Here is a 71,873-nt window from a genome sequence, read left to right as displayed (position 1 = left end):
TTTCGGGCGAATGGGAAGAATTCGCGAAGGAAAACCTGATCAGTGAGCGGTGCTCAGACATGGAGGCGAATAGTGCCCCAACAGCCCATGGGGCTCTACAAGAAAATGCAAAGAGATCAAGGGCAACGTGGAAAGCTCCTCAGCGATCAGATTGACCCGGCAAGTGGACATATGGGGCCAGGCAACCAAAAGCGTAATGTCTCTAGGCAGCGTAATGAGCCCCAAAATCCCCCCCCCCCACACAGCACTTTTCAATCAGCGAAGAATACACTTTCTTTGCTTGTGAACTCTTTAGTTTTGCTAACAATAATTCTTGGTCGTCTGTAGGCTCAAAGGCATCCAATTTTGTTGTTTTTGTTGTAAGAAAACTGCGTCCGTCCGTCCGGTTATGGGCCTCTTCGGAGCCTTTGGGCCATCTCGGCATGGTCCATGGGGCATGGTCCCGTGCCTCCCCCCCCCCCCCCCCCCCCCCCCCCCCCCCCCCCTCCCCCGACCCTATGCATCCGCCGGCGGCCCGAGCAACTGAATAGATGGGGCTCCTCGCCAAAAACATAGGGCCATCCATTCAAATAAGAAATACTCACGACGCAATGTGTAGGGCTCCGAACGGTCGAGTGCGTCCGAGCAGGTTGACATATAGGGCCCCCGTCAAAAACGTAGGGCCTCCATTCAAATAGAAAGTACCCAAGACCGAATGTAGAGGGCCCCCGAATGATCGAGCGCGCCCGAACAGGTTAACAGATAAGGTTCCCAAAGAGCGTGGGGCCCTCCATTAAAATAGGAAGTATTCCGTGTCTAATGCAAAAGACAACCGAATGATTCAGTGCGTCAGAGCAGGTTAACATATAGCGTCCCCGTCAAGAGCGCAGTGCCCTCCATTCAGATAGGAAGTACCCGAGACCCAGTGTGAGGAAGTACCCGAGACCCAGTGATCGAGTGTGCCCGAGCAGGCTGAGAAATAGGGCTACCAACAAGAGTGTAGAGCTCTCCATTCGAATGGGAAGCACCGAAGACCCTATGCAGATGGCCCCAGAATGATGGAATGTCCCCGAGCAGGTTTTCGGAAATGGCCTGGCAAGAGCGCAGGGCTCTCCATTGAAATAAGAAGTACCCAAAACCCGGTGCAGAGGGCCCCCGAAAAATGGTTTATACCCGAGCAGATTATCAGGTGGCCCAAACAGGAGTGTAGGGCCCTAAATTCAAATGCCAAAACCCAAAATATAGGGCCCCCGAACAATCCAGTGTGGCCGAAGCGGTGAACAGATAGGTTCCCGACAAGTGCGTAAGGCCCTCCATTGAGATGGGAAGTAACCAAGACACAATGTGGAGGGCCCCGGGATATTCGAGTGGGTCCGAGCAGGTTGACTGTTGGGGCCCCGGCAAGAGCGTGGGGCCTTCCGTTCAAATATGAAATACTCACGACACGATGTGGAGGGCCCCAAATAATCAAGTGCCCCAGAGCAGGTTGACAGATAGGGCCCCGAAAAGAGCGAAGGGCCATCCATCCAAAAAGGACGTACCCAAAACCAGATGTAGAGGTCCCTCGAAATCGAATGAGCCCGAGGATCTTATAAGAAGGGGCCTGGACAGGAACGTAAGGCCCTCCATTCAAACAAGAGGCACCCAAAACACGGTGCGGAGAGCCCCCGAAAGATGGAGTGTACCCGAACGGGCTATCAGATGACCCCGACAGAAACAAAGGGCCCTAAATTCAAACACCAATAACCAATGTGCAGCCCCCCCCCCCACCCCCCACCCCGAGTAATCCAGTGTCACCGATGAGGCGAACAGAAGGGGGCCCCCGACAAGAGCGCAGGGCCCCATTCAAATAGCAAGTGCCCAATGCCAGATGTAGAGGACCCCCGAACAATCAAATGTGTCCGAGCAGGTTATGAGATAGGCCCATACAACAGCGTAGGGCCCCCTATTCAGAAAAAAGTACCCAAGACCCAGTGTGGAGGTCCCCGAACGACTGAGTGTGCCCAAGCAGGCCATCAGATGGACCCCCGACGAGAGTGTAGGGCCCTAAGCAAGCAAGTGCCAGAGAATTGGAAACCCCCTACCAATGTGGAGGGCTCGTGAGCATATTGCAAGTGTGTCGGTAGGTAAACCGAGACCTACGTAGAGCCCCCTTGAGCAACAAAGAATATTCCAGTAGGTTAAGATATGGCACTCCAGCTACAGCTCACAGAGCCTTTCTGGTGAATGGTAAGAATCTGTGGAAGGGCCCGTGATTGACAAGAGTGCCCCGGCACGCTAACAGGACGGGCCCCAACAACAGCGCAAGGCCCTCGGAGCAAATGCAAAGAAATAAAGGGCGGCGTGGAATGCTCCTTAATATCAAATTAATCCTGCAAGTGAGCGCATAAGTCCCCCGGAAACAGCATTGGGTCCATAGACAGTGTAATGAGGCTTAAAATCTCCAGCTCACAACTTTTCCAATCATCGAATGATTTTTTGTGACTTCTCATAAGCCCTTCACTTTTGCTTACAACTGTTTTTGGTCGCCTGGAAGTCCAGATACCCAGTTTTGTTGCGTTTTGTGTTTAAAAAAGCTGCACCTGTTCGGCCGATGTCATGGGGCCCTCTCGAAGCCAATGGGTCCCTTCGGGGCCCAAGGAGGGGAGGCATGGCCCGTGCCTCCCCCCCCTCTAGATCCGCCCCTGCCTATGACAGCATTTTTCCCAGTGCCACTTACAGTTCCGCTGAATGCCTGAGCCGTCCCCTTGATTTTGGTGTAACCAAACACTGTGACGCGCTTAAGGCCAGCTCCGCTGGGTCCCCTCCGCTCGGACCGCTCCGCAGCCTCCGGGGCGAATTGTTCCCACACTCACATTGACGCCTGGATTCTTGAATAACCTTTAAGATTCGACAAAACTGCAAATTTGGTACATTCACTGTTCCCGCCCACCAAATGTCTTGTTATGCATGTGATCTCTCATGTCAGGCATGAAGGGCCGTCCCCCGCTAAAGGTTTACCTCTGGTGACGTCAAATAGGAATCCTCGATGAAATGTGTGCAGATAGCATTCATTACCCTGGGTACCCCCGATACATATCACCTTGATATCGCATTGCATAACTTGGACGACCGTGGTCGCGGTGGGGGGTGAGTGCTGTGCAAGGTGCTGTGTGCTCCAATCCACTCCATTCCATCTCTCTATGTTCTACTAAAGACTCTTCTTAGTGGTGAGGGGGAACGCGTGCAACGCGATGCCTATGTCTGTGACTTTTTGTTTGGGTGTCCTGGCCTCCAGTAGTTGTGTGACCTTATCTCTATGTTCACCAGTTTGGACAAATCCACACCAGTTTTGTTTCTGCCATCTATTTATGAAGTGGGCTATCAGACCGCACAGGTCTCTGAAAGGTACCCGGCCTGGCAAAGTTTTTGTTAGGTATCAAGTTATGCATGGAACCTGAGTTTCAATTCCAAAACTACACCTTGATTTAGATACTATGATCAAAATTCTAATATATTTGGTGCAAAGTTTGTGGTTGTGGATGCCACAGATGTAGTAATAATGTAGAAAATGAATTCCCACAGATATCATAGCTGATGTGTGAATGGTGTCAAAGCTGCAGATAGCATTTTTGGTATCAGTTTTTGGGAAGAGTGTATCCATGTTTGGAATGGTTATTCCAATGTCAGGAATGTATATTTCTGAATCAGAAAAAGTTGTCACAGTATGCCCAGGTCTTATTGTTACATACCTGGGGCTGTAATTCTGGATTGGGATAGTTCAGCTGGGAACAATCACACACTACTCACATTACCAAGCTTCATAGAATAGCAGTGGTGAAATAAGAACCTGAGCAAAAGAGTTACAACATAGTATGGTCAATGCACCTTGCTACACATTTATCAAACTGCAAACAAATTGGGATACCTAGGTCCTGATGTGGCTATATCAACAACATTGTGATGGCTGGATGAAGAGTCTGTTTTTCAAGAAAGGTGCTTAAATTATTAGATTATTTCCCTCAGGCTAGGGAGAGTGTGTGGGGGAGATAATTACTGAGCATGCTGGCCAGCACTACCATGTACACCAGGCTCATTTTTAGGTTTGTTGGGTAGGTGGGATTTTAAAGGGATTGTCACATTTTTATGAGATTTTGGGCTGAGATAGCCATGTTGAATATGATTTGGTTGCATTTCACGGCCATGCCCTTTCAAAACCCTAAACCCCCTTAGTTTTTTAGCTACACACCTGCAGAGATGTACAGACAATTTTGTACAGACTAGTCCAAGATCATTTAGGTATCCATGGCCCCAACATAACACCATACAAACCTGGCATTCCATTAGCAATGTGGTGATGGAGGCCAAGAAATATATAATTGTCAAGTCATTCACATGGGATGTTCATGAGCATGATTTCCAGGTGCATGAACCGTCACTTGGCTCTTGCAAGGCGTAATGACACAATTAAACAATATGATTTATTGAGGAGCGTGTTTACTTCACATAGAAAAGATGGTGTCCAAAGCATTGTTTTCTGCCCAAAATTATACCAACAGGTGTAAAGTAAGGGAGGTGATTTCATCATATCTTATGCTTCCTTCACTGTCCAAAAATGTGTAACATTCTGTTTCAGACAAGCTGAATTTGTTCTCATAGACATGTTTCCTTAGACATGAAGTCCTGGTCATGGCTCTGTTACCCACTGTATCCTTGTCTGGTGTCCATAGATAGAGCACACAGAAGGCAGCAAAGTTAGGTGTCATTCCCAAAGGATGGTGTTCATGCCCATGGATTCCATGCAAACATGGGGACTGTGATTCTGGGTTATTTAAGAATTGACATGAAAAATTGCAAGTATGTTGCTGGGTATGTGAACTTGCCGAGTCATTTTCACGTCACCCTGTTGGGTTTATACAAAATTGTGTGTGCAGGGCCTTTCTCTGCGCGACTCTGTCTCTCAACACGATGCTGAGAAAATTAGTCATTAGAGCTACCATTCTGGAGTTATAATAGTTTGTCTTTTTCATCTTTGGGAAGGGGAATTTTTAAACAATGGCATCCGGGGAAATATTTATCACAGGCCCAAAATTTAAAGGGAGTGTTGCACACGTGCAGGGGGTTTTCAGCGTTAACAGCGTTTTTGAAAATCATTCGGTGCAGTTAACAGCCATGTCTTTTTAAAGTCCTAAAACCTAGTTCCTACGGTATACGCCCGCGGGGATGTGCAGACTATTTCACTTAGACTACTCCAAGGTCATTTAGGCATACTTGACGCTATAGCAACGTCATTCGAATCCTACGACGTCGCAGATCAGACAGCGTTCAAGGCCAGGAAGAATGATATCTTCGAGTCGTTCAGATTTTGCGTCCTTGAGCGCAACTTCCAAACATCGTGGACTTAAAATGACCCTCAAACAATGTTGAGGAAGCTGTACAAGCCTCAGCCATCGAGCACATTTCCTGCTACACAATAAAATAAGTTTGGCATGGCTTCTTCACTTGCTAGTCGTTACTGAATGGACTTGTAATCGAATAACTGATGAATGACCCCCTAACCGAGCATGTCGAAGCAAGTAACATTTAACACATGTTTGCATGGGTTCAATCTGACCCCCAAAGGTTTTCCGGAATGGTTGCCGAACGACGCGGCGTAGTGGCGCCAAATTGTGCGTAGCTCTAGACAATTAAATAACGGATCACTTGATATCAAGAATTAAGATGTGCCTTTTACAGTCGCTGACCTACGGCAGGTCGCAGTCAGGCCATGGGTTGAGGGAAGTTGATTTATAGGGAAGCGTTTAATTTGATGCAACAGCAAAGCGTTCGAAGAAGTTATGCATCTGTGAAATATTTTCCTAGATAACTCAACAATTGAATGAACACATTACATTGACCTAGGGTCAGGTATGAAGGCCAGACCAAGTTCAAAATCAACCTGCTTTATTACTTTAGGGCCTGCTGTGTAGGTAGTTTTTGGTTCTCATTTCGGATTTACTGATCACGGGAACCACGCTATATATTTTCCATGGGCTTCTTAAAGGTCACAATAGGTCACTGACCTGGAACGATCCAAATCAGCATTTTGTTTTTAGGAGCATACTGCCTAGCGTGATCTTTGTCGCTTATTCAAATGAAAAACTCAGAGCAGTCTTTATGATTTTGGTCACCATAACCTTTGAAAGATCAAACAAGTTCACTGGCTTTAAATGAGCTTGAAACCGTTTGCTTAAAGAGGTATCTGGGTTCTGGGAGCTCTCATAGTACCTAGCATCTCAGAGGGAGGTCAAATTGACCCCCACCCCACCCGAGCGAAGGTCATTCAACCGGCCATCTGGACGCGTGTTAAAACTCACGGATAACTGTACAATAACACCACGATAAAGGGCCAAGACACGAGGACATCACCAAATTTAGCCCAGCCAACACTTTCATTCTTCGCTCTCACCCCCGGGCGAGCCTAATTTGAAAAGCTGCGGGTGATAATTTCGCAGCGCTAGTTTGGCAGCGCCTCAACGACGTACAAACGTCTCACGATGCAATCAAATTGTGGCGTATTGAGGAGGAGCAAAGTTGGCACTTATAGAGTCTTTTCCACTTTAAAAGTACACCAAACTACACAAAAGTACAGCTAAAGGGAATGTCTCACATTTAAAGATATTGAAGCGGGCTTTAGATGTTATCGCACAAGCTCACTCACAACTAATGGCATACTTTTAAGTGTCATACAGTCCTCTGTATAGTGAATATGTTCTTCAATGCATCATGGTTTGATTACGTCATCGTACCCTGCACAGCATTGATTGAGAGCCAATTCACGGCTGTAACGGCTGTTGTTCACGGGAGAGGCGATCGCAAACACCAGATATGAATGCCTCGACGTTTTTTAAATACTTTTTTTGCCTTGATCGCCGCGCGGCCTGTGGAATGTCAGGATCTGAATGACGCGGTTGTGACGCCATAAATGCCAAGGTGACTGAAATGCTCTCCCCGATATACCTTTCCCCACTTTCGCGGGCGTTTAGCTTAGAAACTAGAAGGCTGGGTCTTACGAAGGGCAGGATTGCAAACAGCACCGAAAGATCTCCAAGATGGCTATTTCAGTTCAAAACCCCATATAAATGTGGGACACGCCCCGTAAAAGTACAAAAGTTTAAGTTGACACAACAGCTATAGGTGAGTTTATTTTATCATGGCTCGTGCTTGCTTCAATATCTTCGCACGCGGAGCATTCCCTATAAAGGGATCTTAGGCAAAGGCATCTTACCCGTTTTGTGCTTTTCGCTCATTATTACATCAGACGCGTACGATTTCATCAGCAATACCAGTTTTCTCGGAATACCTCTGAACAGCTCAAAGCGTATATTTGGAGTAACGGCCTGCGGAAAAATCTCGTTTGGCTCCCTGCTCACTACTATGAAAGTAATACACTTCATTTGGCTTGTTTTTTTCCAACGTGTGTGCTCTCTTACGTCCGTAACACACTGATGTGTCAAAAGGTCAATATGTGCTACGAAACCTTACAGCACTCTATTTTGACAAAACAACGTGAACATCAACCTATTTAGTTACCTATATATTACCTACCTATAGATTTACGCACGGTTGTTCTCGTGCCGACGGTCGTTGCGACTGTAGGAAAGAAACGTAGTGCTGTAATACCGGAAACAAGTGCAATGTTTAGGTCAAGTTTAAGGTAAATTCAGTAAGAATGCTGACATGGAAAATGTGTAGCATTACTGCATATTGTTGGGTTTTAGGGGACTATCGTAAATCCAGAGCACGTAAAAAAAACTAGGTCCACCGAAATGAACTCAGCGATGGCCGTAGACGAATAACGACAGGCAATAATTCTGCTGCCCCTTCCGGCAACCGAAAAATTAAAGATCGGCAAACACAATGGCAATTCCTCTCCTCGCTACCGGGCAGGCCAGGTTTTGGCGTGGCTTGCACACAGGCAAGAGACTGCACAAATTCTAGACCCATGATGAAGTGACTTAAATCCTGGTTCTGTCCAGTTGGGGCGTTTGGGCGGGGGGGGGGGGGGAGGGGTTTGAACGGTGGTCAATGCTTTACTATATTCCTGAAGCTGCCGGTGGGGTCTCGCCGGGATACAGAAGTCGGGCATGTTCCTTGGGCTGATGATTTGACTAGCCATCGGTGTTTGGAGACTGGGTCGCGCGGTAGATGCCTTTACGTTTCCCCCTCCTTCACCTCGGGCTTTTCCGTGGCATTTTGCGGAGAAATGTAAGGCTCAGTCCATCTGAAATTGACTTTGGCGAACGCACACGTTCCGAAAGATATTCAGTTAACATTAGGTAGCCGATCCATCGATATGGTGATCGATATTTCGGAGTAAGCTGTTTCACTATCCCAGCAATTTGCCCTCTTCTGGAATAGGAATCCCGCCTCAGTCCGATGCCGTGTATAGTCGCTTGATACACAGAATAAACTTTGTGCTGTCATTTCCTCGCTATTTCTCATGCCCATATTCTCCACGGAGGGACGCACTATTGCTTGCGCTTTATCCCATTTAAATCCTTCGATGGCATCTTAAACTCAAAGTATGAGATTTTCCGAAATATCGCCGCACAAAAACTCTCCCTCAAGCATGCAAATAAGCCTCTCAGGTACGCGCCTTGCGCTTTTGCGATGAGTGGCTGATTGCCGTGTCGATTTTCACAACGCATTCCCCAATAGTATGTCGCATTGTTGTTATGTTGTGTAGTCTATGTGAGCTATTAGGTATGCTCCATTTCATCGACCGGGGTATATGTGGTAAGTCCTTAAGAAATGACTTGAGGACACATGCTCCCGGACAATCCTTAGTAGTGACAGGGTGGACTGGAGTGTCAAGTGATCATGCGAAGCATCTCCGTGTTGGAGAGCAGTGTCGACTGGGTGGACAACAGTCCATATGTGTGGAGGACAATATCAGCTTTTTGGAGGCCAGTATCAGCATTGTGGAGGGTAGTGTCAACCTTGTGGGGGGGGAGGTGGTGTCAACCTTGTGGAGGGTAGTGTCAGCCTTGTGGAGGGCAGTGGCAGCCTTGTGGAGGGCATTGTCAGCCTTGTGGAGGGCGTTCTCAGCCTTGTGGAGGCTAGTATCAGCCTTGTGGAGGGCAGTGACAGTCTTTTGGAGGGCAGTGTCAGCCTGGTGGAGGGCGGTGACAGTCTTATGCAGGGCAGTGTCGGTGGCGCGGGTGGCGTCAGTGACAGCGGCAGTCGCCGGCCTCGAGGTCGCCGGCGCGCCGCCGCCACTGATTACCGGCGCCGCTGCGAGTCACGAGCTGCGTTGTCGCCTTGACAACGATTGGTGGACGGTCGGCCATCGCTGCTGCTCCGCCGGCGCGGGCTGGCGGACGCGTGTGGGTGTGACTGTGTGGCCGACGCGTGACCCAGCGTCTCCGCCAGACTGCGCAGCAGCTGCCATGAGCTCCAAAAAGGTGTTCTCGCTGAAGGAAGTGGAGCAGCACGTTGGCGAGCAGAAAAGGGACGTCTGGATCGTCATCCACGACCGAGTATACAATGTTACCGGGTTCCTGGATGAGGTCAGTACTGGACGCTAACGTGCACGATGTCCTTCATGTCCTAGGAACCACAAAACCGTCGCCCATGTTTCTGCACCATCTCAAAAGTAGATCCGTCGGCCGTTTTTCCCTTTCTAGATGAACGCCGTTATATTTTGTTTATACGTTTGTTCTCTGTGACATGTAAACCAGTAAAGAATAAAGTCCCCCTTACAGTAACCAAAGTTCACCGGACTGAATAATGGTTAGTTCTCAACATACAAGGGAGACAGTGTGAGTGGACTGATCGTTATAGAATAAACAAGATAATGGAGTTGTAGATTTGATGTTTCGACTACACGAATATATCAGAATGACTATTAGTAGGAAATTATTCTCCCTCATCTATGTGCATAACGCTCCTCGCAAATGCACGTAATGACTTAGATGATTCTCAACTTTTCATTTTTGAAATTTGCAAAGCACGAGGAGCGAACAACAAGATCACGAGTCACGATGCCATCTCGGCACTGGAGGCTTGGAGCGACTCGGCAGCGACGTGTTTTGATAAAGGATTGAACCGGTTGCCAAATGTTTTAGTCTGGTGAAGATATTTGGTGACACGTGCCACCTATCACGGCGCACGTGTGAGGTAAAATGGAATTTGCTATTTCCAACGGATTTACACGTTTTGCGGTATCGCTGCACCCATGGCACGGGACGACTCGAGAGCGGCATACTTCGATAGGCAATCTTACAAGTAATCATGTGGTGCAACATTTGATGTCGCACGTGTCGCATGGCACGCGCACACTAGCTGTAAAGATGCACATTGCCGATTTCCCGAGTTTTTTTACGTTGTATGCTACGTTTACGCACTCGGCATACCTCGATAAGGAATTAAACGGCCGGTCGTGCGTTTTCATGTGTGCGTAAGCACGGTTTGTGTGTCACCAACACGCCCCGAAAAGTTATAATTTATTATTTTTCAAAGATTTGCCAATTTTGTGCTATGTATCGGTACTTACGGCACGGACACACTCGGGAGTGCCAGGCATTGATAGGGAATCGAACAGACAATCACGTGGTATAAATTGGCATGTTGCGCGTGCTGTGTGTCGCGCGCGCACGAGCCAGCGCAATGGCTCTGGCCATTTCCGACAGTTTTTCATGCATTGTGCCATATCTGGGAACCAGGGCAGCCAGAGCCGTGAATCAACCTTCAGAGCATGGATAATTGAAAATTACACGTACCTAACTTATCGCGGAGAAGCGAGGGTGCAAACACTTGCAACTTCTAAAACAATAAATCCGACAGTTGTGATGACTGAGTGGCCTATTGTCAGTTGCCCAGCTGGCCCATTGATAGTAGACACACATTGGCCCAGTGCCAATGCGGCAACGAATGACTGCCGTTCTGATCTGGTATGATCAGACGGAATCCGCCATTAGAGTCAGCTGCTAGGTCCTGATTTATTTTCGCACAGCTCAAGCAAGAGGAACGGCCAGTTTTGCACCGTGTCTCGTGGGTCTCTAATGCAGCGTCTTGTTCTCAATAAGTATTAAATATTGGCAGAAATCATTACTCTGGATAGAAGTAGCACCCATCCTCCTTTTCTCATTTTCGCTTCGTATTGCATCGTTGCGACGAATTTATCCGCGGCAAGCGCCATGTGCCAGCCATGGGGGTTTCAGCGCCCCTTGTGTGGAGCACCGAGCCCGTGTCCCGTCCGACGCCTAGGACGTACAGACGAACGATCAGATTGGTCAGACGAGCAAAGTCGAACGCAAGTGGTCGAATTGTACAACAGTCGGCAGGGACGAGGGTCGAAGGACAAGTTGAAAAGGATAAAAGTCGAATCGGAAGTAGTCCAAGACGATAAAAGTCGACTGGGATAGAGGTCAAATTGGAACACGACCCCGAGGACAAAGGGCCGACATGAATACTAGGCTGAATGGGGGTGAATAGAAGCGAACAGGATGCCCCTTGGTTCCAATTGGTCTGGCTACCTCGCGAGTCCGGGGCAGATATGTGCCTGGGTCCCAAGATTTGCTCCTGGGAACCGGTTCCTGGTTCTGAAAACAGGAATATCGTAGGAACCAGTCTGATATTTGGCCGAGAGGAGCCGGCACAGACCGGGATCCAGCCTCATATTTGGTTTAGGATTCAGCAAGGGCCAGGATCCAGCCTGCCAGTAAGCTGAAATGTCCAGCAAAAACCAATATTCGCTCAGATACTAAACTAAGAGAGCCAGCAAGAACTAAAATCCGGCCTGAAATTATGTCGGAAGATCCAGCAAGAGCTCAGATCCAGCCTAACACGTCAGGAGATCCAGTAAGAACCACGATCCAGCCTAGGACATGTTGAAATCCAGCGAGAACCAAGATATAGCTCAGAACTAAGCTGAAATCCAGCAAGAACCAGGCTCTAGTCTGGGTCGATGCCAGGGTAGGCAGCACAGAACAGAATCTTGTCCGAAGTCCCTGTCAGCCTTGATTTTCAATTTTCGGCAAGGTGCCACTCAGGGGCACATTTTTCAAAGTAGTTAACAGGGCTAAACAGAGAAAGCGGCTAAACCTGTTCCCTTTTTTTTGATGGGATCATTTTTTTCAAGCACATTTTCAAGCACATTTTTCAAAGTAGTTAACAGGGCTAAACAGAGAAAGCGGCTAAACCTGTTCCCTTTTTTTTTGCCGTAGAGTTGGGCGGGCTGAGGTGACCCAACAGTATGAAGCCCCGCCCCTGGCGTTCCTTTAAGTTGTCGCAAATGAATGGAACGAGGTACATTAACCGGTCCAGAAAGCTGTCCGAATTTCATTTGTTTGATGCGGCCCTGCGACAATGAGATCTTACAAACACCTGCCACACTTTGCAGAATGGATCATAGAAAATGTGGTTCTGTGAATTTGGCCATTCCATTCTTCTGGATGCATGTAGTCTTGCATATATGACGCAAACGTCCGCTTTTGGTACTTGCAACATAATATTTCCTCCAGGGCTATTGTATAAAAGGTCCGCAGCCATGAAAAATTGCTCCTTCACCACATTAACGACAGATGCACTGAAATCATTGGTTGTTTGCCTCACATCGCGCTTGTCGGCAAGTCCTTCCTTACCCGTCGCACTCATGGAAGTTCGTTTTCAACCAAATAAGCCCTCAGCAGCCACGAACACCGGTGACCACAAACTCCTTTTGTTCATATGGTCCTGGCTGAGATAGAAATAGGAGGGGATCGACAAAATAAATTAGACAACCAAAATTGCACTTCCGACACCAATTCCGCGTCGAGATCACCACCTGAATCAGCATGCCGAAACGGACGGCAAACGTGCGGGGTATGACACGTAATCGGCCAGCCTGTGTGCCTGGGCCGTGTGAAAATAAATGGAAGTCCGTCGGCTGACATTGGTGGCGCGATTGCATCTTTGCAGACTGTGGAACCAAATACAGGCAAGTTGGCCACTAATTGTGGTCATGTACTCTGCCCTGTCAAAAGTGCTGGATGGCTATTGCTTGGTCAGCTGTATTTTCATCAAACTGGGAACCGCAGGGGCTGCTGCGTATGCATATTTTCACCATCGCGCATTAACATATTAACGCTGTACACAGATGCAGGATGATCCCAAAAACGTGTTTCACCTAAATCTGAGGGCTGATAGTGCTAGACGCCAGGCGATCTGTCGTGGAATGATCCCATCAAAAAAATCGAACTCGAATAATCGCAGGCATGGAATGTTGTTGACGTGTCAACATTTGCTAGTTTCGCTTCACAATGCTGCTAATCAATCATTTTCGTTGTTCTGTATAGCTGACCCAAACGCCTTTCAGCTGAACATTTTAAGCTTCGATGATTTTTACGTTATGTGGTGGTTGACGCCTCCGCATGTTCCATTTTCATCGGGGAACTTTGCTACCATCTACTGCCACAACCTGCGTAAGTTTACGTTTTCCGATAGCATTCACTGTCCAGGTCCGCTGCGTGTGTGCTGCAGCGTTTCTGATTGGACACCAGGCTGTGGCTGAGAGAGCCGACCAGCCGCCGACAGCTGCCGCCGCTGCAGTGGAGGGACCGCCGGCCCGCTGGCTGCGGGGTCAGCCCCGCCGCACCCGGCGGAGGCGGCGCGACCTTGGGGAGACGCGCCGCACTGCCGGGCGGCGCGCGGCCGTCACCGTGACGCAGCGTGTTTGCTCAAGTGGTGATGAGCGGCGCCGAGCAGACAGCCGGACCCGCTAAACTCGCTGCGCCGGCCAAGCTGCCTCGCCCATGCCAGGGATGGGCGGACCAACGGGTGTTGGGATAACCGTACCGACGGCATACCTGCGTGTGGGTGGATAGATGCAGGGGTGGTTGGGCAGAACTGTGAATAGGTGGATAGATCAGGCTGGTGGGTAGTTTGGCAAGCAGATACGATACGATAAAAAACAATCCCGAAAATCGAAGTCCTAGCTGAAAGCTAGTTCATGGATCTGTCTGTCGTGGTGTTCACCGCCCTCATTCGACGTCTACATCGCCGTAAACGGCGAAAATGCTTAAATGCGTTTTGTGGGAACACGGCTTTTCACTCAGTCGCTGACCTGTTCCCGGGTAGACGCGAGCAGGGCTTTGGCCTGACATTATGTGCCGAGCTCAGCAGCATCGCTGTAGTGACCAAAAGCCATGTGCCAAGCAAACGCGGACAGAGGCTTACCTGGTCTCGGCATAATTCGATGGTAGCCTGGTCTCAAGAAAACTCGACACGGTATGACGTGATGCCGGGGTAGAACCCGGCTTAGTGCTGGACCTGGCAGCATTCCGAAGTTGGCTTCGCCCGGAGCGAACAGCTTCGGAATGCTCGGGGGCCAGCTTAACAACAGGCCCCCGAGCGAATCCTCACGGGACCTGAGCTGACCTTGCGTGTCTGGCTCGGCAGCACCTGAGCTGACCCTGCGTGTCTGGCTCGCCAACTCCTGAGCTGACCCTGCGTGTTTGGCTCAGCAGCTCCTGAGCTGACCCTGCGTGTTTGGCTCAGCAGCACCTGAGCTGACCCTGCGTGCCTGACTCGTCCTGACCCTGCGAGTCTGGCTCGGCAGCCCCTGAGCTGACCCTGCGTGCCTGGCTCGTCCTGACCCTGCGAGTCTGGCTCGGCAGCTCCTGAGCTGACGCTGCGTGTTTGGCTCAGCAGCACCTGAGCTGACCCTGCGTGCCTGGCTCGTCCTGACCCTGCGAGTCTGGCTCGGCAGCTCCTGAGCTGACCCTGCGTGTTTGGCTCAGCAGCACCTGAGCTGACCCTGCGTGCCTGGCTCGTCCTGACCCTGCGAGTCTGGCTCGGCAGCTCCTGAGCTGACCCTGCGTGCCTGGCTCGTCCTGACCCTGCGTGTCTGGCTCGGCAGCTCCTGAGCTGACCCTGCGTGTTTGGCTCAGCAGCACCTGAGCTGACCCTGCGTGTCTGGCTCGGCAGCACCTGAGCTGACCCTGCGTGCCTGGCTCGTCCTGACCCTGCGTGTTTGGCTCAGCAGCACCTGAGCTGACCCTGCGTGCCTGGCTCGTCCTGACCCTGCGTGTCTGGCTCGCCAACTCCTGGGCTGACCCTGCGAGTCTGGCCCGGCAGCTCCTGAGCTGACCCTGCGAGTCTGGCTCGGCAGCACCTGAGCTGACCCTGCGTGTCTGGCTCGTCCTGACCCTGCGTGCCTGGCTCGTCCTGACCCTGCGTGCCTGGCTCGTCCTGACCCTGCGTGCCTGGCTCGTCCTGACCCTGCGTGCCTGGCTCGTCCTGACCCTGCGTGCCTGGCTCGTCCTGACCCTGCGTGCCTGGCTCGTCCTGACCCTGCGTGCCTGGCTCGTCCTGACCCTGCGTGCCTGGCTCGTCCTGACCCTGCGTGTCTGGCCCGGCAGCACCCGGGCGGTGAGGAAGTGCTCAAGGACATGGCCGGCAAGGTGGCCACCGAGAACTTCGAGGACGTCGGCCACTCAACAGACGCCCGCGAGCTGATGAGGAAATACGAGATCGGCGAGCTGACCGAGGTGGGTCGGACGCCCCCCCCCCCCCCCCCCGTCCCAGCAGGCGGGCGCAGACGCGGCACTGGCGGCCGGATCAGCCGTATCAGCCTGCCTGAGGCTCGCCTGGTCACGGAGGGTGGTGGTTAGGCGATCGGATGGGCCGCCGATGCTTCCGTTTAGCTGCTGCCCCCTCCTCCCTGCCGGTGGTAAAGGGACTAGTTCTCCGTCATGCAGGATTTCTCTAGCGGTGTTGTGATGCCTGCCCCGCGACAGTTGTGATCGTCTGGTTTGGTGCTGCTTGCGGTTCAACCTTGCTGGGCTCGGGCACACAAATGACCGCACTGTTTGGTTCGAAATGCTCAAGAGCTTCAGTCGACAGTACGATGGAGTTGTAGGCGTGGTCCGACGGTGTCTGAGCATTATACGCCGGAAACCGCAACCTTCTGCACTTCTGTCTGTATGCCATGGCCGGACAAATACCCAATATGAGATTGTTCATGGGGTACTAGTTCTTGTCATATTCGAGCACTATCGTGGTAAGTGCGTGGCGTTCACCTGGATGCCTGCTTGTGCGTGTGGTTTGGGCTCAAAGACACCTGTACAAACCACAAACAGAACGTTCCTCATCGTTAAGAAGAACAGTGTGAAAGTTTCGGTGTGTGTTGTGCGAGGTATTCTAATCAGCCTCCTGCATCGGAAGTGAACACTCACGTCTGTGACTACTGTTTTGCAGGAGGACAAACTTCACACCAAGGAGAAGAAGTTTACTTGGGCGGCTCCCCAGGAGACGAGTTCGTCGGGGTGAGACTGACCATTAACATGCTTTTTGAACTGAACAAAGTGGACAACATTTTAGAGCGCGTGGCTCATCCGTAACCTTATTCTGAGCAGGCATCAGCTGTGACAGGTATGGGTGTGTGGAAGTCGGTGAACAGGTCGTCACGCCGCACGTTATCAGCTGGTTATCGTCTGTCGAGCAGTGCGAGTGTGGACTGTGCCCTCTGGCCGGTGAGAGGGCTCGCCTCGGCGCGGCGCGTCAGCCGCTGCGCCGCTGCCGCCGTCGATGTGGCCGGGGTGAGGGTTGACGGCCGCTGGTCGGCCAGAGGGGGAGCGGGAGGGGCGGGGGGGGGGGGGGGGGAGAGCACACCGGTCACGTCCCTTTGGCCAGACTCGGGGCGGGCCGCCTGGCAGCCTGGGCTATGTGCCAGCCAGCCGCGCGGATTAACCCGAGTGTCCGCAGCCCAGCGGTCCAGACTGGGTCGACCAGCGGCGGCCCTAGCTGGTACTGAGCGGCGGCTGTATGTGTGTGTCATCAGCTGGAGCTGGATGGTGCCGGTGCTGGCCGCGCTGCTGTTCTCCCTGCTGTACCGGTACCTGGCGGCATGAGGCGTCGGGACTGCACGCGGCCGCCGACAGGCCGGACACACTCAGCGCGTGCGCCAGCTCAGCACCGATGCCGCCCGCGAGCTGCACGCGCTCAACGCACCTGCAGTGCCCTCCTGCGTCGTGTCGCGCGCCGGCAACTAATTTTCAGAGTAATTATTATGCCATTTACTGGTGGGTCACAATGATGAATCGTTCCCAAGTATAGTTGGTGGCTGCATATATTTTTGTATGGCCACTTCTCTACTAGATTGGCACGAATTGCATATCGAACCGGCTGACTACGGAGCTGGTTTAGAGTTTCTTTGCCGAGTGGGTACGGACCGTCGGGTGTCTTCGCTTTTCCTTAAACAATGTGTATAGGTGCCGCCAAATATATGCTGCTGTAAACGAGGCAAGGTTTTGCGCTTCACGACCATGGTGCGGTTTACCGAAGATCACTGGTCCTTCTGGGAGGAAGCTCCTCAAAAATTTATCTCCCTCCGGTAGTCATCTGATGATTCCGATTCCGGCAGTGTGGAGATGTTGCTATATATATATATATATATATATATATATATATATATATATATATTTAGTGTGGGTGTGTGGGCTGTGATGCCTTATTGCTCGTAGGAAAACCTGCTTTTCCGACTAATGAGATGTCTTAGGACCAAGGTTGCAAGCCCCATTTTTATTATCTCAATTGGAGGATTGCTTGAAACGGTCTGAGGTAATGTCCGCCTCAGATCGGGCGAGAGAGAGACGTGGAGGATGTAGCTGGGGCATGCCATGACAAATCTACAGTTGCCTTACACCACATCCCTTGGATTATAATAAAACTGGTAAAACTGGGTCAGAGTGGTTCTCATCAGCGCTGAAGTCACTGGTGACAATTTTAAATCTCAGTTGCACCTCTTCGGAGTTATGACCTTCGGCAGTTTCGAGTTGCGCGGTTGCGAGGTTACCTTCGGTGACAGCTTTTTCCACTTGCTTAAAGGATATTTTAACAAACCTGTAATGTTAAAGTGGCCAGAAAGTGTGTCTGGATATCTGTATGCCGCTCTTAAAATCGTCATTGGGCGAGCAATTATAACGGCGTGATGAACTGTTGCAAGGCACTAAGAACAATGTCCTGTAGTATTTTTTCACATTCATCCCGTGTGATATCCTTCATAGACATTCTTCTCATCAGCATGCAAAGGAGCGTGGTTCATGCACCAAAACTGGCATGTATAAAAGGTGATAATCCACTTGGAAATATATGGTCCATGCATAAACGAGCCGTGTGTAGCGCATATAGGCTGGGCGCATGGCGTGGCAGCAGGCTGCCCCCCCCCCCCCCCCCCCTCCTTCCGCTCCCCCTATTTGTGCCATCGGGCCGGGGTAATTGGAGCACGGGGAGGGGAGGTGAATGCGTGCTGTGAAGGTGGTGTGGGTTTTTTTCATGTGGGGCGACTTAGACGAGGACTAGGTGATTGGGCCTTGGGCCATTGTCTGTTGTGGAGGTGGAGCGCGTGGTTGTATTAACAGTTTCTCGCGACGTTGAAACGCTCAAACAAACCCGTTGAACTGATCCATTTGGAAAGCACAAAACAAGCGCACGGCGAGGTTTAAAGGGAGTATGCCGCCTTTTATTGTGCTCACTTATTCAGATTAGGTCGCCATTGCCAGTGAACAGCCTGCTTGTGAATAGCTTGATGCTGATAGTTTTCAAATCAGCCGGCAATTTGTGAGTGATATCGGGTTCTCCGTCCTTTGAGCTTGTGGTTCACCTTGAAGAGTGACATTGAGAGGTCAGGACTTTTTGACGGACGCTAGTTCTGTCTGTGAGGAATATTTTGACATTTGCGAGTTGAAAATCGGTAGGTAATTTTTGGGTGGTATCGAGTTCCCCGTCCTTTGACCCAGCTTTTGATCTTGAAGGTCACATGATGTTCCAAAATAAGGGTCATTTTTGGTGTTCTCATGTGTCAATTGACCCTCACACCTTTTTTCAGAGAAATTGCGACTAGTCGCTGAATAAATCGCTGAATAAATCGCTAACTTTACGGACATGAACTTGAGAAGGGTTGCGCCCAGTACCAGCCTGTGGCGCCTCCATTCCGATCATATTTGCTTTGCTGACAAGTTATGCCAGTTCTTGCAGTGCAAGGCTAGTGTGCAGACGGTATTTTCCCCCTTCCTAGAAGGTGAAGTACTTCGGGCAAAGGATTATCTTAGCATCAGCTTCGCTACGATCAAGACTGTCTAAAGGGCACTGAAGGCTCACAGAATAATCACAGTCAGTGTTCGGATTGTCATTGTCCATGTGTTAGACTCGACGTCGGGAGGAAAGTAGCGGTCGCTTGATTTAAAGACATTTGATGAATTAAGGGTGAGTTAGACTGAGTCACTGGCGCACTGGGCTGACTTCCACGTGTCTGCGAGCTATCGTGTTGTTAAACTTACTGTTTTTTCACAGTGCGCTCATTTTCCGCCACCAGTGCGGAGAGACGCATGGAAGATGCTGTGCCGGTAGCTGACGGCCGATGGCGCGAATGAAGCGTAGTCCCCTGCTGTGACATTGCTCCCAAACCTTTCCAAGTCGATAACTGCCTTTTTATTTTTAGATTGTGATGTTCAGCTACGCTATTTTGCATGCCAACGAGGAGAGGCTCAAGATCACAGAGAACAACGGTTCCGCATGCATTGCAAATGTTCATAATAATGCTGCAGTCAGTATTTGTTGTGCAATGATTCCAACTACGAGACACACGTAGTCTGGAAGGTTTCCGCATCATTTTGACTTTTAGTTTTGTACGGTTTTCTTTCATCGTAGTGGATAAATCGCAGCCGAACGCAGCCCCTCAGCCACACAACACGAAAGCACCGGAGTCTGCAACTCCGATTCCGCTCAACTAGGAGACCTCAAATTGCCACAGGCGTCTTCAGCACCGCTAACAGCCGCGGTGACCCATTTTTATCCAAATCCGAGAAATGAGGGTGTAAAACTGACCACTCCCCCTGTCGATTGGTCGGGGAATGCCCCAGCTTCAGTCAGCGTTGTTTGGTGACAATTTTGTGTGGAGAAAGTACACGCCTGTGGTTTGTGTTTAAGACAATCATGAAAGTATTACTAGCCAGAGCTCTTAGGAAAATATTGTCATCTATAAATAAGGTTATATCCAGGCGTACATTTCTATACCGCGCTTTCCCACACCGTCGAGGATCGGTGAAGCTTCCCGACGGGGCATGGGACAGAGAGCAAGCTGGCTATGGCCAGGAATTCTCCCTCCGAACGAAGCAAGATGATCAGGACGGAAGGAACTGTTGCGCGCAGATTTTGCAATGATATAACGTTGTTTCCTTCAACTTGAATTTTCTCACTTGACTCTGAGGCGGCATACCATACTGGCCACCATTATGTTTTCCCTCAACTTTTCTTTCTTCTTCATTCTCAGGCGGCACCTGCCGATACTGGCCACCATTTATGCTACGCGAGGAGTTTTCCATTATATCATTGTTAGGTTTCCCTCGACCTTTCTTTCTCCTTCATTCTTAGGCGGTGTCTGCCCATACTGCCCATTTGTGTTACACGAGGTATTTTCGATTGTATTGTATCGTCGTCGTTTCCTTCAACTCGGTTTTGTCGTCCGCGTAGCTAGAAGCATTGACTCATTTTTTCCGGCAATATTGTCACGCTCACCCGACAGATTTCTCGCTGACACCGTACGGCAATCAAGGGACTCCCCCGCCCCCCCCCCCGCTCCGAGGGGAGCCATAAAAATTCCAGGATCGTAGCGTCCAGTGTTCATATCGTCCAGGACCGCAGCATCCAGTGTTCATAACGTCTAGAAAACGTCCAATCCCGTGGCCATTGGGAGCGTTCATAAGGTCCACGGACGCAAGGTCCAGAGTCGCGAAGTCCAGAATCTAAGTCCAGTGTTCAAAACGTCCAGTATCCATGACAACCAGGCTAGCTTGGATTCCCGCCGTTTGATAACACTACAGAACAGCATCTTTGAGTCCTGCCGCTATTTCCCTCTTTTGTCAACAGATGGCACAATCGGCCTGGCATTCCACTGATGATCACGTGGTGCGTGCAGTCATGCATGGCTACTGTAAATTGCCAAGACGCCTGGCGGCCGTGTCTGGCCTGGGTGCGGCCGCGCCCGGGGCTCACCGACTGACTGGACGCAGACACTCCGGGCGGCGGCGCGGCCGGGGACGTGGAGCGCGACGCGGGCTCGGCAAGGACCGCTGCGCCCGCGCGCGGTATATATATATATATATATATATATATATATATATATATATATATATACCTTTATCGTGGTTGCATTTTCCTTGGCCTCATGCGAAGTCTGGTTCGCTGACTTCTGACTTACGCGGTTACAGGCATCGGTTACCTTGGCCGATCAACTGATCGTTCTCGCCATTTTCATTCGCGCCAGCCTGCCTGTTGTCAAGCGCACGAAGTTTGGCGCATGGATGAAAATGTTCTAATGGCATTCATAATTGGTCGGACGGGGACGCTTCCCGCTTCGAGTTTCTCAAGATCCCTGGTCGTCTGGCACCAGATCCCAGACAGATCGCGAAATTGTCGCGTGGGAGTTCGTTTTCAGAGGCGGGCTCAGTGTGAGATGAAACAAGGAGCAAGTAAATATGGAAGTAAGCAAACATTTTCGCCTCACATGGCTGCAATTGTCGAAAAAATAAGGATCATCTTTTCACGAAACGTCATTGCCGATATCCAACGCAGCAATAAGATAATGTGTAAGACAGCGAGAGTAGGTAGTTCTTCATGCGTACGACAAAACGCATGCAGGGATATGCAGGGAAGGGATGTGCACCATCAACCACATTTTTAAGCATTACATGATGTGAATTCACACATTTGCACTCTAATTCTGGTGACACATACCTCCCATTATATAACTCCGTTCACAACCGGGCAAGATATTACTGAGACTAGAAAAAATGTGAGAAGAAACACAAATGCGCGGCATCCTGTTATCTTAACCGATACATTATTCAGAGAAACCCTGCCTCAGCCTGGATTGACGGAAAATCCAATTAAATGCCAGAACCTGCCGCCACCCTACTGCCTACCGGCCGCGTACGCGCTAATGCCGACAATAAGATAATGTTCTGACATTTGTCTCAGTATTGCCATATGCGATCGGCTACTTGTCGCCTAACGCCCGCACTACTGCATCTCCCGTTTCAAGAGCATTTGTAGCATGCCCCACACCCTGGGCTTGCCGTAAACACACTATGCTCCCACACCCATTATCAAAGGCTAAGCGAAACGATGAAAGGATATGAACGTATTGCAAACTATTATGACCATATTCAATTTCCCGTATCTTCGTTTATACCCGTATGTCAATATATCCGTATATATCTTTGTATATTCCCGTATATATCAATGCCTGTATCTTTGTCATATTTCCTTCGATCCTATGCGTTCACTGCAGTTCGTCTTACGCGATAACAGCGATCGGTTGCCTTGGTCGATCATCTTATCTTAACTATCACCATCTCATCTTAAACGCCATTTTCATTCGCGCCAACCTGCCTGTCACCAAGCGCGTGCGAACAGTCTGGTACGTCAATGAAGATGTTCTCGTTGTTTGGACAGGGGAAATTTCGCGAGCATCGGAACCTTTCGGCGCCAGCCCATCGACAGAGCACAACTTGCTGCGAGAGACTTGGTCTTTTGGGACGGGGTCAGCGTGAGGTCAAGCTAGGAGCAAGCGAATATGGAAGGAAGCAGGCACTGTTTTTCCTGTTTTTGCCCGCTATGGGTTCAGTTACTAGCAAATGAGGAATATCGTTTCACGAGAAATCGTTGCCGATACCCAACGCGGCAATAGCATGACGTTTAACCCTCGCCATGACAGACGGTGATTATGGCACGTGTTTTGATGCCAAAACGTGTTCCTTGATTTCTTGGTTTCGGAGCAGCGGCAGTATGTGATGAGCACGCAACGGCGATCTATGGCTGGCTCAGGCGGAGGGCGGCAAGAGAATTGCACTACAGAATGCACTCAGAATTGAACAAGACACACGCCAATTTAAGGTTCGTGTCACCGCAAAGGTTGTTCTCGTAAGCATAAAGCAAGGCTACAAAGGCCGGTTTTCTGTTAAGTTCGCCCTTTGACCTGTCAACAAAATAAAAACTAATACCAATCATGAGATCGTGTTCGGAACAATATACCGGTGTTCTCGGCGAGCTCTATCTTTACAAGCTTGGAAACGCCGGGGAGGGTCGCATCAACCCCGTCTCCCACTATCAGTCCGAGCTATGCAAAACGGCGAATTAGGGCGGCAGTTAAGACATACAGCTACCATGGGTACTTCAGCATACGCACAAGGCACATGCAGAAGGGATAATACTACCAGCCACATATTTCCTGAGAAAAACATTACATGAATCCACACTTCTGCACTCCGATTTGTGGGTGTCAAAGTTGTCCCGTTATGTCACTCTGGTTATGATTCGGCCAGATATTCCGGAGGCTAGATCATCTTCACAAGAAACACAAAATTGCACGATATGCTGTCATTTTCAACGAAAGAGGCATCTAAATAACTTGTCACCGACCATTACGAAAACATATATGATGCGCGTGAGCATTTGGCGTGGCGGCGTTTTAAGGACATAAGTATTTCTGAAGGTGTCTTCGTATTGCCCTGCCATGAGGCTGTCGTTAGTGATCGGGGACACGCAATGGAGCTAATTTTCGATAACAAATCCGATCGACTTAACATACAATGACCCTTTGTCTTGGTCGATTCTGAACCACTACCTGGCGCGGAATATATGTATATATATATATATATATATATATATATATATATATATATATATATATATATATATATATGTATGTATATATATATACGTATATGTATATATATATGTACATACATATATATATATATATATATATATATATATATATATATATATATATATATATATATATATATATATGTATATATGTATATGTATATATATATATATATATATGTACATATATATATATTTCATCGTTTCGCTTATATACATATATATATATATATATATATATATATATAATGTCAATAAACCTATGTAAAGCAGATTGTTCTTTATGCATGTTTTGTTAAACATCACAGTGGTCTTAGCACTGATGAACTTTTCGGATGCTTTCTGGATAAATCTGATGGCAGCCTTCGCTTCTTCTCGCTGGTCGCTGAAGATGTCACCACAGCTCATGATGCAAAGATGATATGAATTGTCATATTGCATGGCTTCGTATTACTTAAAGTTTCCAACGTTCCATTCTTCATTGGACATTTTCTGTACTGACAATTTTGGACAAAACCGATATCGCAGTACGTTCGTAAACAAGTCCCCGCATTATTGCATTCTGGGTAGCGATGCTGCGACGTTATCATGGGACTTAGTAATATGGCAACGCTACGGCGGCGTGAAAGCGCTTTTTTGCCGGCTGATTTAAACACAAAGATTTCCAAAAGGCGGTTTTTCGACCTAGCACATTCCATGACACATTTTCAACTGGGAAATGGCGTTGGTTTGCACCAGAGCCACAAAATTATCGCTGAAACTCGCTTCCAGCCTGCCCCCGACAGACAGATGGGGCTACCCATTCGCCAGTGATTTATCCCGAAGAACTTGAGCCGGAAGTGCTTAGAAACAGTCTGTGTAAAAGAGTGCAACATGCAACAACAGCAACAACATTGGATGGAAATCAGATACGGCGGGCTAGACGGGCTGGCAGCATCCTAGGACGCGCATTGAGAAGTCGGAACACACATCCTGTAGCCTTAGGGAGAGCATTGTCAGTGTGGATGCAGCGTTGGCCTGTCCTTATGGGGGTAGTGAGTAGTGAACCCCGGTGGCTTAAATACAGCGCGTGCCATTTTCGTTCAATATAGCGGAATTTTCCTGTGAAATGGGCCGATTTCTGGCAACTTTTGTCATTTCTGCCAGTCAAAAGGTCGAACTCCATATCTCAGCTCCGAAATGGCCTAATAGAGATACTTTAGGGCGCTGGAGATATTATTCTCTGTGCACCACTTTTATCTAGCCCATCTAACATTGTAGATCTGTATGTTATCCAACACCCAGGAAGATCGTAGCATAGCAACAGCGATTTTTTTTGCACCTGCTCGTCCCACATGACGTTATATTCATATTTCACTTCATATAGGTACTGCAGTACGAAGATCCGCAATCAGTGCCCATTAATTTAACGTTAACATTACATGTGATATTAATTAATTAACATATACATGTCTCTTTTACAAAAACGCATTACATATAGATCTTCACGTGCGTTTGCCTCGACGAATATAGCGCGTGTGCTGGCACTAGAAAACGTGGCTTAGTAGGATTTATCTTTGGAATCAGATACTAGTATTGAGTTGCCTTCAGGAGTTTTGAACTGTAAAATTACAATATCTATTCACGTAACCTTAAAATGAAGATGTAGAACAGGGTTGTCATCCAGCTAAATGGCGAAATCTCCGTTTTTAATCACCTGACTAGTATCTAACATCCTTTTCGCATTATCAACCAAAACCATACTGCGGGCTACCAGATTTTGGTTCTATGATGACATCTTATCCGCGTAGCCTTCTCTGGTAGCGTCGGTTTGCAAACTTGCAATTACCTTGTGCTTAGATAAGAGGTAGCAATAGCCTTATTCCTCGGTGAAACAAACAGGAGAATGGAGATATAGTTGGGTTGAAAGTTCGGTAACACGCCTTTATCGGAACAATAGCAGAAGTAAATCAAAAATTCCCCGCCGATGATCCTACTCGATTCTTCAGGTTTTTTAACAGCAAGCCACAGTTGTTACAGGAAACCAAAATTTGGGGGATTAAACAAAGAGCGATTGCCAACCATTTCCACGATACAGTGCCTTTCTAAGAATCGGATTGCGTGAACTTGTGTGTGCATGGAAACGAATTCAAGCAAATGGGCATCACGCATCACGCTTCATCCAAACATGCAAGCAAGTTGAAGTAAACAGACATCACACATCGCCCATCAATTATTCATGCCAACGATTTCAATTGGACAAGCATCGCACATCACGCGTCAGGCATCACATACGCATAAAGACGACTTTAAGCTAGCACACGTCACACATTAAGGCACATATTACGTGCGCATAATCGGCCGTGATGAGCCCTGTATGTTAAGACTTTCTCGCCGACTTTTTGAAAAATGGATTCACTTATTTTCCTGTCTGGGTGGTTCTGTGCTCTGTAGATGGATGTGCTCTGTAGTCATCTACAGAGCACAGGACCACCCAGACAGGAAAATAAGTGAATCCGCTCTTATAAAAAGTCGACGACAAAATCTCAACATACAGGGCTCATCATGGTTAACTATGGGAACGTGATTTGTGCCTTTATGTGTGATCTGTGCTAGTTTAAAATCGCTTACACGTGTAAGTGATACCTGACGCGTGATGTGCGATGTCTGTTCAATCGAAATCGTTTGCGTGTGTAACTGATGGGCGATGCTGGATGCCTGTTTACCTCAACTTGATTGCATGTTTAAATGAAGCGTAATGCGTGATGCCCATTTGCTGAAGTTCGTTTCCATGTACACGCATGTTTGGGCATTCTAACTTTTAGATGACAATGTATCATGGTAATGGCTGACAATCGCTCTTTGTTTAATCCCCTGAATGTTGGTGTCCTGTAGAAACCGTGGCTTGCTGTTAAAAAACCTTAAAAATCGGATGGGATCATCGGCATGCAATTCTGCATTCACTTCTGCTATTGTTTACATAAAGATATGTTGCCGAAATATCAACCTAACTTTATCTCCATTCTCCCTTTTTTCTCCGAGGAATAAGGCTAGTGCTAGTGCTGTCCTATGTATGTGAATGATGTTCCTCGCTAACGCACTGAACAACTTACGTAATTTCTCTCGTGCTTGTTCTTACATGGATCTTATGCCTACACACACCAGTTTTTGTAATACCAGCAATGCGCAAATAGTACCGGTTATGCGGACGCGGGTCGCAGGGCCGGGATTCCTAACACAATCTCCACCGAGCCCTTCGCGCCCTTCGGAGCCACGAATCGGGTCTTTGATCGTCTGTCCCCAGAGCCCTTGGGCGGGAGGGGGCGGGGCAGGGGCCTCTGTGCATCTCTTGTGTGCGCTTCTGGAGGTACCTGAGCGATGAATGCGACCCCTGAGGGACCAGGGTATCCTAGTAGTTTTCCAGTTCCCCTAGTGTCCATAGTTTGATGGGCAAGGGAGGTCTAAACAGTTGTAAGGGCCCTTAAATACCAGTGTACCCTTGGCGACCAGGAAGTCCCGACTGAGCGTCCAGAGGAGGTCCACGTGTTTACCAGAGAGGGCTTCTTGGGCTGCTAGACGTTGTTACGGCATTGTCAGAATTTTTATTTGACAATAGTTTTTACTCTTCTCACTCAGCATGGCCATTTTTTGGACTTCACGGTTCCGAATAGAGCTCCTCCAAAGGGGTTCCTGGACCCCTCGCCCTTCTCCCCCCCCCCCCCCTTCAACAGCCAGACCCCAATAGAGTTTTCAGCCAAGACTTGAGGCCCCATGCGTTTCTCGATTGGGGCTGAAGGACTTTTCCGTCCCCTTTCAGATTTCCAATCGGTTGCTATTACGACACATGATACATTGGTCCCCTCTCTGACGCCGAAGGCCCTCTGACCGGGATGGTTGACCCTGGATCAACGCGGGGCCACTCACCGTTTCAAAAACGTCCTAAAAGTAGCGGGTTTAATACATAGCACAGAGAGTCCAGTTCGATCCATTGGGGCCCTAGAGAAAACGGTCAGGGAGACCCTGTCCGGTGCTGGTTCCTGACTGACGCGAGGCTCTTCCATTAAGGCGCCTGTCAAGGAGGAGGGGGAGGGGGGACTCCGGTCCAGCATGAGCGAGATCCCGTGATGTCCGACACGTCCAGATGTGCGGTCCGCCGGGATGTGTACCGCGGCGAACTGAACGGAACCAAGTCGGAGGCATCGGGCTGGGACGCGAAGATGGCGGCGTGCCCGACTGAGCTGGCAGTGTTTCGACCGCGGACGGGCTGCCCCACGCACAGGCCTCGCGCGTGTGTGACGGGGTTCCGCTCTCGGGCGAGGGACGGCGCGCGCGTGAATGCGTTCTTTATTTGGCGGGCGGGCTCCCTCGTCCGCCGGCCCGCCGCTGGCGTAGCTGCTGGCCGGACCGTCGAGCTGGGCAGTCTCTGGGCTGGCCTGCGCGTCCGACCTCCGCGTCCAACCGATTGCACATGATTATTCCCACATATATACAGTGATTGAACGGAAGCATTGTCTGCAAATTTAGGGAGCGGCGGCTTATTTGTCGGGACGGGCTGTAATACCGATTGGGGCTTTACGTCTCACCGACTGCCATGGCTATTTCGAGGCGGAACGCCTCTGTTACGCATTTATCAGGCATTAGGTATGTGGGATGTGGTAGTGGAGTGGCCAGGACTCCATCCCAGGATCGAAAAGTCCAGAGATGAGCACCGTAACCACTAGCCACCATGCTACCATCGCCCCTCTGCGGCAAGAACTGCATCCATCTCGATAAACTCGACTCGTGTCGCTGGACCCCAAATTCTATACTTAGGAGGTTCCGAAGAGTGAAAGGAAGAGGGCGTGTCAAGATTGATGAAGTGGATGGCGAATACAAGCTCACGATTCTCCCAACAATGTGTTTAGCTTATCTATCGCAGACCAGCTCAGTGACATACACTCGGCTTCGCTGTTCAGATGGTGAATCAACAGCGCCTTTAAGCGCGGCACATGTGTAGTGTTTTGCGGGACGTTTGGCAGGCAGTTGAATAAATTCGCTGTCAATGTTTGCCTTTTTGCTTTCTATTTGCTTGAAACCTGGAGTGCGGTGTCCTATTCAGTTGCAGGGGATTCACGCCCCGTCGTAACTTGGGTTGCAGTCTGCAGATTTGTGAAAAAGTGAGCCAAATTCGGAGGGAAACCAATTTGTTGGCATACTATTACGGACTCTTCGTTGAATTTTCATCACTCAGCCAGCCAAGTTATTTTGGTAAACCACGCCCGTTTAAAAAGTACTCAATCGAAGAAACGAATTGTTTGTAGGCTGGGCCAATGAACGTGTCTCACCAGAGAGTAGGACCCGGATTCAGCTGGTGAGGCAGCCCCCACCCCCCTCTCTTTGAGAGTAAAGGCATGTCAAATTCAGAGTAAGTCACGTTTGCAGAAGCGTGTGAAAGAATTTGCAATTGCAGGAGGGAGTGGAATCAGTCAACTAAAATCATTAACAATATAGATTAGCATGCCAGGAGTTGGAGATCTATATGCGCGCCTACCTGGAGCAGACATCAAATCAGTCAGCCTTACACATCAGTCACCAATTCCTTCAAAAAATGAGAAACATCACCAACGCATGCAGTAAATAACGGAACAAAATACCGCGGAGAATCTTATCCATAGCTCACAATACAAAACAGCAGGCAACCCGACAAGTGCTTTCCACGATTAACGTGCAGCTACTGCCGAATAACCAGCTATTTCCGATGCCACGAGCCAGGGATCAAAGTTTTGAATTCTTTAATGTATCTGCTGCCAAGGGCGTGCTGACGCCGCAAAGTTTGTGCGGTCAAACAAAACGTTGTCCATATTCATGCACAGTGGTTTAACTGGGCTGCACTTAACACACGCTTTCGCTCTAGCACGGGCAGCAAACGTCACTTTGCTGGGATTTCGCGACTAGCATTGAAGCATTTAAGCCATCTCATGCATGTTTGTCAGCAGTCACAATAAAGGGAGGCCTACAGTGTGATCACTAGGCACTGCCTGCAGTTCATGTGCAGCGACCAGACCCCCTCAGTATGAGCGTAACCGTACAACCATACACCATGCATTCCTCGGAATTAATCCCCGGTAAATAGCAGCCACCTGGTGCGAGGTTCACCGCGGCATGACCACGTAGCCCCCACCTTCTCTCGTCACAGAATAATGCTGGAATCCCTCATCGGCATGATATCCTCAGTCGCCGCACCACACCCTGGTGTGTTTATCCCGTGGTGATAAAAGTCCTCTCATTTCACTATTGGAAAATTATCAGTGGCCCCGAGCTGCACGCAGCATATGACCTATCAAAAATCTTTAATTTGACGTATAATCACGGACTTGCACACGGCGCGCTCTCCCATCACACGAAATTCAGGCCGCACATTATTCATCAATCTGCTATTTTCCTGCAGGCTGTTCATTGAAACACATAGAGAAGTACTAGGCAGGGGTTGGCACGCCTTATAACAACACGCATTAGCGACATATTTGTATATTAGACGTGCAGAATTTAGGTGCGAACACGTCATCTCAAAAAGGCCTACAGAATGCGTATTCTAAAATCGAAAAAGAGAAAAATGCCGAAGATCTTAGAATCGCCGGAGGGTCAGCGATTCCTCCGCCGGGCTTACGTGGTAGAGAGGTGGAGGCGCCGAGTGTCCAGCCGTCGACGCACCAGGCCGATAGGGCTCCTCGCACCGTGCCCGTCTCACTGTCTGAACGTTCCCATGTACTGTTGCAGCGTGCCCCTGTACTCCGACGAGGCCGGTATTTTTAAAGGACCGCCCCCTATTGATCTCCCTTGTGCGCATGCCCGTAACGAGCACTCGGGCCAAGCGTGACAAACAAACACCGCACTCGCACATGGAAAAAGCGGATAAATATACCGCGCGCCACATGTGAAGCTAACCTATTCCATCTCGTACCCGGGATTACAAAAATACACACGTCGCAAGAATAACCTAATTGCACCAAAAAAAAACAGCATTTGGCTGCGGCGGACAGATGTGCCTCGACAGGTGTGCCGCGTGCGTGAACGACCGTAAATACAGGTGATGGGCTGTGTATTAAGTGTTTAATGTTAGAGCGAAAGGTGATTTGGTCGGGCGGCGACTGGGCGCTCGCGCCCGGCGCGGTTGGATACGGTAACCGAGGCCGGTGACGCGCGTTTCGGCGTGGCGGCTCGTTCAACAGCCTACACCAGAGCTATCTTGATACAGCCGTTGGAAGCGACCATAAAGATCCAGGTCGTTTCATAATGACCCTTGCCGGTGCTGCGTCGCGGCCGGGTGCGGCGCACGGCCGCGTCCGCATATCCACGACAGTTTTCTCCGCCTGGAACGTTAGTGATTTTGTCAGCTCGTGGGCTTGCCTATTCCTCGCTTCCTTAATTTTACCCCTGATGAGGAACGGCAGAACTCTCAGCTAAGGCCCGTCCAGCTCAACTCTCAGCTAAACCACGTTCAGCTCACTTGTGCTGGTTTTCTTTACAACTAAGCTTCTTTCCCTTTTTGTTTGTGGCTTGATCCAGATCGCAAAGCTTCGGCCAGACTGACAGATTTCTCTGTCGCTTCGCAGCCGGCTGCCCCCTCAACGAGGGACGAGGCGCGCAGTGACGGCAATGGCCGCGAAGAGTGATGAGCGTGGAACGCAACCGAGCAGAACGGCTCAATTATGATCAGGATTGAGAAGTCACGCAACCGCAGTCCCGTTCTTCCGCTGATAAATGATTGATGGGTAGCGTGACTCGAAGGCACGGCTTCGTTCGTTTCTTTGGACCAGGAGACGGTCGACTCATTTCGCCGTCTCATTTGACCTCAGGCGTGACGGCATGAGGATGCGTAGGTCATAGTATGACCAGGGACCAGTAAGACCTCCCGGGATGCAGGGTTTTGCGCGCCGTTAACTGGATCTGTCCACTGGTGCGCAACGCCTCGAGAGGGAACAGGACATAGCCCGCTCTCTTCCGACGTGACATGCGCCAAGCCTGATAGTCAGCCCTCGATGGCCGAATGTTGGGTACGGATAGAGATTCCGCCATCGATGCTGATCGGAAGAAACAACAAACAAAAAAGGGGCGACAAAGAACCAAATCGTCGGGCAGGCTGGTCAGGCCGAGTCACCCAGAGTGCGCCGGCCGTGGAGACCATATGGCGTAAAGGCAGGTCACACCGGACGCCCGTCTGCCGAGGGACTCCACCGCTCGCTCTGGCGCGTTGTCTACCTCCAGGCCTCTAAGAGACATCCCGTGGAGGGATACCTTGCGGAGGTCATTCCGGCAGGTGGGAGGCGAAGGCGCAAAAGCACCGGGGCGACGTCTCCGTTCTGGACCGGGCGCTGCCTAAGGGATTTGTGCAGCAGGAGGAAGCTGCGAGCGACGGGCGTGGTCGAAGGAAGAGGGGGGGGGGGGGGGGGAGGGGCATCGTAAACGAGACGCGAGGGAGCGTCATCCAAACAGGCAGCCGTCACCCTAGAAATCAGACGAGAAGACAAGTCGTCGTCCAACTTTGCTGCACCGGATGCTGGCCATTGGCCGTGTCGGTGCTGAGCTAACAAATCGACCTGATATGTTTTGAATAGGGCATGGACGTGGTTGCACTGAGTTTTGAAATGTTTGAATTGAATTTAATCTAGCTGAAGGAGCGCTCTGCGAACGTGTCAACTATACTGTCAAGGCGCTGGTTGATGCGGGGGGCTGCCACCCACGCGCCAGCCAAGAATGAATGGGGTGACGTGGGCGCCAGCGGATGCGTATGCTTGAGGTGTGTGTGTGGTGGGGCGCCGAATGTATGAAGTCTGTGTGGATTAGTTGCGTGATTGCGTGGGATTCCGGCCAATTTCAGCGTACCGTGGAATTCAGGGCGTTTATTGTTTGTAATGCACCGTTTTGTCCGGTTTAAATGTTATTACCAACCATGTGGTGCAGGTGGAATAACGTGGTTAAGGGCGCACGACCACATACGGGGAGACAGCCGTTCATGATACCCGACCGGACTTACCATCCCTCCAAAACCGCGGTCACCCGCTTCATCCTAGCTCTATGGCTCACACGTGTGTGTGACGTCGGGTGTACCGGGGTCATAACGTGCCGAGTAGTGCGCTAACATCGTCTGGTTCGAATACTGGCCAATGGGCTCCTCATGATAAATTCGCTCTTGTGTGGAGGCGTGACAGCGACAGCCGGGCGGCTGTGAAGCGCACGCATCCCACCACCGACCCCCCCTCTCCCCCACACACATGTACTCCAGGTCCAATTTCAGTATATAACTTCACAGATTGTCATCAGCGTTATGTTACTGATCCCCATGCCTGTGAACGCCGAAGCTGGTCCATATTGCGATTACTGTTAACTCGCACGAATTGCAGCTGTTAGCTGGCTCCAGTAGAAGCCGCCTTGAGTCGCACTGACCTTGGCGTCATCACGTGGCGAAGGTCGTGTCAACGTCCCCAGCCGTGTGACGCACGCCTCCGAAGCCTCTGGAGCCGCGCTGTGTACCTCCTTAGGCCCTTCGATGGCAACGTTTGCACCGCGCGGAGACTTCGCAGAAGCTGTGCCGGCCCCTATGGCAATGCTGGTGTCTGTTTGAGAGCTTGCGGGAGCCAATCGGTACCGCACTCACTAATGTGAGGCAGTTTGTTGTCATGGCTAGGGGCGGGGCTGGATTCCCAGCGGAGCCCGGCCTTCCTGCCAGGATGAGAGGCAGGCGACGCCACATAGCCTCAGCGGCAGAGTGCATCGCAAAGTCCCAGTGATGACGACGTCGGTGTGATGGCAGCGTTGAGTGGGCGCGCTGGTGACCTGATGAAGGCGATGCGGGGCCGCGTTGGTGCAGTGCGTGCTGGACCGCTGGGGTCCCGTGCGGTGAAGGGATCTTGTCTCTGCCCGGACACTGATCCTTCGGGTGGGCATTGAAAGTCCCCGACAGGGCTCGTCCTGAGGCGCTCGTGGGCAGCATTGCAGGGATGCTTTCAGACTGCACAGGGTGCTTCGGGTACCCCAGTCCCAAATGGCTTCAAAACCGTACGCGTTATTGTGTCTTGGACGGCGAAGCGTTTAGAGCCCTCCTGCTTTTCTCGTGGTACGTGTCGCGGCCCCACGGGCCTCAGTGCTAAGCAAGCGTCATTGCTTTTTCCAGTATTAGGGAGCTATAAGAGCTCTCTCATTGGCTGTAGGACTCAGCCATTGATGTCATGATCGCTTGGACGAATCCATTTCAGTCATACACCACGCATACCTCGACATTGTCCCCAGTAACTAGCAGCCACCTGATGTGAGCCTCGCCGCGGCGTCAGCAGATAGCCCCAGTCTCTATCGCCAGCGACTGTGCCGACAGCATCCGTCGTCCTGCACCAATTCTCATCGTCTCACAACACCCAGTCGCTAACTGCGAGGAGCCCTAAGCTATGTGACGTGTTGGCCTATCTCCATCGCTAACCACGAGAAGTTATGAAGTCAAGCATCTGTGACGCAGCTCTTCGTGACAAAAATCCGACTGAACTCATGGAAGGTTCAAAGTCGCCCCAAGCTGTACGCAATATATGAACTATGCGAGATAGAGGTATTAACGTCAAAACATGAACCTGACTACGATTCTACCTGTCTCATGACACAAAATTCAAGCCGCACATTATTCATCCGTCTGATATCTTTCCACAGACTGTTCCATTAAACGCACAGAGCACCATGGCAAAAGTTAACAAGCGATTTAACAACATTACAACACTAGGGACATATTTGTATATTAGGCATATTCATTATTACGATACAATGCAAGGGCAAAAAAGTGTACGACACATAACGGATCAGAATTAATGTGCGAGTACGTAATGTGAAAAATCCCCAGAACGCGTCGTCTTACTTGCCTAAAAATAGGAAAAAAGGGACGGATATCTCAGTGAATCGCCAAAGGGTTGGGCGATCCCTCCCCCGGGCTCTCATTTTGCGGAGGTGTAGGCACCGAGCGCACAGCCGTCGGCGCGCCAAGTCGATATGGTCTCCCAACGCCGTGTCCGTCCCAGTGTCCCTCCGACGGCAGACTGTGCCCGCGATTGTGACTGTACCGTACTCTGGTTTTTTGCCTCCGACGGGGCCAGCGTTTTTAAGGCTCCCTCTTTTTTATCGTTCTGGCGCGCATGTGCGGAATGAGCGCCTGGGACAAACATAACGAACACAAATCATACTGACACCTTGGAAAAAACAGCATGTGACCTGCGGCGGATAGATACGCCGCGCGCCACAAACCTCGTTAGAAGACCCTGGCTCGAATGCCAGTACTGACAAGGAAACAAGTCGGGCTGCGACGCGAACATGATGAAGATTGAAGATTTTTTAAACAACACAAAATCTATAGTATAAAATATGTAATATCATTGTATGATTATGCAGGTCATTTAGACTGTGACACGTACATACTTCGAAGCCAAGCGTCATCCACAGAAATCAACAACACCTGCCCGCGACCAGAGAAATAACTGGCCGAAACGTTGCGTAGACACAAAGACACCGGGCAAGGACGATAGCACGAGCGATAACCAACCCTGTGGTACTAATATCTCGCCTCGATCTTTTCGTAAAAGACTGTGATTGTTGCTGGAATCCTAAAATTCCCTGATTCCAAATCCCCCTCCGTCTCCAATCCTGGCTGTGCCCCTTGCGTGAATGGATGACAAGATGCTTCCAATGTCTGCATTCTTATCTTATCTTTGTAGTCCGTGTTGCAATGTGGTCGCAATTGCACCTGATCGGCATTGGACCTATGAGAAGCGAGATGTGCGATTATGCCCATGCCGACTGTGCTAAATACAAGGTACTTACACGTGAAGTTCCACGCAAGGTTAGTTCCTACCAAAAGCGTCGGTTTAATACGACTCCCACCGGCCTGAACAAGGCACGCATTAAAACGATGAGTGTTGGTGCACCGAGGCTTGGAATACCTTCCCGGGGTTTCATTCCAAACATTTAAGAATAAAAGTTCCGGTAGTGCCAGGTTATCAACCAGATATTTTCAATTTCTGTGCGAAATATTGTACTCGAAATGGTGATGAGTCGAAGATTTACGAAAGCACATAACACTTAACAGCACGTGATTGAAAATCATGAGCGAGTTTGTATTGTTTCACGCAGGGTTTGCTGAGACCCTTGAGATGCTCGACGCCAGCTTAAGAAGGGCGCCAACGGCTTCCCGTCAACGAAGGAAAACGTCAAAGGGCTGCCGAAAGCCGACAGGATAATAACTTCAAAACTTCCCCACGCATGCGAAAGACTTGTCCAAGCTATCATGACGTCAGTAGTTGAGCCGTACAGCCAATGAGCGAGCTTTCAAAGCTTTCCGATGCTGCGAACGAAATAATCACGCCCAGCGCAATGCTCCAGTATTGGGGTTCTTTACTATAAATCCTCTCATCCATTCGACTTTCATTTATGCTTTTCATTATGAAATGTGACCAGACACCGTTCATGCCTTAAAAAACGAAAAAGGATTGCAAAATATCCAAGTGCACATTTAATAACGAGCTGTTGTGCGCTATTTGTACAACTCACACAGCTCTTCGAACACTTCAGCGTGGTCTCAGGGTGAGATTGTGGCGGTTATGACGCACATGCGTCATAGTTCTAAAAACGTTTGGCGCTACGGCGATTTCACGCGCCCCACCGAATCAAATTGGTAGCACAAGCGCTCTAAGGGGTATCTACTAGTCCGAAGGTTTCATGTGTTGTAGACCTGCCTTTCACAGAGCTGTGAATGAAATTTTATCTGGCCAATTTCGATTAGCCAGGCATCAAAACATCTTTGAATTGCCTCGAGCCGATTCGTTGGTCATTTTTTTAAAGAAGCCTAACTCCCACGGCGTGCCAAGTCAAAGTTTTTGTGCACGGCACGTCGTAAATTTACCGATTTCCGTGGTATGTGCAGCTGCAGTGTAAGCTTGATCAATGACGTGCTGGATCTATAGTAGAAATGCTATGTTCGAGGCCGGGCGCTCTAGAACTTTTCGGTCAGTTCCCTGTGGAATATGCTAAATTGTTTGCCTATAGCAGGCACATGCTATCAGTGTAATGTAGCGTCCAACTCCTGGAGAGTTTCTTGCGTAAGTTCTGGGCACAAGATTAAATGTTAAGCAAATTCTATTTTGCCACCTTTGCCACGCGGCCTTCGGTTAGCGGCTACCAAAGTTTTAGGATAAACTTGAAATCTAGTATGTATCGCGCCTTTAGTGTACTTTTAGTTCAGTGGTGCAGATTTTCATACTGAATTTCGTTGTACCAGGGATCTGTCAAACTGACTTCATATGGTTTTCGGCGCAGCCTTGTACGGTTTTGCGGCGTTGGGTGGTGGTGGCATCGGATAGTGGCGCTGTAGCGTAATCCCACACCAAAATTACTTTGCCTGTTTCAAGGTATTCATATCACCGTAAAAACCTGCATTGATATTGTCAAACCATCTTTTGATACTTGAATATTCAAGATGAGCAAGGCACATCCGCCGGAATTGAAGAAGTAAGCTTTTATTTTTGTGATATGTTACCATGCGATTTCGACGTTTTGTGTAGCAAATCCAATCGTTAAAAGTTCAGTGTATGGTCGCCACTGGTCTTTGTATGGAAAGGCAACATTGTAAGTAATTGCAAGTTTTTATGATGCTGTTTGGGATCACTCAAAAAATGTTTCAAGGCGGCAAAATGTTTATCCAAATACAAATTGTTCAGAAATTCAGCCCGGTTGATCCTGAACCTAGCTCAGGACATATATGCGCCGTCTCTGCAAATTCACTGTGTCTAATTGAAGAATCCCCCTGGAGAACTCTGAATGTGTTCATGTGTTCATGATGTGATTGCACAGAACCTAGGGCATGCTTCATGCAAACTCAGGTGAGGAAAATTTGTGCTCAATTTTCAAAAATAGAGGTGTGGTTTTGTAGCAAACTACCATAGCTATATCATAATTTCTTTGAAAAAACTGATGTTGCATGAACAGAAATTGCTGGTGACTGCTGAACTCAAGCCCTTTTATTTTATAAGATGTGTAAGCTGGAGTTGAAGCAGAGATTTTGATGGTTTACTGAACATGTATGACATAGTATTATTTTGAGGTCTTCAACTCAGACAGAGCTTATAAATATCATTGGTGACCAGGGTAAAATAGGAAGACAAGCAAGGAAACATCTTAAGTCAAGAAGCTTCATGATCACAGAAAGTCAGATGGAAATGTTTCTGGAAATTGTAATTGTGGAGCAAGAGAGATGTGAGATCTTTCAGAACCCCAGGCTGAATACTAGCAAATATACCATGTTTGGAAATTATGTGAGCTTCACAGGATGTGGCTGTCCATTGGTTTGCAGAGATAGAATCGAAGATGTTCACAAAGTAGGTTCAAAAAAGGTCAAAGTATTTACTCTATCTATTTGTTTTAGATTGATATATAATGTCAATAAGTATATATTGATATAGTAGATTGAGATATTATATGATGTGTAATATCATATATTAAAATAGTATGTATATATATATATATATAATGCCATTTTAAAAAGCATGTACCCAGCCTGCTAGCATACATTGGGTAATCTCTTGCCATCAAGCAGGAAGATGCACAAATGTTTGTGAACATGTGAAGTGTGGTCAGCATGTACCTGTGGGCGAATGTGTGGCACAGGGGTACACATGTCTTGTCACACGAGTGGTCACTGTGGCCAAAAGAAAAATACATGTATACCCTGAACATTGAGTTTGATCTTCCTGTCTCTGAGGTCAGGAGACTGTAATGATGATCACAGACCCCCAACCCTGCTCATGTGTCCCTACAGTGGGCCATTCAAGACCTAATAGTGCTGAATTTGCAAATTATTTGGTGTGGAATATGTTTTCAGACTATTTTTGCTTGATTTTTGCAACAGAGCTTCCTAAAACACCAGCTCCACACTGAAATTGGTGGCAACCACGCACTGGGCCCAGGGTGCTCAGCTTCACTGCATACAGACTCCAAAATGGTTGCTCAATATAACTTGTAGCATACATATTTAGTGCAAGATGCATTTTATGTGTTCCCTGAAGTGAGTGTTTTGTTTTTAACTGGGGTTCACAGTATGCTGTTGACCATGCTTTTTGTGTATTTTGTCTGCAAGGGATATTTGTGCAGGAAGATAGCAATTTTTATTTCAGCAATCTGTCACTTAAGCATGTTATTTTATCACTACACCTATGATGAAAATTAACAGCCATGCCAAAGCTGAAAGGCTGTGAAGGTGGAGAGGGGTGCCAGTGGTGCAGTGGTTATGTTCAGCATCTGAGAAATCAGTTTGCTGGTGCATTTTTTGACTGTCCTCATTTTCTGCCCTTCCTGTGTGGTTGACATGTAGGTTATGTGACCTGGCCTCAGTTGCTGAGTGCATCCAAAGTCCCAGAGGGACACACTGGGTTACAGCACAGACTGACACATAAGCCCAGATCAGCCTTACAGCCTCCAGGAACACTTATACGTGATTGTGATTCTATATATGGAGCTTAACAAACATTTCAGGGTTATGTGATCACTGAGTACATTATCCATACAATGGTATTGAATCTTTCATAATGTAGGTGATTGTATTGGAAGCATGTCTTCAGTTTTCTTGTAGTTAAAGAAGCCTAGCAATCTGTTCATGCCATACCTTTTGGATCATGCTGGGCTGGTGTAAAATACTCACAATTTTCTGTTTTCAGATTTATGGACAAGCACATGACATGTAAGTACTCAACACTACTGGGGAAAAGTCTGGAAGACTGCATGCTTTAATAAAATCTGAATCAGTTTTTTATTTAAGCTCTTCAGAATGCATCACATTAGCCTATGATATGTGATGACTTGATTGTGAATGGGCATTTGCCATTATATCAATGTGTTTTGCTGTTTATATGTCTTTTGTCAGAAACTGTCTACACATGGAGCCCCAACCAGTGGCAGATTTTGTCCAGATTTCCTCACATGCATGCAAGGAAATGATGCCCAAAATATTCAGCTAAAATATCACTATGAAAGCACTGTACTAAGGTACTGCATATATGCTAATGTAACCTAATAACATTTCTTTTTCTAGACATGTTATGCAATAGTAATGAATAAATAATGGCCTGTCAACTTGCAAATCCTGCTCTGTCGAGTCTGCAGTAGGCCCAGTGATCTAATGCCTTGAAATTGATTCTTCAGGATATGCAGGATGTGAATACAAATTCATGCTACCATAATCCTGGTTATCTAGGAGTCTCCGCGCGCAATTCTTGGGCGCTAATCTGTTGCTGTTTGACCCCAAACCCAGACATCTGAGTTTTATTCTTCATAAGCCAATGGAAGCCCACTCCCCACTTCAAGCTCCCTCACAGCTTAATGCACTTCCGTACACAGAAAATCCTGTCAGGTCTTCTTGCCTGCATATATTGCTTGCTGCAATGCTTAGATTAATGTAAAACTACATCATTGTCACTCAGTGACACCACTGTGACGTGGACAGTTGACGTTAACGCCATTAACGGATTGGCTGTGGTCCCCGAGCATGCGCGGAGCAGATATCCGTCGTGTCAGGTCCCCGGCACGCCAACGCCCTCTGTTGGTCAACTGTGGCTGTTGGTCGACTGTGGTCATTGGTCACCACGCCATCTGCGGGTGGAGTGCCCCTGTCATTCACTTGGCGCGGCACACCGCCGCCGCACCGGTCATCGCGAGAGGGTGCCTGCGCAGTGACCGGTGTGCCCCCCTTCCCCCTCCATTGACCTGACTCCATCCTGTGCCCCACAGTGAAGCTGAACGGAGGCCGCCAGATCGAGGGCGTGCTGCGCGGCTTCGATCCGTTCATGAACCTCGTGCTGGACGAGAGCCTGGAGGTCACCAAGAGCGGACAGCGCACCAAGATCGGCATGGTGGTCAGTGGCGGCGGGCGGTCGGGGGGGGGGGGGGGGGGGGGGGCGGCGATGTCATGTTCGCCTGTCGCCGCCCGCTGGCCTGTTGGGTCAACGACGGCTGGCATTACGCCGCCCGCCACTGGGCTGCACCTTTCTGGCTCGCCTTCCGTGCGCCTTGCTTCCCTGTGTGTGGTGTTTTTAGCTTTGGTGGTTGTTATTGTCACTTGCTGTGGGTGGTGATCGGCTACATTGCACATACCAGCTGTCAACTGGTACAGTTGTCCTAAGTCGCGATACGTGTGGTTATTTTTCACTGCATTTTAAAATAATGTGTTCTGTCCTGAGTTGCCGTGAAGGGTGGAAAATAGCCATTTGGATAGTAATGTCTTTCCAGCATGTTTTTCCTCATTGAGTGCAACTTAGTATCATGGACATCGTAATTCAGTACAATATCGGCGATAAAAGTCAAGGTATCTTCCCCGTCCATACAGCTTTGCATTCCTCGTCTTGCCAGACAATGACCAATCTTGGGGGAGGGCTCGTTATCTTCGCCGGAGAGAGGGAGACTCACGGGCTTCCAATGCTTAACACTGAATGCTTTCCGTGTGACGTGCTTGAACCAGGCACAGAGTGGCATCGTACAGCAAGTGCGAAATTGAGTCAAATTGGTGTCATTTAACACCAATTCATGTGGCTTATTCGGGCAAGATAAGTCATTGCGTTACAAATATCGGATTAAGGCACCATTATCCTTATCTGTGCTATGACACTGAAAAACATTGCTGGTATTGCATTGCTCGTAAGAGCGGCACGTGACTGACTCCATCACACAGCGACAGTCTGTCGCTGGTTTCTGTGAGGCCAGGCGCCGCCGCGGCCCTGGTGCGCACCGTCTGACGGGCTCCGTGCCGTTGCAGGTGGTGCGGGGTAACAGTATCATCATGCTGGAGAGTCTGGAGAGGATCTGACGCTGCTGCTGGTGCGCGAGCTCGAGCCTCGTTTCTGTCGCCCTCATGTCTGTCATCTTGTCGAACGTCCGCATCGTACATCTTGAGCCAATAAATGCGTAGCGCGTCGTGCGCTTCTTTGTTAAGCTGACGACGTGCGGAACACGGCATGTGAAGCACGGATTCTTTTCTTCTCATGTCAGTCTCTTTCTTGAGACATTCGACGTTAGCGAGTCATGTAGCGTTTCGCATCTGGTTGCAAGCCACCTGGATTTCCAATCGCCGTCTGCGGCCTGTTTTGGTTTTGTCATGGAGCAGGTGACAAAAGGTAGCGCGGGAGTGCCGGCAGTGTGGTAGTTAACGCGTCTGCGTTAACCACTACGCGTCTGGGAAGCCAGAGGTACGGGGTTCGATTTTCCGCGGCGCCCGCCCTTCCTGCCAGGGTGAGAGGCAGGCGACGTCATATAGCCTCAGCAGCTGAGTGCGTGGTAAAGCCCCAATGACATGATATAGCACACGAAAAGTAGCGCAAGCTCAACTTTTATTGACGTCAATGGAAACCGTTTTGGGGCGGAAAGTGGAGGATGCGAGCATATGATTTCAGCGGAATGCAGCACCCTGGACGGGAATGTCACATCTGATCAAAAGTTCGGGAAGTTCGGACATCTTCCACAGCAGAACGCCTTGCTCATCTCACATGCTGAACCAGACGCCTTCGCAGGCCTGTGTCAGTCGTTCGGATCATCGCATTGGAAAGGTCGCCGGTCATAGGAATTAGGCAAGTGTGCGTAGATGTGGCGATCGTGCCAGTTTGCAGAGGACTGTTGCAAATTGCCTCTCAGTTAGTCTACCTTGTACAGGTCCGGCACCGGCAGGCGATAAAAATAGGTGAGATGTTCGCTCGTTCCGCCCGTAGTGCTGATAGGCATTATACTGTGGATGCCGATCAGAACTTGACTGGGCTACATGCTGAAAACCGGACAAGACGCGCTAAATTTGGTTGGTCCGTTCTGTCCGTTCAAGCCAGGACACGCTCTGTTGGAGACCGGGTTCGGAAAACGTGGCGCTGGCCGCTTCTCGTCAATTGACAGTGCATCCATATAGATAGATCGGTGTGATTGCCCAGTGATTGATAGAATGTGGACACACTCGTATTTACCGTACGGTTGGCCTCATCTTTCCAGGGTCACAGACTAGTTGGCTAGAACACTAGCACTTGGGGAAAAAGTTGAACATTGGCCCCATGGGCGTTAACTGGAAAGTGGTAAACCAACAATTGGTTCCACCGCCCCCTTCCCCGCCATCTTGGGGGAACTCTTATTGTCTCCGCATCTATCTTCTCTGGTGGGTGGAATATGACTCCATTTCTTAGAAAACGACCGCAGCTCTGAGAACTCGTGATTTGCGTCATGGCGTGCGCGCGGATTACTACGCACATCGACACACACTGCTGCGGTTTCTCGTTCTGACCCGGCGTGACTCCATCCTGTTCCGCTGTGATGTTATTGTCGGGATCCGGCCGGTTTCGATCCCCGTTGTCCAGCTTTTTGGCGGCCGGCGGGCGTCACATTTTCAATGTTGCGTTTCAATGCTCAATGTCAGCAAATGAGACTTCACGTCGTGATGCAGGAAATCCACGCATGAACATACACATTTCCGCAAATAGTATGCTGTGGAATTTACGTTTCACAACTTTTGAAGAATTGCTCTCGGTGCAGAACACCACGTGAAGATGCAATCAATGGTTGCGAAAACACTTCAGAATGCGTCCTCGGCCCTTCCTCATGGCCGCGTTATCCTGCATCCTCGCGGCGCCCGGTTTGGCTGGCCCTCCTGTGGGGGCTTCGTCGAACGGTGAGCACTCACGCCGTATACGGGCCATTGCGCGGGCTGAGCCAGTGGATGGTACCCCAGTTGCAGGTAACTGCATTACTAAGTTATCATTATTGGCTTAACTGGTCGTTACTGACCGGAAGGGCTGTAATTCGAACCAAACCGAACCCGAACGCGTGACGGGTTGTCCGATACGGCTCACTCAAGCTGAAAACATCACTTTGTGATCACGTAGAAAACATCACAGTGAGTCGATCGACCAGTGGCCTCGCTCGTAATAACAGTCTGATGTCAATGAGAGCAATCCTCATGGGACGCAAACGTTAGTTGTTGACAAGTAATATAAGTTGCTGGTAAGGACGGCGCGAATACCGGCGGAGTTCACAAAAGGCAGCAAAAGATGATGATACGTCTGCTGGTTTTTATTGCCCGTCAAATTTCACCAAGATGGTGACATGCAGGCACAGTGGTGGAGTCACGCAACGCAAAAGGCCGTTTTTGGGCCGTGCAGTACAAACCGGGTGCAGAAGACCAGTCAGTGATTTAAACGTTTTGAACTACAGCAAAATAAACATTTCCAGGGTCCGTGACCGTGAACCTAACAGCATAACACCAAAGCGTTCATTCATTCCACTCGCAAACCTGTTTGTTCGCCCTTCATCGACCAAACAAACGAGGCAGACGACTACAGGGTTCGTATATGCGATCCATCTGATAATGCAATGCTATATCGTTCCTCCGTAGCTCACGGCCAACCTACGGCGTTAACCTGCATCAAATCTACAGATAAAGCAAGCCATGGGGACAGCTTTGACCATAAAGCGCTCACTCGACGCGTTTGAATGATTTCCCACATCGCGACGCCTACCTACAACGCCTAGCTACAACGCGCCTTCAGACGATGGTACGTCATGCAAGGCTGGACCCGGCCATCCGTGCCGACGTCCGGTCCCTCCGCGCTCGCTCCGTGACAGCACCGTTCATCTTCCCGTGGACGTCACTGTCACCCGCCGGCTGACAAGTCCCGAGCGTCTGTCGACCGCGACAATCGCCCCCCGGACGCATGCTACGCCGCAGCTACACGTTCGGAAGCCAGCACTCGTCTCACTCCTGCCGCCTGGTGCCTGCCAGCTGCCGCGCCGTCGCCCTCCGTCGCTACCCGTGCCAATACCGCCTGATCAGGTCTCACCAATGCCGCTAAAAGCGGCCCTTCTACCATCCCCAGCACCTGTCACATGGGGCGATATTCGCGGCATCTCTGTTCGCCGACGGCCGTCACACTGATCAGCTGAGCACCGACACACTATCGGTGGCTGGTACCCGTTACAGTATCGTCTCTTAGTACCACCATGGACACTGTCTTCAGTCGCCACTTCTATCGCAGTGTCTCCTGATGGGACCCGGCACGCCAGTTCCACTGCTAAGCGTCGCATCGTTTGCTGTTATACCCATCCAACGATTACCTGACGCTAAACGTTATCCACCTACTTATAGTCACATTTCATCACTAATTTGTAGTTCACATCACTTTATGATACTCGTCATACGTTCCCACGAAATCGCACGCGGTGCGTTAGAATTTAAATGGGGCTAAACTTCAGTAACAAACGAACGAGCATGCATTCCAAGTGAACCGAACTCGATAAAACACAGTACACACTGGCAGAAACAGTCTATCGTGTCTCCGATTCTTACAACTTGCAACAACCTCCATCCGTCTCTTCCACACGTTATCCCCTCACCGCCCACTCCGACGCGTCAGCACAGCATGGGAACTTCCGTTTGTGCTCATCCCACGAAGGCACTCCACCGCGACCCAGCGAGCGCCCCCTCCCCCCCCCCCCCCCCCCCATCCCCACAAGGCAGCGCGCTCGATGAGCACGTTCCTCGGCGTCCGTGACGGCCCCCAGGCGCGGTGCCTGGCGTAGCCGCTGGCGCCACCTCCGAGTCCCGGCCTGGTCTTCATCACTGGGACCTGCTACGCCCCGCGCCAACGGCCGGGTCGGCCACGATCACAGCGCCCCTGGCGGCGCTGCGAGCAACCAGCAGGACGTTGCCATCAGCCGACATCTGCAGGCTGAAGTCGGCCGGCGAGTACGGCCGGCCATCCGCGTCCCTCAGCGACTGCGGACAGGCACGGTGTCAGTCCGGCAGGGGCACGACGTCAGTCAAGCAGGGACACAGGCTCACCCCAGCAGAGATACCGAGGCTGTTCGACAGGAACACGTGGTGAGTCTCATAGGGATACAGTGCCAATGCAGCAGGGAACAGGATCAATGGAGCTGTCACATCGACAGGGACGCAGTCTTACTGGCAGGGGCGTAGCGTCAATCCAGTCGGAGACGGGGACGACATGTCGAGGTGGTCAGGTCTCAAAACGCACATCAATATAGTCAACAGTCGCAAGTTCAAAGAGACACAGGCAAGGACTCGCTGATGCCTGATGTGAATTCAGAGAATGTATAATGACCTCTGCGTCTGTGCTTGCATCAACACTCCTCTCTCTCTCTCTCTCTCTCTCTCGCTCTCGCTCTCGCTCTCGCTCTCGCTCTCGCTCTCGCTCTCGGCTCTCGCTCCTTCGCTCTCGCTCTCGCTCTCGCTCTCGCTCCGCTCTCGCTCTCGCTCTCGCTCTCGCTCTCGCTCTCGCTCTCGCTCTCGCTCTCGCTCTCGCTCTCGCTCTCCGCTCTCGCTCTCGCTCTCGCTCTCGCTCTCGCTCTCGCTCTCGCTCTCGCTCTCGCTCTCGCTCTCGCTCTCGCTCTCAAGCTCTCGCTCTCGCTCATCGCTCTCGCTCTCTCTCCTCTCCCTCTCCCTCCTCCCTCCCTCCCTCCCCTTCCCTCTCTCTCTCTCTCTCTCTCTCTCTCTCTCTCTCTCTCTCTCTCTCTCTCTCTCTCTCTCTCTCTCTCTCTCTCTCTCTCTCTCTCTCTCCATTCTGCACACATACAACAGTTCCGTTTAATAGCTTGTTTGGGGGAAACATTAGATATACATTCACAAAGCGTGGCAACCATTGTCCAACAAGGTATTGTAGTTAATAGCGTTTAATATCTGCCTTTAATCACCGTATTTTTTTCTCGGAAGAGTCAGCTGGCCAATTTCCACCAGTGAATTAGCGGAGTCGTACCTGGAAGACGTGGCGGTGCATCCGTGCATACTTGTCGCGAATACGAGAGCGCTCCTCGGTCAGGAACTGATGCTCGGACAGCGTGCGCTTGCCTCTGGTCGCGCACCTTCTTCAGGTCCTCCGTCAGCGCGGCAATCTGGTCCAGCTTGCGCTTGCGGCAGTTCTGCGCGGCGAGCTGTGCGAAGAAACACCCCCTCTTCGTTCAGCTTTTAAACAGGCCAAGTTCGAGAACATGGCTGCTGTTAAAATCTACAAAAACTGGTAAACCTTCCAAGACAAGAAAAACGAAATAGCTTTCATCATGCATCGGATCCGCACACATTCCTGCCGCTTCAGAATACTGGCCGGCAAGGTAAGGAGCCCGACCACCGTCCGGGGGCGGAAGTAGCAGGGCTGCGCGCCGAGTATCGCCTCACACCTTGTTCTTGCCGCGCCGGCGCACGTCGCGCACCAGGCTCAGCTGAGCCTCGGTCAGCTGGTGCCTGGCCAGCCGCTCGTTGAACTCGTCCATGGGCAGGTGCACGATGTCCTCGGCCGACAGCGGGATGTTCATGGCGCGTGTCCTCCTGTCGTCGCGCGACAGCCGCTCCCCCTTGCGCTCGCCACCTGCCGGCCGGCGGCGGTCAGCCACGTCACGGTGTCGACGCGCCGGCACCGCGCGCGGCCCGGCGGCGGGTAAGACACATTGATCAACAGCATCCCCAGCCGGGAACAGATACGCCAATGACGGGTTTTGGCCAAAATGGTCGCCAACGCACCGCGGCGAAGGCAGTGACTACGCAAAAGCAGACCTATCGGCGTATCTCCTCTGAAAACTCTTCAGGAGTAGTGGACCACGGCATTACTGTTGTGCCCACTTAACTGGATGCGAGTCGTCGCTGAGGGTTTGTAAAAAGTCGATTCACCCCAGGTAGAAATCTAGGCTAATGAACAAATGTCGCTTACATATTTGGCGTGCATTTGTTGTGACCACCGCTCATACCGACCCCTCTCCGCACTGCCACTGGCGCGTCCGTCGACACACACTTCGGCGCCACACAACACCCATCCGGCACCGCAGGCGCCTCCGGACGGGGCGTGCCCGTCCTAAGTCTCCCCCACCGCGCGGCCGATCTGGGGTGTGTGCTCGGCGTGCGGCCTGTCGGCTCACTTTTGTCGCGGGCGATGGGTCGCTGCGCCTCGCTCGGCCCCTCGGCCAGCGCAGGCTGCTGGTAGCTGTGGTTGTGCGCCACCGGGCCGAGCCGCTCCGCAGGGGACTGGCGCCGGGCACACAGGCGGTCAGGTCAGCACACAGCACCCGCCCGCGCTCGGTGTGCGCGGCGGCACGAGGGGCTCATCGCCACACGGTTACGCGGAGGTGCAGGACGACGTGCCGGGGAATGTATGGGTTTAACATGGCCGCGCCACCGTGAGGTGCACCGCTGAATGATCATAACGACCAAAGTTAATCCAGATCGACACGTGCTTTCACTGTCGATGACATTTTGCCATTTTTTGCACCTACATCTTCAGCAATATTCAAATTCATTTAACCATTCTCCTCTTTTCCAAATGTCCTGACGTTTGACGTGCACCGCGAAAAGGGCTATTTGTCGGTTGACAGCGAATTTTGCAAACACAGCACACCGCAGTAGACATACATATCATCCGCTGGGCTTTTCGGGTCTGACACAGCTGAAAGCCAAGTTCGTTCGATCGACGATCCAGCATATTGTCACTAACCCACTCCTCCCTCCACCCCATCGTCACCAACCCACTCCTCCTCCCACCCCATCGTCACCAACCCGCTCCTCCCACCACCCCATCGTCACCAACCCACTCCTCCCTCCATCCAATCGTCACCAACCCACCCCTCCCTTCACTTCATCGTGACCAACCCACTCCTCTCACGGCCATACCGAGACGCACCCCCCCCCCCCCCCCCTTCCCAGCCCAGGCCCGGCTCTTGCGGCCCACCTTAGTGAATTGAGCGCTGCGGCTGAACTTGATCTCGTCCGGCTCACAGTCGGTGGCCGCCTCGCCCGGCGTCGGCGTGTTGGCCGGCGGGTACGCGGCCTGCAGGCCCCCCTCGGCGGCGTAGCGGCCGGGACTGGCCGGCGCCGACGAGACCGGAGCCGGGGAGACGCTAGTAGTGCTGGCTGGGCTCGGGCCGCGGTACAGGCCTACGGATAGAGGCCAGCGTCACACGCCCGCGGACAGAAAAGGACTCACGGCTTACAATTTCTAGAGATTTAGAGACTGAACAAATGTGTAGCTGCTTGGAGCAAGACACTTCAGACATGAGGCTCATTAACAGGAATATCCACTACAAGAGCAGAAATGCTATCAAAAAGTTGCACTTAGCTTATGTCAGGCCACACCTAGAGTATTGTGTAGAGGCTTGACCCCCATGCTTCCAGAAAGACACAGATGGACTGGAAAGAGTACCGCGAAAAGCACCTAGGTTGACATATGGGATTGGCTACCTGGAATGTAAGGAGACGTTCAGGGCCTTGGATTTGTGTTCGCTGAAATATCGCAGACTTAGATGGTATCTAATAGAGGTATACAAGATCATGAAAGGGATAAACATGGTAGATCTACAAGGAGCAATGGAAATTAGGCCGAGACATAGAGGAAATCAATTTTATTTAGCGAAAGGTAGGAGTAGAGCAATGAGGCAAATTTCAATAAGTCAAAGAGTAGTAAACCATTGGAATGGGTTGACAAACGGAATTGTTCGAAGTCCCTCCCTAGCAACATTCAAAACCCGTTTAGACAAGATCTATCGGTCTAAAGATCTCATTTGCAACTCAATCCATGCAGTTCATGTGGTAAGATCAGTTTCGAGGATGTGTCCGGAACCTGAGGTAGGCCAGCCACGATGGGCCCCTATACATCTTTGTTGGCCAGATGTCTTTATGTCTTTACGACACGGGCCGGCGTCACAGGCCGGCAGACACAGACCAGCGGACACAGACGACGGGGCACAGGCCAGCAGACACAGGCAAGCGGACACAGGCCGGCGGACACAGGCCGGCGGACACAGACGAGCGGGCACAGGCCAGCAGACACAGGCAAGCGGATACAGGCTGGCGGATACAGGCTAGCGGACACAGACGAGCGGACACAGGCAAGCGGATACGGGCCGGCGGACACAGGCCGGCCCTGGATGCGTGGTGTTAGTAGACGTGTTGCAATACCATCCAAAGCATACATACGAGCTCCCTGATAAAACAGACCGCTTCCGGTAAGCACCGATCTCCGTCAAAACCATGAACATTTGTTAATTCGGTTTCCGGTAAGCACCGACCTCCATCAAACCATGAACCGATGTTAATTCGGTTTCCAGTAATCACCGACCCCGTCAAACCATGAACCGGTGTTAATACTGCATCAGCGCGACCCGCACGTCCACAGAGCCGCCCAGGTCGCGTGCGTACCGTCATTTCCGGTGAAAACACGTCTGCCGTACATCTGGTGTTTCTTCTGGGCCACAGGCAGGCCGGGACTACGGCCGTGGCTGGGCGGGTCGGGGCCCGAGCCGGCGCCGGCCGGGGCCGGACACCGACTGAACGAGCCGAGCCCGTTCAGTCCGCTCCCGGAAGACCTGGGTGCGCACGGACGAACGAGGTCACGGCAGGTTGGGGGTCACGGACCAGCAGCGGCCGAGTTCGACTGACCCGGTCATCATCCCAGTGACAGCCGGACGAGCACGGCATTCCCTGTCGAACGTGACGTCACAGAGTGACGTTTGATCAAAACATAATTGCGCTACAGCCTGCCCTGGACTTATTGTTAGCAACACCTTGATATCAGCACAAAGATCGTTGGCACAACCTTTAATTCAGGGATTTTTACAGAATGCGCGACAAGACTTGCCAGGAAACGACAGAGTTAATGCACACCGGGGACGCGGCGTGTGTATGTCAAATAAAAGTCAAATGTCAACTGAATGAATGTCAAATGTAGATCACCATCAACCTCCCTAACGGTGACAGTGACGCTGACGATCATGGTGATGGTCACAGTGATGGTCAGGGTGACGGTCACGCTGACGGTCACGCTGAAGGTCACAGTGACGGTCACGGTGATGGTGACGGTGACGGTCACGGTGATGGTCAAGCTGAAGGTCACGGTGACGGTCACGTTGGCGGTCACGGTGAAGGTGACGGTGACCGTCACGCTGGCGGTCACGGTGACAGTCAGTCACACTGAAGGTCACGGTGATAGTCACAGTGACGGTCACGCTGAAGGTCACAGTGACGGTGACGGTGACGGTGACGGTCACGATGACCGTCAAGCTGACAGTAACGGTGATCGTCACGCTGAAGGTCACGCTGACGGTCACAGTGATGGTCAGGGTGCAGGTCACTCACTGCGGGTGGTCGGGCAGGGAGACGGGCCGCTGGACATCTCCCCCAGTCTGACTGCCGACCCAGTCCTCAGCAGCTGCCGGACCAACACAGTGTCAGGTGAAAGGCGATCGGACCAGTTCAACGCAGACCAGACCGCATCAGATCACATCAAGTCAGACCGGGCCGAACTTCTGCTGAACTCTGCTCTGCATGTATCACTGCGCATAATCGCGCGGCATGACTGCGCTGTGTCCACGGAAGGCTGCACATGTGCGCATCGTTTCCACCGCCTAGCACCGCCCTACACCGCTGCACACACACGCACGCACGCAGCCGTCTGTATCGACCCCACACGACATGCGGGTCGCTTCCGAGCGGGCCGCCCGCAGCCGCGACCCGACGGCGATGCGCAGCGCGGCCGTCTGACGTCCCCTACCGAGCGTGATGGGCGCACTGTCCAGGTCCAGATCGTCCGCGTCCAGCAGGTGCGAGAGGAAAGCCTCCTCCCGGTCCAGCGGCAGCGCAGGCGCTGGCTCGGCCATCGGTGTCACCGGTGACAGCTGGTAGTATAGGAGATCGCCGCCGGTGGCGCCACCGGACGGCGCGGACGCCGGAGGGCTGGTCTGGCCCAGGGCGCCTGTGACAGTGCGTGAGGTCGTCAGACAGGGGTGGGGGCAGCCTTGCAGCACTTCCCAGCCGGCATCCCCGAACACATCACGTGCCGAGAGCACCTGCGACGGTGCGTGAGGTCGTCAGCCAGGGGTGGGGGCAGCCCCGCAGCCCGTCCCAGCCGAGTGTCCCCGAACACATCACATGACGGCAGCGTGTCGTGACTGACCGTGGCTGTCGTGGAAGTCGGCCTGTTGCGTCAGCGGGCCGCTGGGCGGCGCTAGCGTCGCCGTCGGCGGCACCGCCGGCGGCTGCTGGCCAGGCAGCAGCAGAACGCTGGCTAGATCCTGCCAGCGCTGTTCCATGCTCACCATCCGCACCAGCGGCTGACGGGGCTGAGGGCAGAGGGCGAGCGTACGTCAGCGCCAGCACCCACCGACGGAAGAAGGCCGGTACGCGCAGAGAGGGACAGCCTACCCTCACACGGCCTTCAGCCGACGGGGAAGCTTGAGCTTGCAGCTCTTGGGTCGATCCGGCACGCGGTTGTGGTTCGCATAGAGTGACAACAGATGCCACATTTTGAGCATTACGTCACAAAAGGTGGGGACGGACACGCCCGGCAAGCCGGAGAAAGGCACATGAAAGTGCAACACAACGGCGGCATCAGAGAGCAAACAAGCAAAATATTTGGAATTTGGAATTCACTGGAATTTTCGGATGCGCCGACTGCAGTGCTACTTGGCGCCCAGAACAGTAAGGATGACGTCTGTCTGCTCGCTGGTCATCCGTTACCTGGCTGGCAATCGTGTGGTTCTGAGCGGCCTCGATCATCTGGTCAAGCAGAGCTATCTGCTCGGCGCTGCAGTCGGCGTCGCCCAGACTGCCCTGGCCCGAGTCGCAGGAGGCGAGGCGTCTCTGCAGCGGCACCTGAGGCACGCGACGGCCGGCGGTCAGCGGGTCCGCCTAGCTCCACACACAGCCGCCAGTGGAGAGGCTCGCCATCAACAGCGGGCCCGTCCAGCTCCACACACAGCCGCCAGTGGAGAGGCTCGCCATCAACAGAGGGCCCACCCAGCTCGACACACAGCCGTCAGTGGAGAGGCTCGCCACCGACAGAGGGCCCGTTCAGCTCCACACACAGCCGCCAGTGGAGAGGCTCGCCATCAACAGAGGGCCCGCCCAGCTCCACACACAGCCGCCAGTGGAGATGCTCGCCATCAACAGAGGGCCCGCCCAGCTCGACACACAGCCGTCAGTGGGGAGGCTCGCCATCAATAGAGGGCCCGCCCAGCTCGACACACAGCCGTCAGTGGGGAGGCTCGCCATCAATAGAGGGCCCGCCCAGCTCGACACACAGCCGTCAGTGGGGAGGCTCGCCATCAATAGAGGGCCCGCCCAGCTCGACACACAGCCGTCAGTGGGGAGGCTCGCCATCAATAGAGGGCCCGTCCAGCTCCACACACAGTCGTCAGTGGAGAGGCTCGCCATCAACAGAGGGCCCGCCCAGCTCGACACACAGCCGTCAGTGGAGAGGCTCGCCACCGACAGAGGGCCCGTCCAGCTCCACACACAGCCGCCAGTGGAGAGGCTCGCCATCAACAGAGGGCCCGCCCAGCTCCACACACAGCCGCCAGTGGAGATGCTCGCCATCAACAGAGGGCCCGCCCAGCTCGACACACAGCCGTCAGTGGGGAGGCTCGCCATCAATAGAGGGCCCGCCCAGCTCGACACACAGCCGTCAGTGGAGAGGCTCGCCATCAACAGAGGGCCCGCCCAGCTCGACACACAGCCGTCAGTGGAGAGGCTCGCCATCAACAGAGGGCCCGCCCAGCTCCACACACAGCCGCCAGTGGAGATGCTCGCCATCAACAGAGGGCCCGCCCAGCTCGACACACAGCCGTCAGTGGGGAGGCTCGCCATCAATAGAGGGCCCGCCCAGCTCGACACACAGCCGTCAGTGGAGAGGCTCGCCACCGACAGAGGGCCCGTTCAGCTCCACACACAGCCGCCAGTGGAGAGGCTCGCCATCAACAGAGGGCCCGCCCAGCTCCACACACAGCCGCCAGTGGAGATGCTCGCCATCAACAGAGGGCCCGCCCAGCTCGACACACAGCCGTCAGTGGGGAGGCTCGCCATCAATAGAGGGCCCGCCCAGCTCGACACACAGCCGTCAGTGGGGAGGCTCGCCATCAATAGAGGGCCCGCCCAGCTCGACACACAGCCGTCAGTGGGGAGGCTCGCCATCAATAGAGGGCCCGCCCAGCTCGACACACAGCCGTCAGTGGAGAGGCTCGCCATCAACAGAGGGCCCGCCCAGCTCGACACACAGCCGTCAGTGGAGAGGCTCGCCATCAACAGAGGGCCCGCCCAGCTCCACACACAGCCGCCAGTGGAGATGCTCGCCATCAACAGAGGGCCCGCCCAGCTCGACACACAGCCGTCAGTGGGGAGGCTCGCCATCAATAGAGGGCCCGCCCAGCTCGACACACAGCCGTCAGTGGAGAGGCTCGCCATCAACAGAGGGCCCGCCCAGCTCGACACACAGCCGTCAGTGGAGAGGCTCGCCATCAACAGCGGGCCCGCCCAGCTCGACACACAGCCGTCAGTGGGGAGGCTCGCCATCAACAGAGGGCCCGCCCAGCTCGACACACAGCCGTCGGTGGAGAGGCTCGCCATCAACAGCGGGCCCGCCCAGCTCGACACACAGTCGTCAGTGGGGAGGCTCGCCATCAACAGCGGGCCCGCCCAGCTCGACACACAGCCGTCAGTGGGGAGGCCCGCCATCAATAGAGGGCCCGCCCAACTCGACACACAGTCGTCAGTGGAAAGGCTCGCCATCAACAGCGGGCCCACCCAGCTCGACACACAGCCGTCAGTGGAGAGGCTCGCCATCAACAGGCAGTACCGAGAACAGGCGACGCCTGAGAAACGTGTCTACATTAAAAGGACAAATGCTGATGCAAAGAAACGCCTGAGACAGACGATTGCCTGAGCGCTATGCCTCTCTTGAACAAACAGCGACCGGTCCATCAAGTGGAGGTCAGCTGAGGGGGCCATCGCACCCCTACCAGCAGTATGTGGGTGCCTATCACTTTGAGTACAGGTAGGGCGAATGCAAGTACAGGTACAGCATAGGTGGGGCGAGTGCGATAACAGGTACAGTACAGGAGGGGTGAGTAAGAGTACCGGTACAGTATAGGAGGAGTGCAAGAGGGCCTGGTACGAGTACAGGTACAGTACAAGAGCGGCGAATACGAGTACAGCTACAGTATGGTTGGGGCGAGCGCGAGCTTAGGTATAATACAGGAATGACGAGTACGAGTGCAGGTACAGCACAGGTGTGGTGAGTACGAGTACAGATATAGTACAGGTGAAGCGAATACGGGTACATGTATGGCAGAGGTGGGGCGGGCCTCTGTCGCTAACTATGTCCGGGTTTTAATCCTGATCTGATTATGCTGAGGTAAGCCAGTCAGAAGCTCGTAATGATGTGTGTGTGTGGGGGGGGGGGGGGGGAGACCGCAGGCCTGTTGCCAACAGCGGTTGAGTCTGGAAGCGCAGGAGTTCGCACGGACGGGTCTACCGCACGGACGGTGTGGACCCGTCGTGCGGACGAGTCCGCCGTCGCCGCCAGCGTGCGGACGGGTGCGGGTCTTGTCCGGAGGGGTTCGTGTGGGTGGACCGTACCTCCGTCGTCGGCATGGGCCGGCTCTGGGCGCTGATCAGGTCGTCGATGGTGGTCGGAATGGGTCCGCACAGGGCCGGCTCGTCCAGCGCGTCGACCGCCGAGTTCAGCTGATCGACGGAGGAGGGCACTTGCTGCGCGCTCTCCGCCGGCGACACGGCCGGCAGGCACAGCACGTACTCGCCTGCGGGCGCCGCCACCGCTCAGACGTCGGCCGTCTCGTGCCGCCAGAGGTCCCACGGAGAGAGTGCAACATGGCACGCTCGGGCGATAACGGGGCCCACAGCATGACAACACCCTCCGACGCACGCCAGAGAACGCCCCACGTCCCGCGCGTCCCGGGTATCACCAAGATGTCACACCGAATGCGCCCTCAAAAAGGCACGGGAAATATCTCCATTTCAAATGGAAGCAAAAAGACGCGTGGAAAGAACTTCACACCACATCCTCGTTTTCTTACAATAGCGAGAAATACCACAAAATCTTCAAGACGGATACTACTGTAGGGCATGCAAACTGGACACCTGCAACGCGTGCGTTTTCATGCAGCTGGCCACATCGGCATCTTCAACGTAACGACTTAACACGTGTACTAGAAGCGTATATTTCTGAGAGCGACGACATGCTGCTGTCCTCGTCTGTTCTTTTCTGCTCACCACGAGTGTATTGCCACAGAGCCGATGGTGTGCCGGGAAACCCCGACCAGTTGCCTACCTCAGAGTCGCTCCCTGTCTGGTGTAACCGAGGCGCTCGTGCCAGCTATCTGCCTCCAAGTCAAACGTCTCCGAACCGACGGCGTGGCCGAGGCAATCCAGATACTGGTCTATCTATGACTACCATGCGATTCGATACGCATCCCGCTAGGGCTCATATTACCGTGTCGTGTTTTTTTTCGTTACGTGTTTTGGCTGCGTGTGGACTTATATGCCACTTCATGCACTTTTGTGTTCTGTTCCATGATGGGCTCATGTGCCTCCTTGCTCGGGAGAATACATCTAAGCGTTCAGTGCAGACGAACCAATCAGCCAGTTGTCTGCCTCCTAGCCGACCGTGTGACAGAGATATTCGGACCAGTTAGCTGTCTACCGGTAAATAGTGCAGCCCCAGCACTCGCAGACATGCGACCCGTCTCAGAGTCGATGGTGCACACGGCACTGGCCAGTTGCCTACCTAACTCAATAGCGTAATCACGGCACTCAGGCCAATGACCTGTGTCCGAGTGAATGGTGCAGTCTAGAAACCCAGGCCAATTATCTGCCTCCGAATTACATGTGTGGTCGAGACACTCAGAACAATAATCTGTCTCCAAGTCGACGGTGCAGGCGGCGCGTTGAGACCATTTACCCGTCTCCGAGTCGATCGAGTAGTCGACGCACTCGGACCAGTTACCTGTCTCCGAGTCGATGCTGTAATCGAGACCAGCCCAAATGTCGTCGAGCGAGTCATCCACGGCCGCGGCGCCACTTGACGCCGCTGCAGGCGCGCCGGCCGGCTGCCACTGCGGAACGGTCACCCAGTGTCACCGCGGGCCCCTCCCAACAGAGGGCAGCATCACTCGGTCAGCACCGGGGCGGAGCAGACGAGCGCTGGCGCGGAGCCGCCGGCGGCAGCGCCAGCTCACAGAGAGGCACGCACTGGGCTGACAGCCTCATCCGACTGCCATCTGGCAGCACGCGTCTGCCATCACACCATGCGATCGAAGGCTGTTTGGAACAGCTCACGCGCAACATAGGTGGGAATCACACCATGCGATCGTAGGCTGTTTGGAACAGCTCACGCGCAACACAGGTGGGAAGATGTCACTGGTGTTTTGCGCACACTAAGTATGGACCTCGCAGTATTTTCAGTGATTTCAGGTTATTCTGACAGGCCCACGCCGTTTTCATAGCTTTTCCGTCTTTTACGTGACCCCACAATGTCTTTACAGCTCTCAGATCTCCAGGCCTACTCCGCCCACACATCAGCATAGGTCTCGATGAAGTGTTCATCAGTAAAGTGAGCCTTGCCAAAGAGCGCATTCATGAACACAGTCGAATTGCGTACATCGATGGCGCCTGACGGTCTTCGAAGACTACGGAAAGGTCAAGGGGAATGAGAATAGAACGCACATAGACGGGAAGGCACTCCACGGTCCTCTCATTTGCATACTGCACTAAACACACCCATATATCTCCACTTACTGAACAAGCTAAACGACGCTTCACTACACGGGCAGGCACAGATCGTACAAACACAGCGCAGTCAATGTTTGTAGAGCAAGGCAACATCGAGCAGTGAGGACACATCTCATAGATGAAGTGCCTATGAACACACACGTTAAGTACACAACGCACGGCGTCAATTGTCAGAGTGCTACCTGCTGCCAGCAGTTCTGCATTCGTAACCTTCCATGAAATAACCGCAGACACGTCTGCTACAAAGCTGCGAGCGCTCTCAAGTACCGTTCCCATCTCGGACCGTGTGACCGAGTACTGTAGCGTCGTGCGACGTACCGCCGCCTGGCGGCCGGTCGCGTACCTCATCATCGAGACGAGCGACCTTCTCCGGTAGCGGAGCGGTCTCGTCCTCCTCGGAGAAGGAGCGGATCGGGTCGAAGTCGTGTCGGGTCAGGCCCAGGTCGATGTCCTGCTGCCACAGCACCTCGATCACCTCGGCGTCCTGTCGGCACGGGCCACGGTCAGCGCCATGTCATGTGGTGACGAAAAGTCACGCGGCGACGCAGGGCCTCCCCTCCCCCCCCCCTCCTGTCACGTGGTCTAGCGGCTGCAACCGGGCACCACACGAGACAAGAGGCGCATTCGCAGCGAACCGGACGACCAAGGTCCTGAGCCATCAACATCACTCGTGACGTCATATCCCATAGATTCTGCGCTGTTTGGTGTTCGCAGCGACCGGAACGACAAAGATTCTACGTGACGCCACCTTAAATATTTACGGGACGCGCAGAATCTTTTTCTGCGACTCGATCGAAGAGGGACGCAAATAGCGCAACACACTCAAGTATAAACAGGTCGCTTTGCGTGCTCAAAACCAACCAGGAGTGACAAAAGGTGTTCCATATACTACAAAGAGCACACATTGCGGTTTCCGTTCTTACTTGTGGCTGCATGCGCAGCTATCGTCACGACCGTGACGAAGAAGTAAATAGTAAAAACCGCACTGCGGAACACACCCGGCGAAGATTCTACGCGACGTCACGTAGGACAGAACACTCTTAGTGCTGCACTGTGCTCCACTTGTCTTGGAGACTCGGTGCGGCCTGGCGCATCCGACATGGGGAGTCACGTGGCCGCGGACGGCCGTAGACGGGTACATCAGACGAGCCATCGTCCATATGTGCCATCATATGCCATTATATGTCATCACCCCACCCCTAACCCCAGCAGTGCGGTGATGATGACGGTATTTAAAGCGCACCGGCTACTTACGCTATTGTATGCCCTGTCTGACGCTTTACGGAACATTCTCACCAGCACACCCAGGTCAGATTAGGTGGTCCACTGCCGGGCATCAGTCAGTGTTTGGCGGCCTTTCTGCGGACATGATCCGTCGAAAGCTGTTGTCTAGCAACTAAAACTGGAGGATTTAATCGTGGAATAGCGTAGTGGTTAACGGTTTGCGTTCACCACTGCGCGTCTGGGAAACCAGAGGTACGGGGTTCGATTCCCGCTATGCCCGCCTTTCATGTCATGGTAAGAGGCAGGCGACGCCATACAGCCTCAGCATCTGGGTAAAGCCCTAATAACGACGGCAGATGTCCCCTGCGGCCAACAGAATGCAGTTCGCGAGCGTACTACATTGAAATACTTCATGACCATGGCAGTTTATGAAGCACTAAGATGGCTAAAAACTATGTTGGCATTACACAAGTATCGGCCGTTAGGATTTTGTGCATTGGTATGAATATGAAAATAGCGCTTACATCCATAAGTCTCGAACTGGTGCTTTTGCGCATTAAAGAAATTAAAACCAAATTCTCGGGCTTGCAAAAAACAGTACCACATTTTTATATCCAAACTACCACTAAACCGGCGGTCTAATTACGAAAACTGCCTATATGAACTCATTTATCAAACCAGTTACAGTCATCAAGGTGGAATGACTTCCTGCGACATGAGTGCACTACATTCGGAACCGTTCCACTCGTGTTCAGCCATTGCTATGGCAATATAGTCAAACGCATGCACATCGGTTTAAATGCGGTTTCGTCTGTACGCCGCGTTCATGAACTCACTGCACCGGCGTCACTGAATTGGCTCCCGCCCTGTTCATTCAAGACTGGGATATAGTCGGTATCAGAGTGTACCCAAAACAACCCAACTGAGAGGCCGAATATGGCATGGATTGAAACTTTTGGACTTCTGGTTTGACGTGAGTCATCCTTAAAATAGATACCCGCGCACCGTGGCGTTGGTCGCCACCTTGCTATCCAGTGGCAGCACCCGGATCACCTAACTTCCCAGAATGTTTTGGACTCTTATATTATATATATATATTAAATAACCATACATACGCATATGCAAGAATTACCATATACGTACATATATATAATATATATTTCACTAAATGATAATTCTTATCATACGTTTTGAATGGTTTTACTATCCAACCATAAGGACCCGATCCGCGGCCATTAATAGCAGTAATTGTATGATATCTTTCAGACAGCAGTTTTAAACTGACAGCACAAGTTCAGTGGCGTTGACATCGATTTTTTCATGGCGAGAGAGCAGATTTAGGTGCCTCTGTGGAGATCTGCGTGCCTCGTACAAAACCAATGCCTAAATTTTGTATTCCGGATTTTGCAAGACTTTTTCGGGGCAATTTTGCCAGTGTAATTCCCCATCGCCCCCTGACGGCACCACTCATACCGGGGTTCCGTCTTTCCCTGTTCAACTGGAACAGCTTCTGCCTGGAAGATTCGCGCCACGGAATCCGTTCCAGGCACGTCATCACATGGTGCCGCCGGGTGACCTTCGCCGTTTTTTTGACAAGTGGAGCGGAGACGTTGCGCCCACACTCCATTCACAACACGTACGGAAAACCAGCGAGCTGGAAAGCTCTCTCTTGCGACTGAGTTCCCCAGCGACCCACCCGAACCGCTTCCCGTGCACGCCCCTGCAACGCCAGCACGGCACAGGGCTCGCCCGCCGCCCGTCGGACCGTGATGCAACCCTGTGACGTCACATCGCTAACTTAAGTTCCACACGCCGGGCGAGTTCGTCAGCGACCGCCGCCGGCGGAGCAGCAGTCCTTGGGCCATGGGCGGAGGCACCATGGCAGGAGGGTGGTATGTGCTCTACAGGATCACGGAGGGCTAATCGACCGCAGCTCAACCGGCATTGCCACGCCACATTGCAAGTCGCAACATGAAAGGTGCAATAAGAGCACAAACAGCCCGCTGCTGTAGCATGGCATGGGTGGTCAGAATCACACGTAGAAGGCCGCCTGTTGTAGAGCCAGCGCTTCGGGAGGCCGTTCAGCTCGCTGCAGCCTCGGAATGAGTTCACGACAGTCATCTGTGTTGTGTTTGGGACACGACGTCCGCGAACTCCGACGACAAGCTGTTCCGGGATCCGAGAACCCCGGCGCTCTAGCACACGAGCGCGAATCAAGCGCACAGACGCACCAAATGATCCGGCACCGGCCGCTGCGGGAGGCCTTCATTCGCCCTGACCCAGCCGCCGTGGGTCGCACCCGACTACAGTGCCTCTCCACAGCCCCGCCCTCTCCGACGTGCCGACGATGGGTCGGGCTCGTCGGACCCTCTGATAAATTTCGGCGTCATGACACATGACTGATGGCGATTAAGGAATTAAATCACGCAGCAGCCGCTGGAGATCTTGGCTCGAGGCGATCTCTGATCGCTGGAGATCTTGGCCTCACACCTGGCACGGCCGACCCAAGGCTTCTCGCTCGTGGGCTGGCACTTGACTCTCGAGGCTACAACATCCCTCGCACAATGGGTTCAAGGGTAAACGTTGCGAAACACGGCCAAGACCCATTGCCAGCAGTTGGGCCTAACCCAGCGTGTCGGCGTCGGGCGTTTGCCACTGGGTTGCCACCGCACAGACAGACGGCTGGACAGGTTAGCAAGCGGTGAAATCACACGACGCGCAAAATCACACAGGAGAGGAGGTCGGTTTCGGATGCCAATATGGCTGCATGCCCATGCGTGCGGTCAAACCGAGCCCGCATACCGCGACCATCACGAGATCGAGCGCCACGACTGACGCCCTCGGCTAAGGTCCTGCACGAGAGAAGCTTCGCAAATTCAGACAGGAGGCTCATCTCAGCATTCATCAAACTGGGTCACCTTTATTTGTATTCTCCGATTTAGGGAGCTGATGTTTTCTCCTCGAGCATTGATGATGCGTTCTCCTAGAATTTCGGCCCATGCATTTTGTCATGTAGACAAAAACAAACTCTTGCTGAAAGGAAGATCCGGCATCGGATCTAGGAACGACTGCGGGAAGTCTGCTGCGGGAAGCCAATTCCAAATTTGAGGAAACCGCAGCAATGCCAAGCACAAATAGTACAAATTGACATGCTTTCCATCGTTATGGAAGGGAATACGGCCCTGTTTGCACCTCATGGATCTGCCCTTGCTACTGCGTCATGCGTGTTTATTTTCTTGCTTGCATTGCTGGAATTCTGCAATAGGCGTCGTGTCTACGGTTGGCAGGCCTCTCGTCCAACTAGAAGGGTTGCGCGGAAGTTGTTGGGGAGTGGGTTCCATCCCCTCCACCTGAGGAAGACCCTACACTCCTTTCCCCTGTGGGTATCCGGGATATATTCATGCTTTCAGGGAAGCTTCAACAAACGACAGAGCTCAGAGGAAAACACTGTAGGGGCCGGCAGTGAGGTCAGTACCAAGCAACGCGACGCCGGCGCCGGCCGTGCGTACTGTCAACACCGACAGCCAGTTACCTGGTCAGACATCTCCGCGTCCGACAGGGCCGTGTCAGACGCAGCCGGCTCCGAACAACGAGTCACCACCCGACCAGGCGACGCGTATAAGTGCGTCCAGTCTCTCTCTGCCAGCCTCGAGTCGGCCCAGCCTCCTGCCGCCAGCCCTGAGTCAAGCACACCTTCTGCCGCCAGCAGCGGGTCGGATGGACGTTCCAGCCGTGTCTGGCTCCAGCCTGGATCCGTGTCGCTCCAGCTCGCGTCCCACCAGCCGGCCTCCGCCGGGCCCGGCCAGTGCCGCTTCCACCTCTCGCCCGCCTCAGCCAGGTCGGCGTCCATCATGTCCCAAAGGGCGAACCCGTCGGAGGCCAGGTCCTCGGGGAGCCGCGGCCCCTCCGCACCCAGGGTCAGCGCCAGCCAGCTCCGGTCCGACGCCGCCCCGTGCTCGCCTAGGCCCGAGCCGGGCCGGACCGGACCCGTACCGTGCGGCTGCGGGGACGGGGGCGAAGGCGTAGCCGGCCCGGGCGACGGCGGACTGGCAGCTCGCTCTGCCTCGGCCGCTGGGTCGGCCGGCGCTGCACAGTGGCTGGAGCGGTGCCGCGCCGGCCAGAGCGGCTTCAGCTCGTCCGGCGCCGTCCCACACGCCTGGGAGGCCGACAAGCGGCGGTGGTGCCGCCCCGCCGGCTCCAGCGGCCAGGCCGACCCTGCTCCAGCCGGCCAGGCGGCGGCGGCGGCGGCAGGCGCCAGCGGCGCGCCACACCGGCTGCCGGCGCGCGGTCCGGCCGGCGCCAGCCGCAGCCGGCCGACCAGCAGCGCCAGCTGCAGCAGCTGGCCGCACCAGCTGGCCAGCATGCTGCCAGTCTATCCGGCCATTGAAGCCACTGACTCGCGGCCGAGCGATGACGTTACGCGCCCGGCGGCGCGGACAGCCGCCTTCGACGGACCGAGCGGTGCCACCTGCAACTGCCGCCCGACGTCAGCGGGGGGGGGGGGGGGGGGGCGCACTGACCGGTGGGAATCCCCGGCCAGCCGGCTGGTGCGCTCAGTGGCAGATTAACCCTGTAGACACTAGGCACGCCACATCGCTGGTTGGTGACGACATTGGCTGCTCGGCGGCCGAAGCATTCTCCGTGAGGGATACCCGTGTCCGTGGCACCACCCACGGAGGCAGCGTGACCTCTCGCAGTTCCCAGGCTGACACAGTGCTATGTTTCGCACAATTTTCGAAACCCCTTGGCTTCTTACTGTGTTTGGCCCCTGAAACATTGTCCCCTCCCCATATATATATATATATATATATATATATATATATATATATATATATATATATATATATATATATATATATATATATATATATATACACCAAACTTCATCTTTACATCCATCTGAACAATTAACAATGCAAAAGCGGCGACGATAGCTAGAAGTTCTACAGCCGGGTCTGAAATACTAACCCACGATATCAGCCAAGCCGGCAGTGTTTACACTGCTCGAGCCACACACATCTTATCATAAGACAAACGGCGGCGTCCGACGACTTCTTCAATCTCAACAACTTCGTTCCGCGGCATCTGCCGACGGGGCGCCGAGTGGCAGCAGGTCCATCTGGCACGCGCACTCCGCGTGCCGCGCCCGGCGGGCCTGCAACCCCGGCTGCCACGCCCTACCTTGTGGAGGCTCGAGCCGAGCGCCCACCGCCGACGCCCGACGCCCGACGCTCGGCGGTGCGGTACCTATCTGGGCGCGGTGCGGCGCGCGAGTGCGTCGTCCCTCCGTGTGACCCGGCTCTCTCAGCTCCTCCTAGCGCCGCTCCAAACTATAGCAACCCGCCCAGAATAGCTTCGCGCCACAAAAAGGTGGACAGCACTAATGTTTTATTACACCTGGCAGCGCACCTGGCGGTTTTTCGCGGCAGGCCCAGAACCGGGCTGTTTGCCACAACTCCTCGCGGAGCCAAGCGCTGTTTTTGCGGTTTGAGAGGACTTGGACCCCGGTTGCGAAAACCAGCCAGAGATGGATGAATTGCGCAGCATCGACGATTGGCTCTAGCGCCCTCAGTCACGGAAACAGCATTGTCTGGGGCGTTAGCGTCTTTAGGCATCATGCTCCCGCCGATATCGCTCGGGTCAAACGAGCGTGTAAACATGCCATGCGCATCGTGCAGCCAGCCAAAACCAGCGGGCGTAGTGAATGCGGTGAGAACACGTCAGACGGTCACTTGCCGTTCCTCATGCCCTGCAGCCATCACGTTCGGTGCCACTGCCAGCCCTGACACTGAACAGTCACGACTGTACATGGGTTTGGCGCTCTTCGCGACGGGTGAGAGCATTTGAAGCATCCTACGCTTCTGAGCAGACAGCGATGAAGCATTGGACGCTAAAACGGGTAGAGACTGCAAAAACACGTGAAAGGCGACCAGTGTTTGGCAGGTTTCTGGATGTCTGTGGAATGCTGCCTCGGATTTTGTGGTCACCCGCCAGACCGGGCCAGACTGGGCCTCACCTCCGGCACAGAGACCCTGTCCGACTGGACCCCACGTCCAGCGCCGAAACCACGCCCGACCGGAGCCCGACTGGGACCCACGTCCAGCGCCGAGACCACGCCCGACCGGAGCCCGACTGGGACCCACGTCCAGCGCCGAGACCACGCCCGACCGGAGCCCGACTGGGACCCACGTCCAGCGCCGAGACCACGCCCGACCGGAGCCCGACTGAGACCCACGTCCAGCGCCGAAACCACGCCCGACTGGAGCCCGACTGGGACCCACGTCCAGCGCCGAGACCACGCCCGACCGGAGCCCGACTGGACCCACGTCCAGCGCCGAGACCACGCCCGACCGAAGCCCGACTGAGACCCACGTCCAGCGCCGAGACCACGCCCGACCGGAGCCCGATTGCGGCCTACGTCCAGCGCCGAACGCTGGAGATTGCTTCCAGGGACACAGGGGGCCACTCTTGACTTCTGCCGGGAACAATGAGGACAGCCAGGGATGTTATTGGAACCGACTCCCAGGAGCGCTGGGGACATTCGTGGATGCTGCCGGTGCCGATTCCAAGGAGCAGTGGGGATAGCCGGGTCCGCTACTGACGCCGACTTCCAGAAGCACTGGAGGCAGCCGGGGATGCTACTGTTACCAACTTCCAGAAGCACTGGGGACAGCCGGGGATGCTACTGTTGCCAACTTCCAGAAGCACTAAGGACAGCCGGGGATGCTACTATTGCCGACTTCCAGAAGCACTGGGGACAGCCGGGGATGCTACTGTTACCGACTTCCAGGAGCACTGGGGACAGCCGGGGATGCTAGAGACTTCCAGGAGCACTGGGGACAGCCGGGGATGTCAATGGGACCGACTTCCATACACAGTGGAAACGGTCGGGGACGACTCCCAGGTGCACGGAGAAGGGGGGGGGGGGGGCGCTCGGGACGGCAGGAAGCGAGCAGCACTCCGGAAAGCACTGGGGACAACTGCGTCGGATGGCTTCCTGGGATAATGGAGAGCCGTTGACAGTGGAGGTTCGGACTAGCCTCTGACGACAGGAGCACCATTGCGGCAGTTGGGGCAAGACCTGGCATCCTTTATCGGGCTTCTGCGGGTGCAGCCTTTTGTGAAATCAAATGAGATTAATACATAACGGCGCCTAATTCCATCACAACTGACTGAATGAGCTCCGTCAACAGAACACAGCTCGATCCTACGTGGCCGTCCAAACAACACCCTCTGAAGACCGCTGAGCAATGCCCGGCATGTCGGAGGAAATACGGTCTGAAATCGATGTGACGTGACGTAAGCTGCGGGCCATGCGATCCGGCCCGACCTGAGGCCCACGGCACCTGACCCTGACCTGACCTGACCTGAACCTGAACCACCTGAACCTGAACCTGCTACCTAACCTGATTCGAGACCCATGCGGCTCGAATGAAGGCTCAGAAGGGTAAAACACCTAAGTATATTCAATTAAGATGGTGTTTGGCTTGCCGCAGACCTGGTCAAAACGACGCATCACAACGACTGTCATTCCTCTTGATTCCGTGCCTGCTTCTCGTTGGCTCTGCCTCCGACAAGCGTAAGTCAGCTCTTTCAACAAACGGAGTTTGCCGAGCGACCGGGACATCTGTCTCGATTTTTGAGCTGAAGCAGCAACCAGCAAACAAAACGTGCCGAACTAAACGAAACGTGGAAAAACGTAGCGAAACGCCCGCTGCATGCTGCGACTCCGCGCGCGTGCAACCTGAGGCGCGTGCTGAGTGCCGCACCCTACCCACACTGTGCACGCCTCACAGCTCGGCTCCAGCGAGGCTGACACGTGGTAGCCCGCGAACCGCAGTCACAGGCGCTCCCTACGGTCACCGGACAAGCAGATAAGTCGAGGACCGGCGCAGCGCCGCAATGAGTCATACTCCTAGAGAGGTTGGACTGTTTTATCAAAGATTGGCAAGTGGTCGGCAGTAGAGTTGACGCTTTTTGATATTTATAAAACCCGGGGTGGGGTTTCGCAATATCAAAGACCATCAAATTTGGCCTTCTACCCGAAGTTGAAAACACGCCACGTCCTGCAAAACACTATCTATGGCAAAAGCCGATTAGGCCCACAAACCTGACTTTCCATCAAGGTATAGGCAAGGCAACGCATTCCACCATATTTTCAATTGATTCCTACGAGCAAAGCTCTTCGGATGCTGGAACTCATTAACAGGAATATGCATTGCAAGAGTAGACATACTGTTAAAAAGGTGTTCTTAGCTTATGTCAAACACATCTCGAGTACTGTGTAAAATATTGGACTCCATGCTTCCAAAACGGTAAAGATACGCTGAAAAGTGTACAGAGAAAAGCTACTAGGATGATAAATTCGACTCACAACTTATCCTAGAGAGGCTGAAATCGCCATCCTGAAGATAATTCGGAACAGTTCACTGCCCTGCTCCTCTTACAACCTAAAACCCCATAGTTTCTTAGCTACATGCCCGCGAAGATGTGCAGACTTTTCATACCCTTTATTTCAATGTCACTTACGCATGCATGACGTCACAGAAACGCCATTCAAATACTGCCACCCAATTGGCCACGCGACATTCAAGGCCAAGAAGAACATAATCGTCAAGTCGTTCATGTCTGGCGTTCGTGAGCACGGTCTACAGATACTACGCAGTTCAGCTGACTCTCGGTCAATGCTGTGCAGGCAGTTCATGATTCGAACGCGAGTCCCGGTCCGTGTTACATAATACAAGCAGATGGACATAGGTGCCAGATATTACGGAGATAAGACTTGTAATCGAATAACGGACGGGTTTCCGTCTCGACTAAGTGACCCCTGCCCTCCTATCTCCAGAGTGGCAGCCGGTAGGCACCCCGCGCTAGGACGGAACGACCCTTCCGCCCCTGACCAGGAAATATAATGTGCCTCCAAGTGATCTATCCACTGGGCCCCTGACCGTGAAAAAGGGCTTCTCTCAGTGTATAATATAGGGCAGAACAAAATGGGGTCAAAATAAGAAAACGACCAACGCACTGAGGACGTTGACTCCTGTTCCGAACAAACATGTGGAACAACTTCTGCGAAACAGTTTTGAACCCGCTTGCTCGCAATCTAGGAGCAAGGACACCGATGGCCGGCAGTTCCCATCAAACCGAGAGGCGCTGGCCGCTGCAGCTAACACCGGGCGCCTGACGCGTGACAACAGCCGTCGTGAAAGAATAATGCGGAAATTATTTCAAAATCAAACCGCACCATTCAAAAATTAGACCGCGGCGTAAAGTTAAACGGTATGGCTTCGAGGCTGTCATCTGAACAGTGTACAGCGAAAGGAACACGAAAAGAGGGATGTTATCTATACTTGCCTTGCACCATTACCAATGTTCAGTCAGTTCCGGTTCGCGGTGCTGTGAATGCTAATCAGTTTCTATCATAAAAATGAAAACTTCGCAAGTGAAATAAGCACCCAGACTATTTTTCAAACGTGCGAATTGCCACCATCAAGCGTTTAAGGCCTTTCGGAAACGTTACAGTTATCATCCGCCCACCGGCCGCTCACCGCCCAATATTACCAGAGAGCCGACGCCACGGGGCCTACGAGACTGCAACGCCGGGCATGGGTCTTTGTGATAAGACTTGCGAGCTCGCGCGGTCAAAATTACGTCATGTAAATGTTCTAGCGCTTGATTCAGATTAAAGCTTAAAATTCCCAGACTGACATGGGTTGGCCATGTTAATGCAATTAAATGATTCCATTTCGATCCAGAAGCTAGATTCACTATAATTTATGTTCACAATGTCTCCGCACAACCGCTAAAAAATTCAGCACAGCGTCTGAGCGCTATGGGCATTAGAGTTCACTGAACCCTTGTAAAGCAAAAAGCACCGGCGGTTTATTCTACGCAATCATTTGACACCTGGTCCCTTCAGTTTGTAGACATTCCTTCAGTTTATAGACATTAAAATGCAAACAGAATTACATCTGTCGGTGCGCTCTGGCTTAACCTTCAGTTAAAGGGAGTGCTCCACTTTTACATGGGGTTTTAAACTGACATAGCCACCTTAAAAGCCCTTCGGTGCTGTTCACAATCCTGCCCTTATTAAGACCTATGCCCCCCTAGTTTCCGAACTACACGCCCGCCAAAACGGGGAAAGACGCATCGGGGAGAGTATTCCAAATCCACCTTGGCATTCATGACGTCATGATAACGTCATTCAGATCCTGCCATTCCGTAAGCCATGTGGCGATCAAGGCCAAGAAAAATATAATGGTCTAGATGATCATATTCGGCGTTAGATAGCGACATTCATGCACCCTCTAAAGCGAATGTCTCGCCCTTAAAGACATTGAGGCAAGCATCAGATATCATGAAATACGCTCACTTGTAACTTATGGCATGCTTCTAAGAGGAAAAGACTGCACCAGACAACACAATTTCTCGCTTTAGTAAATACGCTCTTCAATACGTCATTGTTTGATCGCGCCATGGTACGTTTGTATGACAACCCACTCGTAGTTTTTCAATCTCCCGAAAAGTGGTCCGCGGCGGTGCTGAATGTGTGCCAAACCAACTGTCGTTAGGTGCTCTTGTCTTACCATTTACCGTGGTGTTATTGCATACTTATCCGTGAGTTTAGTATGCTTCCTTGGACTCGTGTACTCGGTTATAGCGCTACGTACACCTTTCCGATTACGAGTCCTATTTTCGTAATATTTAGGAATGTTTTTCTTCTTGTATTCTGTGGCATAACACGTAATTCCTGTTGGGTTCTCGGAAAGCTTGCATGACCTTGGGAGAGAGCCAAATTATGGCCGTTATAATTGGAAACCGTGCTCACGAATACCAGATATAAACGACTCAACAATAACGTTTGTCTTGACCTTGAACGCGACAAGGGTAGTAGAATGACAGGATTTCAGTGACATTATTATAGAGTCACGGATAACTAAGTGACCTTGAAATTGTCTCCCGTGAGTCTGTACATATCAGCGGGCGTGTAGCTCTGAAACTATAAGAGCTTAGGCCTTTAAGAGAGCAGGGCTGTGGACTGCAACGAATGATCTCCAAGGTATTTATTTCATTCCAAACCCCAAAGAAAATATGGAACACTCCCCTTTGCACTTCCTGAACCTGCTTTTTGTCCAATGCGGCCGTGTCCGAATGACGGTCTGATGGTTCCGATCGCCCGGGACAGCCTCCGTTTCCCTACCATTACCGCAGCTCAGCGGCTGGCCAGGCTCGTGACGTCACACTTTAACGCCACAAGAGCACAACACGACAGGGAGCATGGCCGAGGCTTCCCGCACGCGGCTCCGTCAAACTAGGCATTCGTGCCTTCCGATCGTCCAGAAACTGTACCCATCGGCGACCACCTACATGGTACACCGAAACGCAACCTTCGTATGGTACTGTATCCACACACATACAACAGTTACGTTATTGGCGCATGACTCACCAAATTGTGTCTTCGAAATGGTGTTTCCTTTTCTGGTGAAATCTTTTCAGAAACGTCTTTCACATCCATTGTTGTCAGTGGCCCAGGTGACAGACTGATCATCTTCGGCAAGTCGTCCACCGCCGGCATGGTCGCTAAAATAAAACCAGACCAAGGCTAGTACACGTAACGCACCCGGCAAAAACCAAGGCAGCCTCACGGCCATCGTGTAAAACATTTCTAATTGACGGACATAACGCACACAACAATCAACTGCAGCAACTTGGCGCCTTCCAGAGCACTGCACTTCTTACCCAAGTCGGTTGGGCCGCTGTCGGGCGCAATATCGCGGCCTACGCCGGCGCACAGTCTCACCGCGCACCTCACCCTCACCGCTCTCTCCCGCGACTGAAGTGTGGCAGCGGCGGCGCCAGGCGGCCGCCGGCAGGGGCGGAGAGAGCGGCGCACCAGCCTCGTGCACGGGGCACCTTCCACACCACGGCGCCTGTCTGGCGCGCCGCCGCGCTGCGGCTGGGTCGCGGCGAAACAACTCTCGACCACCTGCAGATTCCACCCAGCGAACAGTTTCAGACTGCGGTGTTGAAATGTGCAGCGCGTTCGGTTAACGTGAAGAATGATGCGCCTTTTTCGTATCGCCTGCGGTCCTGTTCAGACGGATTCGTGCTCCTGTTTGGGTCCTTGACGTTTTGGGAATGGGCACGCGAGTCGATTATTTTTTTTTAGATGAATCGGACGGGCCGTAAAGGCACGCTGTGATGAAACATGTGTAAAGATGTCATGCAATAGCAGAGAATATGACAAAAGGGACGTTTTCATATTCATGATTTCGTTTTGGGTTGGCTGGGCCAGATTTAGTTTCGCTGGTTTCGGTTAGATTCAGTTGGATGACTTCGTTCAAATGGTTTGACCTATGTGACGTTACATTAAATTCAGTGTTCCACATTTGTACGGGATTTTGAGCTGAAATATCCATCTCGAAGGTCATTCTGCGCAGTTCACGGCCCTACTCTTATTCAGACCTATTTTCTCAAGCTACACGCCCGCGAAGATATGCAGACTCGGGCTCCGGTTTTTACTCATATTCAGGCGTAACACCTGCTAAGGTTTTCAGTCGCCCACCTAGTTGAGTATGATGTATAGTTTGTATCAGTTCACAATGTGGAGTGAGTCCATCAGATTGCCAGGCATTGCATGCTGGTAAAGCAGAATCCTAGAAGGCTGGTATTAGAGGAGGTATCTGTCTATGGTTGGTGGCAAGGCGGCATTATGGAGGCTTTAACTGTTCACAGACCGCTAAAACCTTGAACTTCGCATGCAGCAGTGAAGGTTTGGACAGCACGTCTTCGTTTTTTTTTGTTTTTTTTTTTTTGGTAAATGAGTCGTGAATGACCTCTCAAATGAGACCATTTGTCGCACCCTGGGGCTTATTACATCACATAGTGAGAACACAGCTTCCCTCACATCACATAGTGAGGGAAGCTGTGTTCATGCTATTTTTGTCATAGAGGAAGCTGCATCGCAAACAAGCTGGATACGTTACGATATGTAGACCAAACGCGGACGTCTATGCTATTTCATAAGTTCGTCGTAATTGCGCTATGACAGTTTTTCCTTTTCATCAATCAGAATTTGTTTTACGACATGTGCTATAGTAATAAGTGAATACAATAAGCATGGAAATAAAAATGCTAGCATTCTTGAAAAGGCCAGCATTAAGATTAAAGATTATATCGCTGCAAGGAACTAACGGGACTGGGAGCCGGGGCAGCCCGCGGCCAACACCCAGGATGAATGGCTACAATCGAATCGGAATCCCCCTGCTGAGGGGAAGCTTGCCAGAATGCGAAACATTGTGCAAAAAGAAGATATTTCCAACAATGAGTGAGCCAGTAGCAAATACTTTTAGTTAATAGGATATGTAGATTATATTGAATGAGAGGGAAGGAATATCTTACATCGCATAAAGCACGCTACAATATTGCG

At 52.1% G+C, this 71,873-nt stretch overlaps 2 protein-coding genes and 1 pseudogene across 5 annotated transcripts in view; 2 read left to right on the top strand and 1 right to left on the bottom strand.

The window, feature by feature from the left end:
• LOC119098769 (cytochrome b5) overlaps positions 1-17,223 on the top strand; it is a 20,237-nt gene extending 3,014 nt beyond the window's left edge. For 2 of the 4 annotated variants that reach the window (XM_037221798.1, XM_037221799.1), the window contains exons 2-5: positions 9,373-9,509; positions 15,342-15,470; positions 16,180-16,247; positions 16,763-17,223. In XM_037221798.1, the coding sequence (XP_037077693.1) occupies positions 9,390-9,509; positions 15,342-15,470; positions 16,180-16,247; positions 16,763-16,832 (387 nt within the window). In that variant the 5' untranslated portion in view covers positions 9,373-9,389 and the 3' untranslated portion in view covers positions 16,833-17,223. Of the gene's footprint in view, positions 1-3,041; positions 3,109-3,143; positions 3,189-9,372; positions 9,510-15,341; positions 15,471-16,179; positions 16,248-16,762 lie in introns of those variants that run through there. The other 2 variants (XM_037221796.1, XM_037221797.1) reach the window with 2 other exon arrangements.
• Positions 17,224-36,948: 19,725 nt separating this feature from the next.
• LOC119098766 (small nuclear ribonucleoprotein G-like) lies at positions 36,949-41,590 on the top strand. Its single transcript, XM_037221793.1, has 4 exons — positions 36,949-37,140; positions 39,342-39,364; positions 40,411-40,535; positions 41,432-41,590. Exons 1-4 carry the CDS (start codon positions 37,109-37,111, stop codon positions 41,480-41,482), a joined length of 231 nt encoding a protein of 76 aa, XP_037077688.1. The 5' UTR covers positions 36,949-37,108; the 3' UTR covers positions 41,483-41,590.
• Positions 41,591-45,153: 3,563 nt separating this feature from the next.
• On the bottom strand, positions 45,154-70,270 carry LOC119098666 (endoplasmic reticulum membrane sensor NFE2L1-like; annotated as a pseudogene).
• Between the last annotated feature and the right edge of the window lie 1,603 nt (positions 70,271-71,873).

The sequence above is a fragment of the Pollicipes pollicipes genome, unplaced genomic scaffold, assembly GCF_011947565.3.
Source record: "Pollicipes pollicipes isolate AB1234 unplaced genomic scaffold, Ppol_2.1 Scaffold_4740;HRSCAF=5597_pilon_pilon_pilon, whole genome shotgun sequence".
Lineage (NCBI taxonomy): Eukaryota > Metazoa > Arthropoda > Thecostraca > Pollicipedomorpha > Pollicipedidae > Pollicipes > Pollicipes pollicipes.
The sequence above is the reverse complement of the archived record's forward strand: the minus strand, read 5'-3'. Positions and strand labels throughout refer to the sequence as shown.

Excerpts from the sequence above, each read along its gene's own strand:
- LOC119098766 (XM_037221793.1), top strand. The coding sequence starts at position 37,109 with ATGAGCAAGGCACATCCGCCGGAATTGAAGAA. Across the intron at positions 37,141-39,341 it reads CATCCGCCGGAATTGAAGAA|ATTTATGGACAAGCACATGA; the intron begins GTAAGCTTTTAT and ends TTCTGTTTTCAG. Across the intron at positions 40,536-41,431 it reads GCACCAAGATCGGCATGGTG|GTGGTGCGGGGTAACAGTAT; the intron begins GTCAGTGGCGGC and ends GTGCCGTTGCAG.